Here is a 56,517-nt window from a genome sequence, read left to right as displayed (position 1 = left end):
GGTCTAGACCTAAGCTTTTCTGACTTTAAAAGGTAAGTGTAAGATGTCGTGTTCCAGTTGCACTCATTACACTGCTGACTTCATTTTCCAAGAAACCTGCTTTAAAAATCCTATTCAATCCAAAAAGTATCCAAGCAGATCCATATCTTGCCTTTTTTCATAGTCTATAGATATGAACATATTCCCAACTTTTCATGGCAGGAAACTACTAATCCTGAATATTCTGAGGTATCTCCTTGTCTGCCACTGTTTCTCCATTGCATCATCTCTTAACCTTGCATGCCAATTAACTTGTTAGCTTAGTTTCCATTGCCATCGTTAACCTCAGTTCCGCTCTTCTCCCTTTCAAACTGGATTTCAAATTCATTCAAATTGGAGTCATCAGTGCCTACAAGTGCCTTTACTCAGATCATTCATTAATCCGGTCTCTTTACATAATACCAACCATAATATAAAAGGTTCTCACTGGTTAGTTCTCGAATGTGCTGCTCTAAGAAACTGCACACAATCATTGCAGCCTCACATACCTACACTGCATCTCCATACCGTCACTATTCTTTTACACCCTTAACTACTGTTACATTCACACATTGTCTATAAACCTTCCTCAACTGTAGCACCCTATGATATCACTTCATCTTTATAAGAGGGCTGCTTTATTTTTGTACAGCAACACTATCACTATTGTCACTGTTTTAATATCCTATGCTGCTATCATTGTCACAATACACCATTACTACACCCTCATATACAATTGTAGCCTAAAATGCTAACACTTCAGCTACCGTATTCTCACTTTTTCTTCATTATTAATGCTCATTATTGCTGTCATTACACCATTACATTTCAGACTCTTAACTTGTTGCTATAGATTAGATTACTTAGTGTGGAAACAGGCCCTTCGGCCCAACAAGTCCACACCGACCCGCTGAAGCGCAACCCACCCATACCCCTACATATACCCCTTACCTAACACTACGGGCAATTTAGCATGGCCAATTCACCTGACCCGCACATCTTTGGACTGTGGGAGGAAACCGGAGCACCCGGAGGAAACCCACGCAGACACGGGGAAAACGTGCAAACTCCACACAGTCAGTCGCCTGAGGCAGGAATCGAACCCAGGTCCCTGGCGCTGTGAGGCAGCAGTGCTAACCACTGTGCCACCGTGCCACCCCTATAACTACATTGTGCTTTCATTTTATGACTTCTTCACTACATTAGCATTACATTATAGCCTATATCATACCATTGTACTGTATCAATATTACGAGTAAAGCATTGTAAAAGAATCTTACCAATGAACTGCAGATAATTGCAATCAGTTTTATTACAGCTGCTAATTTACTCTTTCCAGGAAATATTTGAAGCTAGTGAACGCTAAACACTCACTTGCAGTTTTTATTGGCTAATTGTAAATCAGTAATAATGTACAAGAGTGTAGATCTGAAGAAGTAGATTAGACATTGCATAATGAAAAAGAGTTGTGAGAAAGAGATGCCTAGGAAAAATTCATCATAATGGCATTGAACTTTAAATTGTCAGAGGGTGATTTATTTAAATTTGGAATTAATTTTGTAAATCTGAACAAAGCAAACTACATTGATAAGGGGAGAGAGTTGGGGCTACACTGCACTGAGAAACTAAGTTAAAAATGCATGAGAATAGACAAATGACAAATATTTAAAGAATTTATTAAGTTGTTACAAATAAAATCCCCTTTGAGAATAAAATTCCAACAAAAAAATGATTCAAATATACCTGTTACTAATTTGATTTGGCCAATCTGTGACCAAATTAAAATCACTCAGTTACAGATGTTCCTTTATTCATGCATCACTAATTTCCTATTTAATGCCATTCCTTCCTCCGCCGCCCCCCCAAAAAAAGTGGGCTGTATCACAGTGTTGTCTGTGTTCTATCTAATGTGGGCCTCCAGTGCGGTGAAACCTTGGTGAAGATGATGTTGCATAGCAGAATGTTATTTTGGGGAAGAAAAAGATGCAATGGAGCAGAGGGTCATGTGCTGCATTGATCTGGTTGAAATGTCAGGCCATCAATCGTTTCCACAATTCAATGCTCCACAGGAAATAAGTGTGCTTAGCGTGCTCAATAATAGCTCAGTACCACATGACTCGTAAGGAGCTGCACCCTAAATACCTCTCTCTCACGAATTGCTTCCACTAGCTCTCAACCAGTTTTTGTGTCACTCGAAACATTTCTATATGGTAACTTCAACACTTTCAAAGTAATAGAATCACAGAGGGACAGCCACTCATTACATTGGTACATATATCTGTTGATATTATGCATAATTACCTGACACAATACTGTTCTTGCTTTTGGAACAGAACAGGTAAATCTGTTTATTTTGTAGGTCTATGTTTGCAATTGACTGTAAAGGATAATTTATATAATTTGCTCTTTTCACAGGTAAGGATACTGAACCTGACTTACATTGGCTGTTCACTAAAATTTCTGTTGGCTTGGAACACAACTTTAACATTTCAGAGGAAGTTATAATAGATTCCAGAGCTAAATACATAAAATTCTGGAAGTTGGGAATAAAATTAAAAACAAACAAATGCCAGGGAGTACAAATGCAGTGGAACAATACAATGAGTTCAGCAGTAAACCACCCACCATCTTGGAAAATGGATGTCAAGCTAGTCAAAATATCAGAGTGCAATACTGCTTCTATATTACTTTGAGATATAAAGAAATGTGGATCTTTAACAATGGTAGTAGTTTACCATCTATGGTTGAAAAAGGAAAGCCTGCAGTCACACTGGAGAAATCAATCATTTGTTTGCAGTAGTGAAACATGAACATATCACCTCCACTGCTTGCAAATGACCAATCTATTCAGCTAATATCAACTTGAATATATGGTGTGTGCATGAGTAAATAGTACTGCCAAACAAAAATTTGTCAGAGCTGTTGGTCTTGCACTCAATAAGACAATTCACAAGAATATCAAAATAAGAGGAAAAGTGGAATAACTTTGGCTAGTTTGATAGTTGCGTTAAATCACAAGTTGTGTGTGCTACTGTCAAGTGGGATTTGGACTGTACGAGAATGCTGAACCTGAGAATATTGTGAAATATCAAAGTTTAAAGCTGCTTACAGTTTTTGAATATGTCACTGCAGGAACATCTGGGAAAACTGCTTTTTGTACTAGAGCAGTATGCACCCAATAATCAACAATTCAGTCCACGTGCACTTGGTTATGCGCTTAGAAGTGAATTATAGTGTAATGAAATCAGTTTAGGGCTTAAAAACTATTTTAACAGTGTCATTATTTTAAGGCTTTGTCTTCCATACCAAGATATTAAAGACAAACTGCTACCCAAAATAACATCCACCCTCAATTTACAGCAAGAAAATGGAGAGTATTTGAATATTGAAATCTCGATTGAAGAGAGTGATATAAAATAAATAAGGTAAAAATGCTATAGCTCCAGAGGTCTACAAGACTGCTTTCAGATACATGACTGGCAATGGTTTAACCTGAGGGTCATGTGATGAATGGGGTCGAGAAGGTGGAACTTTCATGGTAACCTCAGCAGGTACAAGAATTGAACACATTCTGTTGGCATCACTCAATGTTGCAAGGCAGCTGTCCAGCCAACAGAAGAAAGTGATTTACACATTAACTAAAGTTCAAAGATCCGCACAAAATAAATGCACACTTATTCATTCTTACTGACTACAGAGATAAAAGTTTTTTTTTGTTTTATTCAGGTCATTTTGTTTTCTTCAAGTTATATACTGGAGTGGAGAACAGAAAATTCAACAGACCACAACAGACATGATTTACCACGTGCAGCTGAAGGAACAGAGAACCAATCCTGTGGGACTGACAAAGAAAACACTATCACATGGTTTAAACAGTCTGTTGAGTTTTGTTTTAAACCCAAGCATCAAGTACCAAATCAGTTGCAATGTAATGCACACAGCCTTCTCGTCAGCTAAAAAGTGCAGTTTCATAAAGAACAATCAAAATAAGCATTACAGAGTAACCCTATGGAAGTACAAAATAATTCAATATCAAATCAGACATTAAATTATTTGGATTATTTTAACAGGAAATAGGCAGATAATCCACTCTTTCACGTTTGGCCCATTAAATTCTAGAAATTGGACTAAAGTATTGAGGAAAACTGGTCACAGCTTCTCCCATCTTGGAGGGTTAAGGAGGGGAGAAAAGAAAAGAGGGGAATTGCTGCTAGGGCATCACAACTTAGTAAAGATGAGAATGCTGAATGATCTAAGTGTGCAAGGGACGATTGATTATTCATCTTCTTTTAATAAAGCACCATTACTTTGGAAGATTAAAAAAAGCAGAAAAAGGTAAATTGCATACAATGTATAACTGAACAATTTACTTCTGGGGTGGGGGTGGGGATGGGGGTGGGGGTGACAGTAGCCATGCCATTCATTCCAGCACTAACATTGGATAAATACTGCAGGAAGTGATTATCTTCATAGCTCCTTGGTAAGTAGATTTCCATTCCACTTGTATAGGTTGTTTTTTTAAACAGATACAACTGATCATATTGAGCTTTTACTTGTAGTTCAACAGAAAGTTAGATTGTCAGGTCAAAAGTAGTAAGACAGTATATTTTACGTGCAGAATGCAAAGTCAAAAGCCTTGTTATGAGAGACTTCCACAGATGCTTCCTAAAAAGGTTCCAGCTCCTGCATGGTTATCATAAAAATGGGGCTTCTACTGGGTGGTGGTAAAATCTCTTGTTCTAAGAGTTTTACAGCAGAGTCTGGAATAAAGAGAATCCTGCTGCTTTCAGGAGATGACAAATATATTTGACAAAACGCTCAAGGTCACAAAAAATGTGACAATTGCAGCAATTACTCAAAAAACAGACACGATATAAAGAATTATATCAAGAAATATCAATCTGTCATACACCCATCTGTTATCCAGTCTATAATAAAATTGATCTTCAGCGCACCAAAAGACTATGCTTGGGACCATCAACTCTCTCCAGCTTCTCAAAATGTTTTCGGGCATTACGAATATTGATGAGTGTAGCTGCTGAAGCTGTAAAAAGAGTTTAGAAGAATACAGTTGTTAATTAAGTGCAGATTACAGCACACATTAAACCACAAATGGAATCATGAAAATCTAATATTTTAATTACATGTATTTCTATTTATTTTCAAATCTTAGAATAAGCAGATAAAACGCAAGAAAACTAAGATATTTGCATAAATACAATCTGTTACAGATTTTTGCATTAAGCTGAAGATCAAATCTCAGTAATGAGTTAGATTCCATTAGCCATACAATGTGGTTTCAAACAAATCTGGTTTAGTGTCACTTACAGCAAGTAAAGGAAGATCCAGATGGATTTAAACACTTGTGTAAAATAAGTGAGACAAATTGGCAACAACTTTGGCTACTTACGTATAGAAGGATCGGACATGATTACCATCACATATGTGTTAGATGTGAAGACATCAATGAATGCTGCAAAATTGGAGTTCCTAACTTCCATACTTTGGAAAGAGGCAGCCAATTTACTATAAAAAGATCAGTGTGGAAAATACATTTATTAAAATGGCCAATATTAAAGGCAAATAATACAATACTCTGGAAACATCTCCCCCTTTCCATGTGAGCAGACTGTTTAACAAATTGGGTCCAACTGAAGAATTAGCTGTGGATAGCAAATCTCAAAATCTGCAAACTAATCAAAACAAATCAAAGATATTATGGCGTATTCTTGTCAAGTCAAAACAGAGGTTACAAGTTCCTTTGTTTTGGCTGCAGTTTTCCAACAGTTCTCAAAACAGAACAAAAATGCCCGCATTCAATCTTCATTTGCTTGAAACAAATCAAGAGGAGATAGCTGGCACAGAAAATAGAAATACTTATGCACCGATGTGGCTAGGCATGTTTTGGTGAGATTTAAACAAAGGCACTTTGGTGACGATTATCCTGTAACTAATCTATTAATCACCCTACTTAGGGCTTTGTACAGAGAAGAAAGGTGCGGTTAACACATAGCATTCATCTCTCACTTTTAGAAGCATTAACATTAAACAGACAAAATAAGAGGTGCTTACCTGCAGCTTAGCTTAAATTGCTTAATAATATTGCTGATCTTTTCAAATCTGTGTGCATCCCTCTGTTCTTTGCACTGATAGTGCGAGATCACCTAAAAGTAAAAACTAAAATACATCAGTATCTCACTCACCCAAAAGAAGCTAGATCAAAATATTTTATTGAAAGACAGCTCTGTCAAATACACCCATACCCAGTTAAAATCAATGTACTGAAAAGAAAGCAGCAATAGCAGAACCAAAAAAAATTGGCACCTTCAGAATTAATTGACTTTTTCATGGTTTTGTCACGTAGAACATTTGCAAATGTCATCCAAGTTAAAAGCATGTGACCCGAGGGGTGCAGCAAGAATTGGTGCTGGGTGCAGTGTTTGTCACTTGTATAAACAATTTGGGGGAGAATATAGGAGGCATGGTTAGTAAATTTGCGGATGCTACCAAAGTTAGTGGTACAGTGGACAGTGACAGTTGTTGCTTAAGAGTACAACAGGATCTTGATCAACTGAGCCAGTGGATCGAGGAATGGCAGTTGCAGTTTAATAGAAATAAATGAGAAGTATTGGCAAAGACAAACCAGGGCAGGGGTCACACAGTCAATAGTAGGTCACACAGTCAATAGTAGGTCACACAGTCAATAGTAGGTCACACAGTCAATAGTAGGTCACACAGTCAATAGTAGGTCACACAGTCAATAGTAGGAATCTGGACAGGTTGTCGAACAGAGATCTAGGGGTGCAGGGACACAGTTCCTTGAAAGTGACATCACAGACAGACAGGGTGGTTAAGGCAGCATTTGGTGCTCTTGGCTTCATCGGTCAGAGCACTGAGTACAGGAGTTGGGACATCATGTTATGGCTGTACAAGGCATCTGGACGTCCTAATGTAGGAAGGCTGCTATAAAACTGGAAATGGTGCTAAAAAGGATTACAATGATGTGACAGAGAGTGGACATTTGCGTTATAAGAGGAGGCTGGCACTTTTTTCCCCCTGAAGGGTAGGAGGCTAAAGGGTGACCTTATAGAGGTTTATAAAATCATGAGGGGCATGGATAAAGTGAATAGCCAAGGAATTTTCCTCAGGAGTAGGGGAGTTCAAAACTAGAAGGCACAGATTTAAAGTGAGAGGGGAAAGATTTAAAAGGGAGGGTGGTACATATATGGAACAAGCTGCCAGAGGGGGTGATAATGGCAAATACAATTACAAATTAAAAAGACATTTGGGCAGGTACATGGATAGGAAAGGTTTGCCAAATACAGGTACATGTGACTAGTTCAGTTTAGTAAACCTGGTCGGCATGGACGAGTTGGACGGAAGGGTCTTTCCATGTTTATGACAATGACTCTGCGCTAAACTGGATCTGCAGCCAGCAATAGAACCAATAATAGTGCAAGTTCTGGTTGACCTTGTAGTCACCAAATTTGCTGCAGATCCTTTGGTCTATGACAGCATAAGGATGACTGACCACCACACACTACTTTGGAGAATTAAGTGCCATTGTCACAATGAGGATACCCTACATGTTGTGTGCTTCTACCATCGTGCAAAATGGAATAGATTTTAAATAGACCTAGAAACCAAAACTGGCCATCCATGATTGCCATCACAGTACAGCCGTATTTCACGTACAATCTGTAACCTCATGGCCCATAAGATACAGGAGCAGAATTAGATCATTTGGCCCATCAAGAGTACTCCACCATTTCAATGACTTGGTCACCACTGCCTTCTGTGGCAGTGAATTCCACTGAATCACCACCCTCTCACTAAGCTCAGCTCCATTCTAAAGGGTCACCTCTTCACCGAGGCTGTGCTGTTGGATCCAAATCAAAATGTGATCGCCACGCTCACTTTTATCTTGTTGTCCTCATATTCTGTAAATTTCAACGAGATGCCTCTTGTCCTTCTAAAGTACAGACCCAGAGTCCTCAACAGCTCCTACTATGACATGCCCTGCATCCCTGGGATCATTCTTGTAAACCTTCCTCTAAACCTCCTCAATGCTGGCACCTTCCTTAGGTATAAGGCCCAAAATGGCTCTCAGTATCCCAAAAGGGAGCTGACCAGAGCTTTACACATGCCTCAGCAGTACATTGTGACTCTTATATTCTAGTCCGCTCAAAATTGACACCAACATTGTACTTGCCTTCCTAAATGTCAACTGAACCTGTATGTTAACCTTAACAGAATCTTGAATTAGAACACCCAAGTTCCTTTATGGTTCAGATTTCCAAAGCTTTTTCTGTTTAGTAAATAGTCTATGCCTCTATTCTTCTTATCAAAGTGCATAAACTCTCACTTTCTTATCATATTTTGCCTGCCATATCTTTGTCCATTTTCCGAGAATTTCCAAGTTGTTCTGCAACCTCCCTGCTTCCTCAATACAATCTGTCCCTCCACTTTGCGCTATCAGCAAAGTTTCCAACAATGCCCTCACAGTTCCTTCATCCAGATCTTTAATTTATAGCGTGAATAATCCCAACAGTCACCTGTGTGGAACTCCACTAGTCACCAGCTGCCATCCTGAAAGAGACCCCTTTATCCCCAGCCTCTGCCTTCTGCCAATCAATCCTCTACCCATGCGAGTACCTTGCCCCAAACACCATAGGCATGTCTTGTTTAGCAACCTTTTGTACTGCACCTTTTCAAAGGCCTTCTGGAAATCCAAATAGATTATGTTCACTGGCTCTCTTGTCTAATTTGCTCATTACCTCTAAAGAATTCAAACAGATTTGTAACACACGAGAAGTCCTTAATGAAACCATGGAGATGCAGTCCTATTTTACCATGCACCAATTTAACTTGAACTACCTTTAATCTTGTTGAGCATGTCAATCTGCTTGTGGCTCAGTTCAGAGATTACAACTTTTTTGGTTTTGCCTTCTGATTTAGTCCCCAGTATTCATATTCCGTCAGCAGAACCCCTTTCCTCTTTCTACCTCTAATTGTTGGTACTTAGACCATGACAACCGGATCTTCCCCTTGCACTCCAAGTTCCTCTGCAGCCCAGATGAGATATCCTGAACCCAGTCTTCAGCACACTCAATTCTGCCCACAGAGAACAACGTCTATTCCCCTGACTATACTATTCCTGAATACATTTCTCTTTTGTCCCCTTCCTCTTGAATGTACTATGGTCAGTTTGCTCAGCCTCTCTATTGTTGCCATTCTCGTCCACACAAAGTGCAAGAATCTCAAACCTATAAGGTTTGCTCAGTGAATGTTGACCTGGTATATCCACCAGTACTGTCAAGCCAGAGAGTCATCCATGGTTCAATGACGAGTACAGGAGGGCATACATCTAAGCACTAAGAATATTAATAATGAGGTGTCAAAATGGTGAAGTTGCAAAACATGTGTGCGCCAAGTATAGACAAAACTGAGATCTCACAACCTCTACACTCAAGGGACCAGTTTCCACCATCTTTAGCAGGATACCATCAAATACATCTTCCTTTCCTCTCCCATCAACACCCCACAGGCAACACCCTGGTTCACTCCATCACTCCTCCACAGCGTCTTCTCATGCAACCACACAATGTGTAACATTTGCCTTTTACCTCCTCACTGTCCAAGACACCAAGCACACGTTCCAGATCAAGCAGTAATCAAACTTGTACTTCTTTCCATCTAATTCACTATCTGCTGTTCACACTGCAGTTTCCTCTACACTGGAGACCAAATGCAGATAGGGTGGAATAATTCTCTAACTGCAAAATGATCTCAACCTTCCAACTGCTTGCTATCTTGATCTCTTGTTAACATTTTTGACCCAGGCCTGCTGCAGCATGCCAGCAAATCCCAACACAAGCCTTATTTTCCAGGAGGTACCTATAGCCTTTGATACATTTTGCCATCTTTTATGTTGTTTGCACAAATGCGCTTTCTGGAGAGCTGAACTATTTTCTGCTTTTAACAGACTCTTAGCCTAAGCTCTTCTCTACTACCATTAACATTCCCTTTGCCTTTTGCTCATGGACACTAATCAACTGTTTCATTTGGTCCTTCAAGCCTCTATTGCTGCAGCATGAAACCAACCACTTGTCCGACCCCTTCAGTTCCAATGAGGGATATAGTGGACTCAAAAGAATTGTTAGTTTTCCTTTAATTTGGCTTTGTTCCATGCGCAGGACTCTCTGAAAATCATGGATGCAAGTGGTTCCTGCTCTCCCCAATGACGTGAAAAGTGCTACTACATAAAAATCCTTCTTTGTAATGGATTCTCAAGACATTTTTACTGAGTGATAAAGTGACTTCATGAGGGAGCGCTCAACTTAAAGTTACTGCAGCCAAGTCTGAACTTGCTTAACTAACAATAGGAGTGAACATAAATTCAATAAATAAACTGAATACAGCTGTTTAGTGGTTGTGACTGACCTAATCATTATCTTATTACTGCTGTTTGACTCCATAATCCACTAACAATCATTCTCCATAATCTAATTATCATATAAACTATCAGAATGCAAGCAACACTCGAGGAACTACACATTATAGTTCATCATAACACAAGAAAAAAATCTGCAGCACTTACTAAGAATGTGGCCCTTTCAAATAGTAGCACCTCATCCGCTTCAATAATTTGAGCAAAATTCCTCAAGTTGGTTTCCAGTTGTTGTACATTCGGGATCAGCTGGTACACAATGCTTGACCAAGCCTGAGAAGTGAATCTCATGAACATTAGAAAACACAAAGCTACTCACATCTGATGCAAAATAATTCCATCATTTGGAACAGATATTAATTTGAGCAACAGATTTTGATTGCATTTATAGAATAGTAAAAATCAGTCCTCCTTCTGGAAAAGATATTAAGTCTTCCAAAACATGCAAACTAATATTTTGATACAGCTGTAGATTTATGATAACCTTTAATCTCAATTGTGAGTTACTGATTTCTCCCCCACTTTCTCCTTTCCAAAAAATTTTTGACCATTGGTTGCATAATTGGCCAAAGAAGAACATCTATTCAACCAAGTCCAAAATATCTTTATATGACATTACACCTTCCAGTAGAAGTCTTTTGTGATCGTGATCGGGTCCAAGAAATTTGATAATTGTTTCTTTTCTGAAAAATGCTAACCCCCACTGTTACTACCATCCAGTTCACAATCAGACACTCACCCTCTAAAAACCTATGTATTTTATAATAAATTGAAGGTTTCGTCTGATGTGAAATCCAGCACGTCATTTTAAAAATCACACTGTCTGAAGTACAGGTCATTCAGTGCTTTATGAATTAAAACCTACTCTGAAAATCATTGCCTTTACGTGACACTTTAAACGGGGCAATTTCCGCGTGAAAAACTTGGACAACTTCAAAGCACATGTACATTCAGTACATTCCATAGTTGTCCAGCTACAAGTTACAAAAATTGCATTAGTTTTGCTATAACATGATTGTTCTGTTTTCATGAGATCTCGCATTATAAAAGCATTGCACAATATCCACACCATTTAAACTAATGGGGTCAGAATAGTGTTATAGCTGATACAGGTAAGGAAAGTTTGCGTTCTATAAATGACAGTCTAAATTCTTCAATCACATTAAATCCAATTTTCGTTGAAGAAAGAGGTTCTAGCAAAACAGACTGCCGTCTATCAGTTAAGGTGGTGATGAAAAAACTTTCAAACTGAAACGTTAAGTGTACTCACTTATGAGACAAGTAAATGATTTCAGCAAACAAGTTTTATAGCCCTGTCTATAGATTTAAATTGGAAAAATTATTACACCCCTTTTATTTTGACTCCTCTCATTATCACATCAAACCTATTGCACAGAAACTGGACTCCTCAAGCCCTATCCTACCCCTGTTCACTTAATCCCATCCTTCCATTCTACCTCATACATTATTTTAACCTCTACCTATGTCTATGCTCTTTGCCCCACCTATTCATTGGCACAACATTTGATATTTGAATAGAGGCTTTTCCTGAATTTCTTATTGAAATTATAGACCATCTTATATTTATGATCAATTTTCAAACCTTCTCAAAGTGGAATAAATTCCAAATCTATCCAATCAATGTTAAGTGCCTCTCTACGCAGTAACTGCATAGCATTCTCTTCTCATTTGTGCATATTGAAACTTAAAATAATATAAATCAGCTTTCATCTCTATCTCTTGGATTTGGACAAATGAGGTAACAGTATAACAGAAAAGGGATTCCTTCAAAACAAAAGCCTAGGAAAAGAAAAGTAGAATTTATGACCCACGTCACGTGGATAGTTTGGTATATTAACAACCTTACTTTATACAAGGTCTCATCCCAGATGGAGGTTCTAAAGCAGGTACATTCTAGAGGACGGGACAAACGCCTCAAGTCATCTTCACGTTCCTTAAAAATCTATAACAAAGAAATTAAATTTGGATATTGAATTTAGTTGTTCAATCCTAGCATGAAAAAAGGCTATTATCCCCATTATATCTGCATTAGATAATCAACTGAAACTGTATATTTTAGTCATTTGTGTCCCAAGTGTAAAATGTACATTGAGCAATTCCGATTCTAGGATGTGTTACAAAACCACAGGAATTTCCAACCTTGAATATTTCTGCAAACCTACCAAACCCAATAAAAATGAAGATATTAAACCTGATGGATATTCAGTGCAAGAACCAAACACTTCCCCATTTCCAATATCACATCAAAGTCTGTACAAGATCAATTCAGAGAGGTTCTTGTATTTTTTTCAAAAAACGAGCTTAAAATAAAACTGTAACATTAATGCTTCCCTGCATTTGCCATTTCAAATACCATTTATCTTTTGAACTAACTCGTATCGTACTTAAATTGAACCATATTTAAACTTGTGCTGTAGATCTACACTCACTAAGAATTAAAGTTGCTGCACACAATGTTTATAATGTCAGAAAAAAAATTAAACTGTGAGGGTAAATTGAATCCCAAGTCCAAAAGTTTTTGCATTACACGTTTCTATGAATCTTTATCTTTGTAGAAGATACAAAATTTTATCTTTGTTTATTCGTTAATTTGCAGATGAACTTCTAGCCTCTGCTTACCAAGTCTCGCTGATCTTCCTGCACAAGATCCATTTTGTGAACAAGGCAGAAGATTTTGGCATCAGGAGAGTTTTGTAGAATTGCCTCCAAGCATGATTGGTAATAGTGCATATCTTTCTCTAATTCACGACTTTCCACATCAAAAACATAAATAAGAACTTCCACATTGCGGAATATGTTGTCTCGTTGACTAGTAAAGTAGTTTTCCATGAAGGTGTCCTGACTGAGAGCCAAAAGAGCAAAACAAGTTCCTTAACATTCAATTAGTCTAAATAAAAACACGTCCCCCAGCCCAAGGATAAATTCACAATTTTTAAAAATTCATTTCTCCCACCTACAGTTAAAAGCTTTCCTGAAATGGATTCCTTGAAGGTGGTAAGATGGTTAGTTTCTCACTTGTTAGAGATGATAATTGCCCACCAATTAAATGGCACAAACATTACTTGGCACTTGTCAACCAAGCTTGGATACAGTTCAAGTCCTGCTGCATGGACTGCTTCATTATCAGAGTTGAGAATGGTTCTGAATATTCCACAATGGTCAGCAAACTTTCCCACTTACAATGGAGGGAATCATTAATGAAGCAGTTAAGCATGGAAAATGGTTTGGGACACCACTCTAAGGAACTCCTACTATGTCCTTGGCCCAAGACATTTGGCATTAAACAATCGCAACCATCTTTCTTTATGCAGGTTTCACGGCTGAATGGCCTCCTCTTGTTCCTATTTGTGTGCGTTCCTGGCATGGCTCTAATTAGTTCAGAGTTTTAGAAAGCCAATTAATTATAAACCACTACAGCATAACCAAAATAACAAATTAATATTTTGGTGCTAATTTTTAATCTTACCCCCATTCTTTGAGCAACATATTGGCAGGCAATTGGACAATTAACTATAAAGAAAACATTCCCATATAAATTAATAACCTCAATCCTTTTGATTAAGGAACAGTCTCTATCTCACCTTCAAGAGCCCATTCCACCATAGAAGGAATATATTTCTACAACATAGAATACTACAATGTGCACACTGTCACTTATTTGTAGACAGATCAGTGATATTTTATCAAATTTTATTGTGCAGTTACTCAACATTCTATGTTGAATTCCTCTTATGTATTACACTCCCATATTTTATTTTAATCAGAAGTATCCAATTAAATTCCAAATCTTTCTGGCCAAAAATGCAGTAAAACATACATGGATAGGAGCAAGAAGAGAGATGGAACCAATTTATTCTATCTTGAAACACTTACCCACCACAGTCCCATAGATTCAGGACGAGGTTTCCCAGGAATCGGACATGTGAATGTTCCACATCGACTACATAAAAACAGAAAATATATTTCAGATACCAAAACCTGATAATGTTACATTATCTACAAACTGCTCTAAAGCTTAAAATTAGTTATTGCAAAAGCCAGTCGATATTGGAAAGTCCCAAGTGTGTCAGCTGTAGCTGCTTTTGCGAACAACTATCCAACATGGATCAGGGTGAATAACAGTCTAAAAAATGCCTACATAAAACTTAATTTTCTTTAACTGAATTATTTTGAACAATCATGTAATTGAAAATGCATTACAAAATCAAGTGCAGTTTACTTCTTAAGACATTGTCTTAAACCAAATTTTCGTCATTCACAGAACTTACTTGTAGCTGCAAGACGTCGTGTGTCTCTGGCTATGTAGTTTGCAAAAATAATGGATCTCATGCTAGTCTTACCAGACCCACTCTTTCCCATCAGTAGCACCTAGTAAAAGAACAACATAGTGGAACAAATTAATGGGTATGTAATATGGTATTCAACAGCACAAGCATGAGAATACAGCTTACCATCATTCAATTTCATAGGAAAGATTTGTTGCTTAATTTGCATCACAGGAAGAAAAGGTGGACATTCAGGCAAAGTTGAATTGTTTCAGGGTACATACGTATGATTACAGAAAATTTCCCATTTAAAGTCAATGTCATCCAAGTATCTGTCCCCAGCTACATGCTAGGCCACGGTCAACACCATCCAGAGACATGGTATCAGCTTTCATCAGTTCTACCAACACTGCAACACCATCTTTTAGCTCTGCAAACATTCCCCAGAATACCCTTCACAACTCTCTCTAAACATTGCCTGAGACAGATCCAGACTGTATCCAACCTTGGTATCCAATCCATATCCTCATCAGAAAGGCTATTTACTTGCATCATGATAACTTTGTCAACCTTAGCACAAACTGCTATCCACACATTTCTGACCTCACTATCATATTGTTCTAATAATCACCTGGCTTACAATATTTTGCAAATGCGATGTTCCAATGTTTTGCCACGGTGACGTTACCCAACAATTACCTGCTTAACCATCTCTCTAGTCCTCACTGACCTACCAAATTCATGATGACACAGATAGCTGGAAAGGTAAGTAATAAGGATGACTGAATCTGTAGAAGAATATAGACAGGCTCAGAAACTGTGAGTTTATGCATTTTGGCAAGAAAAAAAGGAGATAAATATTATTAAGTAAAATTTTCCAAGTATTATTAGATGTAGAAAAAAAGGGATTGGAGAGTCCTTGTGAATAAATCACAAAAAAAAGCACATAGTTCACCCAATATTGTGGAAGGCAAATGGAACACTGGCTTTTATTTCAAAGAGAATGGACTATAAAAATTGGGAGGTCTTGCTTAAACTATGCAATGCACTAATCTGACTACACCTGGAATACTGAGCAGTTTTGGGCTCCTTACCCAGTCAAAGATAAACTGACATTGATAGCAGTGCAAAGATGGCTAATTAGGCTGATTCCAGTGTGGACCTTTCCTGATCATCCTTTCCTGATGGAGGGCTTATGCCCGAAACGTCGAATTTCCTGTTCCTTGGATGCTGCCTGACCTGCTGCGCTTTAAACAGCAACACATTTTCAGCTCTGATCTCCAGCATCTGCAGACCTCACTTTTTCCTCCAAGTGCGGAGCAACTGTTTTCATGAGGAGAGGTTCAGTAGGTTGGGCCTGCACTCATTGGAATTTAGAGGAATGAGAAGTGGCGATATTGAAACACAAGATTGTTAGGGAGCTTGACAGGGCAGACATGGTAAGGTTAGTTCTATTTGTGGAAGCGTCTAGGAGAAGAGGACATAATCTCAGAATAAAGGGTCACCCATTTAAGTCAGGGATGAGGAGGAATTCCTTATCTCAGAGGGTAGTGAAAATCTATGGAAATCTTTACTACAGGATGTTGGTGAGGCTAGGCCGTTAAGTAAATTCAAAGCTAATAATAACAGGTTTTAAATCAGTAAGAGAATAGCAATTACTGAGAAAAAGAACAAATGTAGAATTAAGGATTGTCAGATCAGTCCAAGATCTCATTAAATGTCAGAGCAAATTTAAAGGACTGAACGGCCTTCTAGGCCTTAGTCTCATACCAGAATCTGGAATAATTATTATGTTTAAATCTCAACAATCTTGCTCCTCTAAATTTTTAACATCATTCAATTCTTGCTCAAAGAATGGGGGTAAGATTAAAAATTAGCACCAAAATATTAATTTGGGTCATTTTGGTTATGCTATGGTGGTTTATAACTAACTAGCTTTCTAAAATTCTAAACTAATTGGAGCAATGCCAGGAAACACACAAATCGGAACAGGAGGCAGCCATTCAGCCCTGAAACCTGTATAAATTCTTGTAATAGCCACCTCCTTCACAGGGAAACACACCACTCCAGTCACTCTGGTCTCCTTTGCATCCCCATCACTTTATCATGGGGATAATGAGGTGAAGTGAGATTAACTGTTCAACATCAACATTGCATTTGTCTGTGATAGCTCGGCATACTTGTCAACTGGAAACAGAGAAACTCTCCATGACTGGAGTCATAGATAGCACAAAGGAAAGTAGTATTGACAGACATTTCTTCAGGAGTTCCTCAGGTTATGTTCAAGTCTCAACTATCTTCAAACAATTCGGTGATCTTCAATCCACTTAAACATCCCACTTTTGGCCATATCAAGACTGCAGTATTCCATTTAATTTGCAACTGTTCAGATACTAAAACAATCTGCCTCTGCCCCAAACAAAACAGGGACAAGATTCAGTATTGGGTTGATAAATGGCAAATAATAATGCCATAGAGGTTCCAGGCAATAAACAAGAGGAATCAAGAATCTAATCTCACTTTATCAGCAAACACCAGTAACACTGAACATTATACCATCAATATTCAGGTTTTACTGCTGACCAGAAACTGAACTGGACCAGCCATATAAAGTAGCTACAAGAGCAAGTCAGACATTATAAGCTCTGGTCAAAGTCTGGCCACATGAGAAACGGGATCTGGAATGCAACAGAATTCTCTCCAATTGCCTTGATTATTGCAGGTCATCAAAGATCTCAACATTGTCCAGGAACAAGACATTGCTTAATTTGCACCCATCCATCATTGGCCCACTGCAGCATGTCATTAAGGCACCTCAGAAATGCCTCTTTCCAATTCTACAACCTATACTTTCCAGAAGAAATATGTGAGCACCACCATCGCCAAGTTCCCCATGAAATGCACCATCCTGACTTGAAAATATCACTGCTCCTTCACTACCACTTGATCAAAATTGCAGAAGTGCTTCTCTCATAATTCCGCGCATGTATCTACTCCATGTGGATTACAACAGTTCAGAACAAATTATCAACATCTTTTGTAAGGGCAATTAAGATGGGGAAGAACCTCTGGCATTGCCAATGAAGCCCATTCCCAAAACAAAACAGATAAAAACAAAGCAGTCATGCAACTATTACTGGTGAAGAACAGGAATTAGTCAAGGGAACTTGTCTCATTGCTTCTTAATAGCTTTTCTTCTCTAAACCTCTTCTTCCACCTTTACAACCTGTCTGAAAACCTCAGCACAATCACATCTTTTAGCAAGTGCCCTCATATTGCCTTACATGGTTCAGTGCCAATTTTTATATCAACACAAACATGGAAAATAGAAGCAGGAATACACCTTTCAGCCCTTCGAGCCCGTTCCATCATTTTCATCATAATGAATCATCACACTCATTATGCCCTCATAGCCTTTGATTCTTTAGCCACTATTGCTACATCCAACCTCTTTTTGAAATCATACAATGGTTTGAATGTGACTTCTTTCTGGGGTAGCAAATTCCAAAGGCTCACCATTTTCTGCGCGAAGAAATTCCTCATCTCAGTCCTAATGGGTCTAGCCCATGCCTTAAGACTGTGACCCTTGGTTCTGAACTTGCCATCAGGAACATTCTTTCTGCATGTATCCTATCTAGCTCTGTTAGAATTTAGTAGGTTTCTAGGAGATTCCCTTTCATTCTTCTGAACTCCAGCAAATCTAACTGTAACTAATTCAACTTCTCCTGTCGATCCTTTCATCCCAGGAACCAATCTGGAACCTTCACTGCACTCTTTTTACAGCAGGAGCAACCCTCCTCAGATAAGGAGACCAAAATTGCACACAATATTCCTGGTGTAGTCTCACCAAGGCGCTGTATCACTGCAGTAAAACATTCCTGCTCCTGTACTTGAATCCCCTTGCTATGAAAACGACATACCATTAGCCCTCTTGATTGTCTACTAAACCTGCAAAGTCTATCTTCACTTGTTCGTGCACAAGGGTACTTATGTTTCATTGCATGCTTTCTCCTCAATTTATAGCCAGATAATTCACCTTCCTGTTTGTGCTCCCAAAGGTTGACAACTTCACATTTATCCACTTTGTGCTACATCTGCTATTTGCATTTACCCACTCAGCTTGTCCAAATCACTCTGAAGCATCTCCATATCTTCCTTACAGTTCACCCTCCCAATCAGTTGTGTTACTCTGCAAATTTGGAGATATTATATTTTGTTCCCTCATCTAAATCATTAATACACATAGTCAATAGTTGGGGTCCTAGAATCAATCCCTGTAGTACTCCATCAGTTTCTGGCTGCCATTCTAACAAAGACCTTTTTAATCCTACTGTTTCCTGTCTAATAACTAGTTTTCTACCCATCTCAATACACTAACTCCAATGCTATGTGCTTTAATTTTACATGTTAATATGTCACATGGAACTTCAAAAGTCTTCTGAAAATTTAAATAAATCATATACATGTCCCCCACCCTCTCAACTCTACGAGTCACATCCTCAAAGAATTCCAGAACATTTGTCAAGCATGATTTCCCTTTTATATATCCATGCTGACTCTGTCTGATACTGTCAATGTTTTCCAAGTGTTCAGCTATTAAATTTTTTTATAGTAGGCTCTAGCATTTTCCCCACTACCGACATTAGACTGACTGGTCTATAATTTTCAGTTTAATCTCTGCCGCCCTCTTTCTACAGACTGGTTACATTAGCTATCGTCCGATTGATAGCAACTGTTCCCGAGTCTATAGAATCGTGAATGATGATCAATGCACCCACTTTTTCTATGGTCACACCCTTAAGTACTCGAGGATGCAATTTATCAGGCTCTCAGGTTTAACTGTCTTCAATTCCAATTTCCCCAACACAGATTTCCTCAGTACCTCCTTGTCACTAAACCTCCTGTTCCCCTAAAATGTTTGGATGTTGTGCGTCCCCTCCTCTGGGAGCACAGAACCAAAATATGTATTTGTTAATCAGCCATTTCTTTGCTCCCCATTATTAAATTCCCCTACTTCTGAGTGTAAGGGACCTAGATTTTTCTTTGCAAACCTATAGAAAGTACTTTGGTCAATATTTATGATCCCCGCAAATTTGCTCTCACACTCTATTCTCCCTTTCCAAACCAATCCTTTTATCCTCCCATAATTTCTCTTATAAGCCAAGGTTTAGCCACCTTTTCTGTTTAACTTTTGCTCCAGACAGGAATGAACAATTGTTGCAGTTCAGCCATGCATTCTTAGAATGCTTGCCATTGCTATCCTTTTAAAAAGGTTTCGCAACTTGCACCATATGCCATCATAATTTTCTCTTTCAAGCTTCCTGGATGCTTTATTACAGATGCTATCAAAATACAAACTGCTTTGGTTGTTAATACCTGTCATGCATCACAGTGCTTTCCCAATGAACGTCAGCAAACTATCAAAAGACGATATAATGCAGAGCCACAAGCAGCTGCCTGAGAGAAGTTGGAGACCTGAGCAGTACAGGCATCATAATTTCTAATGACTAGGAGATTAAATGGAGCAACATACATTTACTAAAAGGATAGTCAGGCTTTCGTTATTAGGAACAGAGGGGGCATTCCATTAACAACTGAATACAAAGATGCATTTTGAGAGCAGCCGCAAAATATCTGTGTGTCCTTCACATTTTTAGAAGATAACATTCATGCTGGTCAGTTGAATAAATATTAAAGCATCCATCCTACTACAACTGCAGGCTGACTGGCCTTTTAATCATTTCAGATGCAAGAGGCAAGGGAAGAACACAAAGGTAAATTAATCTTGTTTTTGGGTCAGTTCCAATCAAATCACCTATAGCACAATTCTTCCCCTACTTACAGTCAGATGTTCAGCATGGAAGCAGACCCTTCAGTCCAACCTGTCCATGCCAACCATATATCCCAACCCAATCCAGTCCCACCTGCCAGCACCCAGCTCATATCCTTCCAAACACTTCCTATTCAAATACCCATCCAAATGCCTCTTAAATGTTATGATTATACCAGCCTCCACCACATCCTCTGGCAGCTCATTCCATACACGTACCACCCTCTGTGTGAATAAGTTACCCCTTCAGGTCTCCCTTTTATCTTTCCCCTCTCACCCTAAACCTATGCCCTCTACTTCAGGACTCCCCAACCCCAGGGAAAAGACTTTGACTATTTATCCTATCCATGTCCTTCAATTTTGTAAACCTCTATAAGGTCATCCCATAGCCTCTGATGCTCAAGGGAAAATAGCCCCAGCCTGTTCTGTCTCTCCCTGTAGCTCAGATCCTCCAACTCTAGCAACATCCTTGTAAATCTTTTCTGAACCCATTCAAGTTTCACAACATCTTTCCGATAGGAAGGAGACCAGAATTGCATGCAATATTCCAACAGTGGCCTAACCAATGTCCTGTACAGCCACAACATGACCTCCCAACTCCTGTATCAATACTTTGACCAATAAAGGAAAGCATACCAAACGTCTTCTTCACTATCCCAGCTACCCGCAACTCCACTTTCAAGGAGCTATGAACCTGCACTCCAAAGTCTCTTAGTTCAGCAACACTCCCTACGACCTTACCATTAAGTGTATAAGTCCTGCTAAGATTTGCTTTCCCAAAATGCAGCATCTCGCATTTACCTGAATTAAACTCCATCTGCCACTTCTCAGCCCATTGGCCCATCTGGTCCAGATCTTGTTGTAATCTGAGGTAACCCTCTTCGCTGTCCACTACACCTCCAATTTTGGTGTCAAGTGCAAACTTACTAACTGTACCTCTTATGCTCGCATCCAAATCATTTATGTAAATGACAAAAAGTAGAGGGCCCAGCACCGATCCTTGTGGCACTCCACTGGTCACGGGCCTTTAGTCTGAAAAACAACCCTCCACCATCACCTGGTCTTCTTCCTCTTTCTGCTTTGCATGTCTACAAAACTGCTTTTCCCATTTTATACTAACACCTCATTGCTTAATTAAATGTTTGAAGCCTAGATGTGTTGATTTTCCAATTTTGTTTGGACAATAGATTTTAGAGATGCAATGAAGACGAAGTTGGAGCATGAGAGAAATAAAATAGTGGATGTTCACAATGACAGATTTAAATGATGAAAGATGGGAGAATGCATAAATAGAACATAAACACTGGCATAGATTAGTTAAGCTGATGTGGCAAACCAAAGTATTTTCTCCTGAAAGTTACAGATTATTTCATGCAACCTTTTATAAGAAAGATGACCACACCTTATGCTACCTTGAATGGGAAGTATTGGAACTGATAGTGAATGCAGGCCATTCTTAGATATATGCAGTTCAGTTAATTAACATGCTGTTATACCATATTCTAAAACTAGCTAAATATTGCTGCAAACTGTATTCAACCTTAGTGAGTCTGCACCTGGAGTATTGTTTACAATTTTGGTCCGTTTACTTGAGGGTGGGGGGTGGAAATGTGTGCACCTTGGAGGTTCACTGGATTTATTCCAGAGATGAGGAGCTTGTTTATGCAAAGAGATTGAGCAGTTTAAGCCTATACTCTCTGGAGTTCAGATGAATAACAGGAGATCTAATTTAGATATACAAGATGCTAAAGACAGACAAGGTAGACCTAGAGAGGATGTTTCTCCTTGTGGGTGATCTAGAATGCGATCACAGTTTTAGGATAACAGATGTAATACAGAGGAGAAATTACGCCACTTTTGGAATATCACGTGCAACGCGTCTCCTTATTGCAAGGATGTTGTGAAACTTAAAAGGGCTCAGAAAAGAGGATGTTACCAGGATTAGAGGAATTGAGCTATAGGGAGGGGCTGTTTTCCCTGGAGTGTCGAACTCTGAGGGGTGACCTTATCAAGATTTATAAAATCATGAGGGACATGGATAGGATAAATAAAGTCTTTTCCTTGAGGTGAGGATGTCAAGAACTAGAGGGCATAGGTTTAGGGTGAGAGGGGAAAGATATAAAAGAGACCCAAGGGGCAACTTTTTCACAGAGGGTGGTGCATGTACAGAATGAGCTACCAGAGGAAGTAGTGGAGGCTGGTACAATTACAACATTTAAAAGACATTTTTATGGGTTTATGAATAGAAAGATTTTAGAGGGATATGGGCCAAGTGTTGACAAATGGGTTTAGATTAGGATATCTGGTTAGCATGGGCAAGTTGGACCGAAGGGTCTGTTTCTGTGCAGTACATCTTTATGACCTCTCTCAAAGGGTTGTGAAACTGTGGAATTCGCTACCTCAGACTGCTGTAGATGCTGAGACATTGAGTAAATTGAGGTAAACAGACTTTTAATTGTTAATGCGTTCAAGAGTTATGAGGGCAGGTAGGAAAGTGGAGTTGAAGCCAAGATATTAACAATGATAATCCAAAATATAGAGCAGACTAAAGGGACTGAACTGCCTACACCAGTTCCTCCTTCTGTTTTTACAGCAAAAGAAGCAACCTTCAATGGTAAAGATACAGTATTGGAGTGCACAACCATGGAGTGACAAGGGTCACACACAATTGAAATTGGGTTAAAGATCTAAAATAAGTGATATCCATGAAGCTGAGCAGTGATGGGGTGGTAAAAATTAAAACCAGACTGCAGCTGAAGCCAAGGACAGTTTGCAGATTCTGTGTGGTAGCAGCAAAGGAAAGGACATGGAGGAAGTACAACTGAACCTGATGACAGTTTCAGTGAGAAATTGTGTTGCCCTGATGGAAAAAGCAGATTTGGGAGGAGGAAGTTTAAAATGCTGCAGAAACTCCACAGATCTAACAGCATAAGGGGAGAAAGCATTAACATTGAGTCCAACATGGACAGGGATCACCCTTGCTTCGCATAGTGCTTCAATTGTAAAGCAGACATTTTCCCACAATCATCCCAATCAAAATCCCCAAATTCATCCTACTGTCCTGGTAACCCTTTTCCTTACTTAGGCAAAATATAGAAATTGCTGGAGAAACTCAGCAGGTCTAGCAGCATCTGCAGATACCAAGCAGAGTTAATGTTTTGGGTATAGAGGAACTTACGGTGGCTAGGAAAAAGTGTGCTGAAGACAGAGAGTTTAGGGGTGTGTGTGTGTGTGTGTGTTAAAAGAGTAAACAAAGATGTGCGGGTCAGGTGAATTGGCCATGCTAAATTGCCCGTAGTGTTAGGTAAGGGGTATATGTAGGGGTATGGGTGGGTTGCGCTTCGGCGGGTCGGTGTGAACTTGTTGGGCCGAAGGGCCTGTTTCCACACTGTAAGTAATCTAATCTAATAAGTGGACACCGAGCCCGGGACAGAAAGACGGCTCGGCAAGAGGATGGACGATGGTCAGCCAAGGAGAAATCTTCGAGTAAAAAGTGTGGTCTGCAGTTGCTGGAGAGCAGAGCTGAAAATGTGTTGCTGGTTAAAGCACAGCAGGTCAGGCAGCATCCAAGGAAAGATTCCTACTGAAGGGCTTGTGCCCGAAACGTCGAATTTCCTGTTCCTTGGATGCTGCCTGACCTGCTGTGCTTTAACCAGCAACACATTTTCAGCCAAGGAGAAAGACGAGCTGCTAGTGAGGACCATCAGAAGATGAAAATAGGTTGACTGTCACAACAGGGCGGCGGGAGTGGATAATGGATCATGAAAGGGGTCAGGACCCTAGCATCAGGACTCGATATTGTGAGCCCTAAAGGCTGACTTTTCTTGACCTCCTTCCATATTACAAAGCACGACTTTATATTTTTACCTTTTTCTTCATGGCTGTGCTCGGCATCCCCCTCCTACAGAATATTCTGATTTAGTCCCGGCTTTTTGCCTTCACGACCACCTCCTCAATCGCTGCTGTCAGGCTTCGGAATCACCACAGGCCACAGTCACGAGCTTCAATTACGTCATTTCCATAACAACCACTGCACGGCAGATCCTCCCTGTTTGCGACAGTCGCAAAGTGGTGTTTTACACACCGACTTGAAACGCGTTTGCGCGAATTTTCGTTGTGGGGAGGGAGCGATTGGGACAAGGGTCAGAGGAGATCTAGATTCGGGGAGAGGATACAGTGTTAGGGCCGAGGAGCTGGAGGTAAAAGAGACAGAGTGGGAAAAGTCATCCACCTCCTGGGCTCCCTTGCTATTCCTTTCTCGCTCCGGGAATTCCTCCTCCCCACCGCTTAACCCTGTTCAAAGCTGCGCGCGCTTCCCTGCGCACGGCCATGCGTCAAACGCAAAGTGTGCGTGATGGCGTAATGGGACGTGGCTTGTGCCCCAATAAACACGCATGCGTCGTTGCCCTCTGTTGTCAGTGTCTCACCAATGGGAGGTGCTGTCTGGTTCACAGACTAGTAAAAAATGAGGTCTGCAGATGCTGGAGATCACAGCTGCAAATGTGTTGCTGGTCAAAGCACAGCAGGTGTTGGAATTGGTCCTCCTGGGAGCAGATGCGGCGGAGACGAAGGAATTGGGAATATGGGATGGCGTTTTTACAGGGGGCAGGGTGGGAGGAGGTGTAGTCCAGGTAGCTGTGGGAGTCAGTGGGACACCGCACAGCCCAGATGGCCTCCTTCTTCAAGGACCGCAGATTCCCCCCAGACGTGATCGACGATGCCCTCCACCGCATCTCCTCCACTTCCTGCTCCTCCGCCCTTGAGCCACGCTCCTCCAACCGCCACCAAGACAGAACCCCACTGGTTCTCACCTACCACCCCACCAACCTGCGCATACAACATATTATCCGCCGCCATTTCCGCCACCTCCAAACGGACCCCACCACCAAGGATATATTTCCCTCCCCTCCCCTATCAGCGTTCCGCAAGGACCACTCCCTTGTCAGATCCACACCCCCCACCAACCCAACCTCCACCCCCGGCACCTTCCCCTGCAACCGCAGGAAATGTAAAACTTGCGCCCACACCTCCACACTCACTTCCCTCCAAGGCCCCAAGGGATCCTTCCATATCCGCCACAAGTTCACCTGTACCTCCACACACATCATCTATTGCATCCGCTGCACCCGATGTGGCCTCCTCTATATTGGTGAGACAGGCCGCTTACTTGCGGAACGCTTCAGAGAACACCTCCGGGCCGCCCGAACCAACCAACCCAATCACCCCGTGGCTCAACACTTTAACTCCCCCTCCCACTCCACCGAGGACATGCAGGTCCTTGGACTCCTCCACCGGCAGAACACAACTACACGACGGCTGGAGGAGGAGCGCCTCATCTTCCGCCTGGGAACCCTCCAACCACAAGGTATGAATTCAGATTTCTCCAGCTTCCTCATTTCCCCTCCCCCCACCTTGTCTCAGTCGGTTCCCTCAACTCAGCACCGCCCTCCCAACCTGCAATCCTCTTCCTGACCTCTCCGCCCCCACCCCACTCCGGCCTATCACCCTCACCTTGACCTCCTTCCACCTATCCCACTTCCATCGCCCCTCCCCCTAGTCCCTCCTCCCTACCTTTTATCTCAGCCTGCTTGGCTCTCTCTCTCTTATTCCTGATGAAGGGCTTATGCTCGAAACGTCGAATTCTCTATTCCTGAGATGCTGCCTAACCTGCTGTGCTTTGACCAGCAACACATTTGCAGCTGGTTCACAGACTAGTCTAGCTCCTCGGATGCTGCCTGAACTGCTGTACTCTTCTAGTACCACTCATCCAGACTCTGGTTTCCAGCATCTGCAGCTATTGTTTTTACCTAACAGTTCTGAAAGACTGGCCCAGAGGGTTACAAGGGAATAGATTCTTAGTTAATTGGATTTTGTATTTCTGAAACAGAATTTCCTGCTCCTTGGATGCTGCCTGACCTGCTGTGCTTTAACCAGCAACACATTCTCAGCTGTGATCTCCAGCATCTGCAGACCTCATTTTTTACCTTTTGTATTTCTATGCAGATTTGTTGATAATTTTCTACAAATTACTGCAATTATTCGTCAGCCAATTCCTCCAGCCCCAATACCTCAGCTTTTATCTCCCATTCTTGACTAACATGGTTATTCCTCATGGTTCTGGCACGGCAGATATTTGAAACCCATATTGCTTGTAACATCATTTCTCGCCTTCAAAGCGTCCTTAAAACGTTTGCATAGGTCTTTGATCATGTTGCCCCGGTTCTTCCAAGATCTGGGCTGGTGCTGGACTGGGGTGAACAAAGTTAAAAATCAGCAATGGAATGTTTACAAAGTTAAAAATCACAACACCTAGTTATCCTTCAATTGGTTTATTTGAAAGTTCAAGCTTTCGGAGCCCTGCTCCTTCGTCAGGTAACTACTGGGACAGAATCATAGGAAACAAAACATTGGGAGAGAGAGGACTGCAGATCCTGGAGATCAGAGGCAAGAGTGTGTTGCTGAAAAAGCACATCAGGTCAGGCAGCATCCGAGGAGCAGGAGAATCGACGTTTCGGGCAAAAGCCCTTCATCAGAATTTATATTGCCCATTGTTGTCAGTGTCTCACCAACGTGAGGTGATGTTTCGTTCAGACTGTCGATTTTTCCAGCGGTGTCTTTTCCAGCGCCACACTTTATCAACTCTGATTTCTCCAGCATCTGCAGTCCCCATTGTGTCCTTGGTTAAGCAGTCTGGCAGTTTATGTTAATTCCCTGTCCTATGGTACTATAATTCTGCCCAAGTAGTGACTTGACAAAGGAGCAGCGGTCGGAAAGCTTGCACTTTCAAATAAACATGTGGGACTATAAAGTCGTGTTGTGTGATTTTATATGTATTATATATGTATCAGGGTGAAGCCCTTTAGTGCTGTGAGGAAGGCATATGGTGTACTGGGCTTTATTGGTAGAGGAATTGAGTTCCGGAGTCCTGAGGTCATGTTGCAGTTGTATAAGACTCTGGTGCGGCCTCATCTGGAGTATTGTGTGCAGTTTTGGTTGCCATACTATAGGAAGGATGTGGAGGCATTGGAACGAGTGCAGAGGAGGTTTACCAGGATGTTGCCTGGAATGGTAGGAAAATCTTATGAGGAAAGGCTGAGACACTTGGGGCTGTTCTCATTGGAGAAAAGAAGGTTTAGGGGAGATTTGATAGAGGTGTATAAGATGATTAGGGGTTTAGATAGGGTCGACACTGAGAACCTTTTACTGCTAATGGAGTCAGGTGTTACTAGGGGACACAGCTTTAAATTAAGGGGTGGTAGGTATAGGACAGATGTTAGGGGTAGATTCTTTTCACAGCGGGTTGTGAGTTCATGGAATGCCCTGCCAGCAGCAGTGGCGAACTCTCCTTCTTTATGGTCATTTAAGCAGGCATTGGATAGGCATTTGGAAGTTATTGGGCTAGTGTAGGTTAGGTAGGATTCGGTCGGCGCAACATCGAGGGCCGAAGGGCCTGTACTGCGCTGTATCTTTCTATGTTCTATGTAACATTGTATACTAATGAAACTGTGGTCATTATTTACTCATCCTGTCTAATTATGGGAAACAACGGATTTCAAATACAGAAATGTGGTGATGTATAAGATGATGCTGCCACATTGACAGGTCTCCACCAATCCTTGACAAGGCAGAAAAGGCGCACCCTCTTGGCTTTTACACTTACCATTGATTGACAACTGTGTGGTAGGGAGGGTAGGGCTGGGGCTGGGGCTGGAGGACAGCTCACGCATGTGCGGTGAAGGGGAGGGAATGGGCTGAATTGGGCGGTCAGCTAAGACCTAGTTACCTCAATTGTTGTTAGTCTTGACGTCCTGGATGGAAGTGGCTGCTTGTTTTTGTTTTTGAAAAGTTGTTTCTCTCCGGTTCCTCTATCTAGGAGGCCCTGGTCGCTGGTGGGAAGAGCAGCGGTAAGGCCTGGTGTTAGCCTCCGAATCCATCCACGGGATGCCGCCGCTCTGGTGTTCTGTTCCCCGGGTTAGAGAAACTTGCGTAGGGCCTTGGAGGACCCGGGGCGGGGTGTGCAGGAGTTTCGCCTCTGCTTCTTGTAAATACCCCTGTGGAACTCAACCTGGTGTTTGCAGGGAGAGACTTCTAATCCATTTCGAGATCAGCTTTTCAGTGATTTCCAATTTTTAACAATAGTGGAATTTTAAAGTTGGCTTTGGAGAGCTGTCAAAATTAAAATAAAAGCTTAAAACCGTCGAAATATCATTTATGCGTTTACTAACGCAGGGTCTTCATCCAGTTTTTCAGATGGGGACAATCAGACAAATTTAAGTTGCACGAAAAAAGAAAGAACGCCAGCAATAATATTGATTTTTGGTTGCTGCTATGTTTACATTTTAGGACTGTTCAGAATTAGTGCTCGTAATTTTAGGAAACATTTACTTTTAGGTTTTGTGTGGGAAATTCCGGGCTACTTAAATCTGTTCGTGGTTTGTGCAAAAATGGTAAATGTCATTATAGTTCAATCAAATATTTGCCAACAATGTGGGGGGGGGGGGGGGGGGGAGTTGTTTTTTAAACCGGTTTTAATCTGAATGTGTAACTGCAGGTAATCGAATGTAACCTCGGATGAACCGTTCTCTGCGTATGAGCGCCTTCTTCACTGTTTAGTACTGCCAACCTGGCTGACTTACAAATTTCATGGTTCTTCTCTAATGATCAACTCCAAATAAACACTGGAAAGATTGAATCTTGCCCTCTGACTCAGCTGTCTGCAATACTTTGTGTAGAACTTGAATATTTACATTGAATGTTATAATGGCATCTGCCTCCATTCAATGATTATCGTGGATCATGCAAATAATTGAGAAGTTTGATGTAGACTTTTGTCGAATTAGCTGATTGCAGTTGAGGGAATCACATCAAATAAAACACAGAATCAAGAGCAGAGACCCCTTCAATAGTCTGATTACTTGTTGTTCTTTAAATTAATAAACTGGTATCTGTCTAATGATTACCTCTTTTGCATACACTCTCCATGCACAGATCTTGTTTTACTAATGGTTCTCCAGAGTAAACTCGTTGAGATAATGAAAAACAGGTCTTTCCAGTGTTAATTTTGGAGGTTTCATGATCAGTTACCTTAAATATGCAGTTGATGTCATGTTGCAATTTTCTGACAATTCACTAAGAAGCAGCAGTTTTGATATGATAGATCAGTAATTAGGCAAGGCAAGTATACAAGTGTGACAGTTATTTTTATTCACTTGAGACATAGGCTTTTCTAGCTGGCTAATATTTATTGTCTATCTCTAGTCGTCCTTGAAGAGGTGGTGCTGGGCTGCCTTCTTGAAGTACTGTCCATGTGCTGCAGTAAGATCTACAATGCCTTTAGGGAGGAAATTCCAGGATTTTGATCCAATGACAGTGAAGCAGCGGTGAATTTTTTTCCAAGTCAGGATGGTGACTGGCTTGGAGGGGAACTTGATGCATATATCTGCTGCCCTTGTCCCTCTAGATGGACATGGTCGTGGGTTTGGAAGGTTCTGTCTAAGAATCTTTGAATTTCTGCAATGCATCTTGTTTATAGTACATACTGCTATTACTGAGCGTCGGTGGTAGACGGAATGGATGCTTGTGGATATGGTGTCTCTCAAACAGGCTGCTTTGTGCTGGACATTGTCAACCTTCCTAGTGTAATTGGAAATGTACCCATCTAGGCAAGTGGAGAATATTTCATCACACTCTTGCCTTGTAGATGGTGGAGAGTCAGGAGGTGAGTTACTTGCTACAGTATTCATAGCCTCTGACATGCACTTGGAGCTACCGTATTTACATGATGATGGCATTTGAGTTTCTGATCAATGATAACCCCCAGAATGTTGAAAGTGAGGGATTCCGTGATGGTAACAGCATTGACAATCAAGGGACATGGTTAGATTGTCTCTTTAGACTTTGGAGTTAGTTATTGGCTAGCATTTGTATGGTGCAAATATTACTTGTCATTTGTCAGCCCAAGCCTGGACATTGTCCACAGCTTGTTTCATATGAACATAGACTGCTTCAGTATCTGAGGAGCTGCGAATGGTGCTGATAATTTTGCAATCATTGGCAAACTTTCCCACTTCTGACCTTGTGAATCATGAAACCTTTTCCTAGGTGTGGTCTAACTAGTGTCTTGTATAGTTGTAACAACTTTGATATTGCAGCAGACCTCATTTTTTACTGTTGAAATCAAGGCCAACATTAGATTTCCTTTCCCTAATATCTGCTGAACTTCGAATATGAATCTCCAATAATATGGCTAGAATGCTGTGAGGGCCCATAGACTTTGCAGTATCCTGTGCCTCTAACTGTTTCTTAATATCATCATGTAGAGTGAATCAAATTGGCTGAAGACTGGTATGACTGGTATCTTTAATGCTGGGGATGACTGGAAGAGGACAAGATGGATCATCCATTCTGCGTTTCTGGCTGAGGATTGTTACAAATGTTTCTACCTTTTTTGCACTGATATACTTAGCTCTTCCATCATTGAAGATGTGAATATTTTTGGTGTTGCCTCCTCCATTGAGTTGTTCAATTGTCCACCAGCAATTATGACTGGATGAGGCAGAATGGCAAAGCTTAGATGTAATCTGTTGGTTTTGAGACTGCTTAGCTCTATCTACCAGTTGCTGTTTGGCATTCAAGTAGTCCTGGTTTGCACCTTTACCAGGTTGATATCACTTCTTAATATACCTTCTTAATATACCAAGGAGCTCTTGGCATGCCCTCCTGCACTCTCCATTGAACAAGGTTTGATTCCAAATTAAGTGGGAGATATGCTGGACTATGAAGATTGTGTTGGAGTATGATTCTGCTGTTCTTGACCCACAGCACCTCATGGATGCTCAGTCCTGAGTAAACTAGATCCGTTCAAAGTCTGCCTCATTTAGCACAGTGGTACCACAATATGATGAAGTGAAGGCGTATCAAAGTAAAGGCGGGACTTCTTCACTACAGAGTTGTGCAGTGGTCACCCTTACTGATAGGTCCTGGACCGATGTATTTGCCACTGGTAGACTGGATGCAGTTCAATATGTTTTTCCCTCTTGTTGGTTCTGCAACCACCTGCCAGAGACCCAGCTATATCCTTTAGGATCCACTTGCTGTGGCTCTGGAATCACATGTAGTCACAAGTGAGGATGATGGATTTCTTTCCCTGAAGGACATTAGTGAAACAGATGGATTTGTCCCACAATCAACGATGGTTTTATAGCCATCAGTAATTTCTTAACTCCAGTTTTGTTTTGTTGTTGAGTTCAAATTCTACCATCTGTCTTGGTGGAATTCGAACCTGGGTCCCTAGAACATTAACTGAGTTTCTGGATTAATAGTGTAGCAAGAATACCACTCGGCCATCACTTTGCCTTGAGAATGCTTAATCAATCATGAAACATCCTGAAGAATGGACAAACGGGGCTGGTGGTTTTCAGTTTCTTTGTCTTTTTTCTTCCCTAAGGCTGATATAATGGAACTCCTGGTTTATTCCAAAGAAGATGGAAGCACATTTCCCCGGATTTTCTTGCTCACCATCTCTCACCACCAATTCTTGTTGATATTCTTTGTTTTGGGGGCTGTCCATCTATGCTGTACCAATCATCTGTCTAAAACTTCTTGGCATTTGATAATGGACAGCTAGCTACTCATGATGCCAAATGATCATTGTCCCCTTACCTACCTCTATGTGAAAGTCAGTTTTCATTGCTTATTTTCTTATTTTCAGAACACTGCACTCATGGACAGCGGAGCCTGATAAATCTTTTGTTTATGCTTGTGAAAGGCTACTTACTACTATAACACAATTAAATGAGGTTTCATACTACACAGGAAATACCAAATATGGAATACTAAAATATGCAGGTTTACAGGGAACCCCAGTTTACAACAGTGACCGATATCAGACAGTACACTTCAGAGCTGCCATTACCTGTGCAAAAAGTATGTATCAGAATTAAATCAAAGTCAGAGTGGTTAACCCGTAATTCATACATCTTCGGTTTATCTTCAAGTGTACATTCTGCAATTGCAAAGTTAATTTTTCCCAACATTGCACTGCTGATAGTGTAGGGTTCTGGTTTGCAGTCAGTTATTTTCTGATTTTTAGGTTGCTCAAATCATACCCAGATCCCTGATTCTAGATACAGGACTTGTATTTAGGGAATGTGAAATAAGAAGGCAGTAAACAGGTGTTTCAGGGCAAAAGAATCTCTGTGTTGATTTACAATATAGAAGGTAATTATAACACATTTATAGGTAAATGCAACAAAAAGGAAAATTGACATGAGCAACTATATAGAGAACAGTAATGCTATGAAATACACTATTAGCTAGATTAAATATTATTTGAATCTAAAGACAACAGTTTTAATTACAAAAACTTTTAATCAGGCTTGAGATTCCAATGCACTGTCACTACTCCCCTTCCACTGTCACTACTCGCCTCCCTGCTAGCTAGGTCAGAACTTTGGGGTTTTGCCATGAGGAAAACATAGTTTTGGATTATAGAATCCTGACGACAGTGTGGAAACAGGCCGTTTGGCCCAACAAGTCCACATCAACCCTTCCAAGAAGTCCACACCAATCCATTCCCCAACCCTATTACTTGACATTTATTCCTGACTAATACATCTAACCTACACAATCCCTGAACACTATAGGCAATTTAGCATGGCCAATTAAACTAACCTGCACATCTTTGGACTGTGGGAGGAAACTGGAGCACCCAGAGGAAACCCACACAGACACAGGAAGAATGTGCAAACTCCACACTGATGGTCCGGGTCCCTGGTGCTGTGAAGCAGCAGTGCTAACCACTGAGCCACTGTGCTGCCCCGGTTGCTGAGGTTCTTGCTGTTGGTTTTCTTGGTTCGGAACAGGCCCATGTCTGGAAGCTCTTGTTCGGACAGCAGTTGGTTGGCTTCCCCATCTTTAATGTCCTTTGTTCCAATGATGCTCTTGGGAATCTGATTTATAGCTCTAATGTACAGGAGGTTGAGAGTAGTGAGGTCATAAATAAGGTTTCACAGTTGCATGAGTGAACTGCCAGGCAGGAAGGTGACTTGAAGTGTATCTACTTCAATGCCAGGATCATCCGAAATAAGGTAGGTGAACTTGCAGCATGGGTTGATATCTGGCACTTTGATGATGTAGCTATTTCAGAGACATGGATAGAGCAGGGACAGGAACGGTTGTTGCAGGTTCTGGGGTTTAGATATTTTAGTAAGCACAGGGAAGGTGGTAAAAGTGGGGGAGGGGTAGCATTGTCAAGGAACATATTACAGTGGCAGAAAAGACGTTTGATGAGGACTCATCGACTAAGGTGGTATAGGCTGAGATTAGAAACAGGAAAGGAGCGGTCACCCTGTTGGGAGTTTTCTGTAGGCTCTGAAAACTTCCAGAGAAATTGAGGAAAGGATTGCAAAGATGAATCTGGATAGGAGCAAAAGTAACAGGGTAGTTGTTATGGGAGGCTTTAACTTTCCAAATATTACTTGCAAACGCTATAGCTCAAGTATTTTAGATGAGTCAGTTTTTGTCCAATGTGTGCAGGTGGGTTTCCAGACACAGTATGTAGATAGGCCACGTTGGATTTGGTACTGGATAATGAACCAGGAGGTAGGTGAACACTTTGGTGATAGTGACCACAATTCGATTACATTTACTTCTGCAATGGAAGGGGAAAGGTATATACCACGGGGCAAGAATTATAGCTGCGGGAAAGGCAATTATGATGTGATTAGGTAAGATTTAGGATTCATAGAATGGAGAATCAAACTGCAGGGGATGGGCACAATTGAAATGTGGAGCTTGTTCTAGGAACAGCAACTGCACGTCCTTGATAAGTATATACCTGTCAGGTAGGGAGGAAGTAATCGAGTGAGGGAACCATGGTATACAAAAGAAATTGAATCTCGTCAACAGGAAGTAGGAAGCTAACGTAAAGATGAGATGTGAAGCCTCAGTTAGGACGCTTGAGAGTTACAAGTTAGCCAGGAAGGACTAAAGAGAGAGATAAAAAGAGCCAGGAGGGAATGTGATAAGTCTTTGGCAGGTAGTATCAAGGAAAACCCTAAAACTGTCTGTAGATTTTTTTTTATTAGATTACTTACAGTGTGGAAACAGGCCCTTCGGCCCAACAAGTCCATACCGACCCGCCGAAGCGCAACCCACCCATACCCTTACATTTACCCTTTACCTAACACTACGGGCAATTTAGCATGGCCAATTCACCTGACCAGCACATCTTTGGACTGTGGGAGGAAACCGGAGCACCCGGAGGAAACCCACGCAGACACGGGGAGAACGTGCAAACTCCACACAGTCGCCTGAGTCGGGAAATGAACCCGGGTCTCAGGCGCTGTGAGGCAGCAGTGCTAACCACTGTGCCACCGTTCCGCCCGTATGTCAGGAATAAAAGAATGACTAGGGCCAGTCAAGTACAGTAATGGGAAGTTGTGCGTGGAGTTGGAGGAGATAGGAGAGGCACTAAATGAACGTTTTCTGTCTTTTTTCTGTGTGAATACTGACAATGTTGTCAAGGAGAATACTGAGGTAGAGGTTATTAGACTAGAAAGAATGGAGGTTCATAAGGAGGAAGTGTTAGCAATTTTGGAAAGTGTGAAAATAGATAAGTGGGATTTATCCTATGATTCTCTGGGAAGCTAGGGAAGAGATTGCAGAATCCTTGGCTTTAATTTTTATGTTGTCATTGTCTACAGGAATAGTGCCAGAAGATTGGAGGATAGCAAGTATTCTCCCTTGTTCAAGAAGGGGAGTAGAGACAACCCTCGTAATTATAGACTAGTGAGCCTTACTTCAGTTGTGGGTAAAGTGTTGGAAAGGATTCTAAGAGAGGGGATTTATAAGCATTTTGATTAGGGATAGTCAACATGGTTTTTTTGAAGGGTAGGTTGGGCCTCACGAAGGGTAGTTCTTTGAGATGGTGACCTAACAGGTGAATGGGGTAGATCAGTTCATGTAGTGTATAAGGATTTCAGTAAAGCATTTGATCAGGTTTCCCCACAGTAGACTAATACAGAAAATATGGAGGCATGAGATTGAGGGAGATTTAGCAGTTTGGATCAGAAATTAGCTAGCTGAAAGAAGACTAGATGGTGGTTGATTGGAAATGTTCGTCCTGGAGTTTAACTACTAGTGGTGTGCTGCAAGGATCTGTTTGGGGCCACTGCTGTTTGTCATTTTTATAAATGATCTGATGAGGGCATTGAAGGATGGGTGAGTAAATTTGTAGATGACACTAAGGTCAGTGGAGTTGTGGACCGTGCCGAAGGATGTTGCAGGTTACAGAGGGATGTAGATTAGCTGCAGATCGGGGCTGAGAGATGGGAAATGGAGTTTAATGTGGAAAAGTATGAGGTGATTCACTTTGGAAGGAGCAACAGGAATACAGAATACTGAGCTAATAGTAAGATTCTTGGTAGTGTGGATGAGCAGAGAGACCTCTGTGTCCATGTACATAGATCCCTGAAAGTTCCTAATCAAGTTGATAAGGTTGTTAAGAAGGTGTACGATCTGTTAGCTTTTATTGGTAGAGGGATTGAGTTTTGGAGCCAAGAGGTCATGTTGCAGGTATAGAAAAATCTGGTGTGGCTGCACTTGAAATATTGCGTACAATTCTGGTTGCCGCATTATAGGAAGGATGTGGAAACATTGGAAAGTGGTGGCACAGTGGTTAGCACTGCTGCTTCACAGTGCCAGGGACAAGGGTTCAATTCTAGCCTTGGGTGACTGTGTGGGGTTTGCATATTGTCTGCATGGGTTTTCTCCAGGTGCTCTGGTTTCATCCCACCATCCAAAGATGTGCAGGTTAGGTGAATTGGCTGTGATAAATTGCCCATAGTGTTCAGGAATGTGTAGGTTAGGTACATTAGTTTGGGATAAATGTAGGGGAATGAGTCTGAGTGGGTTACTCTTCAGAGGGTTGGTGTGGGCTTGTAGGGCCGAACCCCACACTGTAGGGTTCTATGATTCTAGGATGCAGAGGAAATTTACCAGGATGTTGCCTGGTATAGAGGGAAGCTCTTATGAGGAAAGGCTGAGGGACTTGAGGGTGTTTTCGTTAGAGAGATAGTGGTCAGGTGGTGACTTCATAGCGACATACATGATGATCGGAGCATTAGTTAGGGTAGACAGTGAGAGCCTTTTTCCTCAGATAGTGATGGCTAGCATGAGGGAACATAGCTTTAAATTGTGGGGTGATAGATATAGTACAGATATCAGAGGTAGGTTCTATACTCAGAGAGTAGTAAGGGCATGGAATGCCCTGCCTGCAACAGTATAGACTCGGCAAATGTAAGGGCATTTAAATGGCCATTGGAAAAACATATGGATGATATTGGAATAGTGTGGGTTAGACAGGCTTTAGATTGGTTTCACAGGTTGGGCTAAAGGGCCTGTACTGTGCTGTTATGTTCTATTTGCATGATATAATGTCTTTTAATCAGTCTAATTAGGCATGGCACTTCGGGAATATTAAACGAAACCTGAGAACCACAGAAGGTGATCTCCCAGCAGATGACAGAAAAAAACCTAATGGCAGGTTCAAATGAGAAATTCGGGTCGAATGTCACCGTTCCTCGGACATTTTCTAATGAACCTATTCTAAGGTACCTCTGGAGCTGGTGGAACTTGAACTCCTGCCTCCTTACCAATAGGTAGGGACACGACTATGCCACAAGAGCTCTAGTCTTCAGGGGAATATTCTCGGCCCAACCATCTTCAGGTGCTTCATCAAAGACCTTCGTTCCATCATTAGGTCAGAAGTGGGATGTTCACTAATGATTGCATAATGTTCAGCATCATTCATGATTCCTCAGATACTGAAGAAGTCTGTGTTCATCGTAGCAGACCTGAACAGAATTCATGTTGGGTTGGCCAGTGACAAGTAATGTAAGTATCAGGCAATAATCATCTCCACAAGATAAGGCTTAACAATTGCCCTTTGACATTCAATGGCATCAACATCAATGAATTCTTTTCTGACTAGAAACTGAACTTGACTAGCCATATCCAGTAAATACTGTGTTCACATGTAGTTTGGAGACATGAAATCCTGTAACAAGTAACTCCGCTCCTGACTTCCTGAAGTTTGTCCACCATGCACAAAGCACAAGTCAGGAGTGTGATGAAATGCTCTGATACTCTACACTACAACCTGGATGACTGCAGCTGAAACAATACTCAAGAGGCTTGATGCAATCCAGGTTGAAGCAGGCCACTTGATTGGCACCACATGCACAGATGTTCACTTCCACAGTAGCAGTAGTCTGTACTACCTAGAAGATGCACTGCAGAAATTTACCAAGATTGCATAAATAGCACCATCAAAACCCAGAACTGCTATCATCTAGAATGTCAAGGGCAACAGATTCATGGGAACAAAGCCTTTAAGCTACTCACCATCTGTTGCCATTCCCTCAGTGTTGCTGGGTCAAAATCCTGAAACTTTTCCCGTAGTGGCATTGTGAACGTATGTGCATCAAATGGATTGCAATGATTCAAGAAGTCAGCTCACCACCACCTTCTCATGCTCATCCCCTGCGTGAATTTTTTTCAAAAATCCACATGTCCTTGAAAACATCAGGGCTGGTAAATTAAGATATAAGGAATACGAGCAGGAGTAAGCCATTCAGCTCATCAAGCCTATGCTGCTATTCAGTGAGATCACAGATGATCTTTCCACTTCAATACCATTTTCCTGTGCTTTTCCTGCATCACTTGGTCTTAATTGTAGAAACCTATCAATATTGATTTTGAACATACCCAATAAGTCAGCCCTGGATCAGTTGGCTCAGCAGACACACTGCTTTGCTTTGTTGAGTGGGGTCTGCTAGAACTATATGTAATGTTACTTAGACTGCAACTGATGTAGTAGATGCAGTTATTGTCATTGCATTACAGGAAAGATGTGACAGCAGTGAAACATGTGTCAAGGAAATGGACAAGGGAAGGATGCTTCCAACAATAGAACTATCGTTGAAGAAAGATTAGACAGGCTTGCTATACTTCCTTTGAAATGAAGGTGGTTGAGCAACGTTTTGATGGGCATAAAGTTTAAGGTACCTGGATATGGAGGATCTAGTACCAATTATAAGATGGGTCAATAACTATATGGTTGGTATAGGTTTAACGTAATTGGCTAGAGAATTAGGAAAGAATCTTTGAAAACAATTTTGCCCAAAGTGCGAGAGGAAGTACGTGAAGATCAGGAACCTTCCTCAAGTGGAGCCAACTGTACTTGCAGAGCAAAGACTGGGACCTTCCCTCCTCTTCCAGGAGCACAGACAGTCAGCACTGCAGTGCACACTTATAACCAGAGCTATTTGATAGCCAGGCTGAAGGTCACCAAAAATCAAAGTGACATAGGAAACTGTAAGTGCATTGATTGGTGTGAAGCTACTGTTAATACGAGAAAAACATATCCCTAATAATAATATTTTTAAAAACTATGTGCATTTCAATAAGGAATGCTATCAAAAGGGAAGTAAGTTAAATCAAGTCAAAGGTTAATGATTGGCTTCAGATAAAAAACAAATGACCCAGGATAGTGGGTTGCCTCAAGAATCCGTTCTTGGGTCACGACTGTTCACAATACAAATAAATGATTTTAGTTGTGTGGACCAAATGTAATATTTCCAATTTTGCAAATAATAGAAAACTAAGTATTATGACAAAGATGTAAAGTAGCTTCAGGTAATTTTGGAGAGGGTTAATGACTGGGCAGTAATGTGACAGATGCAATGTCATGTCAAAATGTAAGGATATCCACATTCGTAGGAGGAACAGGCATGCAGGGTATTTCTTAAATGGCTAGAGTTTTTAAAAATGTAGACATATAAAGGGACCGAAGTATCTTTGTCCCCGACACTGAAGGCTAATATGCAAGTGCAGCAATTGGAAGGTTAATGAAATTTTAATCTTTATCATAAAGGGTTTTGAGTACAGGAGTAGTGAAGTCTTGCTTCAGTTGTAAAGTAACTTGGTTAGACTGCACCCAAAGCACGGTATGCTATTTTGGTCTCCTTGGCTCAGGATGATGTGGAGGTGCTGGAATTAGACTGGGGTGGAAAAATTAAAAATTACACAACACCAGGTTTGTAACTTTTAACTTTTATCTCCGGATGGAGATTATTGCTATGAGGTAGTGCAGTGAACCTTCAACAGATTTGTTCCTCTGATGGTAGAACTGTCTTAAGAAGAGAGATTGTGCAAATTGGACTTGCACTCTCCACAGTTTAATAAGAGATAATCTAATTGAAAGTTGCAAAGAACTTAAAGGGATAGACAGGATAGATGCAAGTAAGAGGTTTCCCCTGTTTGAGGAGTCTAGAACCAAGAGGCACAATTTGAAATAACAATGACATTTCGGACTGAGATGAGAATTTCTTTTCATTGTTATGGATCTTTGTGGAATTCTCCACCCCAAAGGACTCTGGATGTTCAATCTTTGAGTATGTTCAGAGATTGATAGTTTTCTGATCACCAATTCAGTGGTAAGAAGCATTGCGATGATTATATGGGGAAAAAGGTGTTAAAGTGTTCAATCAGTTTTGCCCTTTTAAATGGTGTAGAAGGTTCGGTGGACTAAATGCCTAATCCTGTTCCTGTGTTCTCACCCAGAGTGGGTTGAGGGGTGGTGGGGTGGGGCGGGGGTGGTAATGGTAGATTGGAACATATTTTCTGACAGAGTGATACAGTCAACAACACAACATTTAAAAATAAAGTGCTGTGCGTTAGAGTTATGGATTAAAAAAAGACTGGAAATGAAGGTCTGATTGGGTGGCACAGATGTAATTTTGTAAATCTGTGTTTCTGACTGGAGGTGACAATCTTATTTGCTAATTCTCTATGCAAAATTCACTTGTTATTGCTACCAGTCAAAATCATAGAATCCTAGAGATGTACAGCATGGAAACAGACTCTTCAGCCCAACCCATCCATGCCAACCAGGAATCCCAACCCAAATCAGTCCCACCTGCCAGCATACAGCCCATATTCTTCCAAACCCTTCCTATTCATATACCCATCCAAATGCCTTTAAAATGTTGCAATTGTACCAGCCTCCACCACTATCTCTGGCAGCTCATTCCATACACGTACCACCTCTGTGTGAAAAAGTTGCCCTGTAGATCTCTTTTATATCTTCTCCTGCTCAACCTAAACCTATGCTCTCTAGTTTTGGACTTCCTGACCCTGACCCTATAAGGTCACAAATGAATAATATTTAAATATTAACAAAGCTCCCAATAATTAGTTAATTATAATGGAGATTTCAGTAGGGCTATTTGACAGATATGTCCACATACTTCAGATAAGATGCAAGGAACTTCAGAATGCGTGTCAAAAAAACTGAAAAAGCTGCAGATGCTGGAAATCTGAAACAAAAACAGAAATTGCTGGAAAATCTGAGCAGGTTATCTGAGCATCCGTGGAGAGATAATCAAGGTTAACGTTTTGGGTCCAGTGATCCTTCTTCGAATTGTTCTGGAGTTTGTTTCAGAATGTGTGTACCTGTACACGATTACCATCAATAATTTGGGAGACATGAATTTCATGCTCTGAAAATCCTGTTTTGCGTTCTCAGATGTCTTGGTACCGCTTTCTGCATATTGACAGCAGTGTGAAGCGTCTGTTGAAAGCTGACTTTCAAGGACGGGAACTATGGAAATGTTGGATGAGTAACCATCTACCTGCAGTAACTGCAAGACGTTGGAAACATGGTGCTCCAGACTCCTTGAACTGTTCGTGGTTGATGCATGATCAACACTTGGGTAAGGCAAGATATTCCAAATTGAAATTTGGACATGAAAATTAGTGTGTTGCCGTTTGAATTTACTCTACTTTCAACTTTCCACATGTACAACTTCTTTTGAGTTCATATTATATCACCTGCATGTCATTCATTCTCCAGTTGCGATGCAAGATGAATCTAGTTTGTTGGCTTTTCAAGTGGTTTGCGTATTTTTTTTTAAGAATGACAGAATTGGCTTAGCTAAAATTTAGTGCTTAGATGTGGTTGGATATTGCAGCTATTGCAAGTTTGGTGACATTTGGAGCTGTAGTAACAGAAATATTTAAAAATTAAAAGCTGTTTTTAATTGAACATTTTATTAACATATTTTCAAAAAGTTCCTCTGCAATAAAATAAGTGCCCAGTTTTCAAGACGATCTGGACATCTTTAATCTGGCCAGAATGTTGTCAGAAGCTCTATTGTGTTGCCATATTTAACTTTAACCATTGTCTACACGTTTCAATTTATAGTTAGTTTTGATGATTCTCTTTATGTGAAGGTTATGGATAATCTATACTGGGCATCTGAAGTAATGTTTGAGGCAGATTTTAAAGTCTATTTGCTGCTTTTCTTTTACTAATCTTAATTACTCATTTCCTTGAATCTAAGGCACCATAAATAAACATATTTTCCATTTATTTATTTGTGCGTCTTCTACATTTCTAAATTGCTATTTCTTTTTTTTTAAAAATTGTGATTCTGAGAAACTTTATGCATGAAGTCCCTTTTTACTGCATATAATCAAATAAACAGCTTCAAAACTCTGCAGGATTCCATTTTTCCTTCTATGAATGCACAGACAAGAAAAAAGCTTTGATTTGTGAAGGGAGGTATTTAACTTAAAATCCAACTAGTTTATGTGTGATGGCAAAATTTTATTACTTCACTCACATTTCAGTTGTAAGGGTTACTGGCAAAAAGCAATGGTCCTCTGTAAATGGGTTTTTAAAATTTCCTTTTCTCCTTTTGTAAATGTTATATCCAGATTAATAATCCTGTATTTGATATCTGAAGCTACCTAAATATATGCCTTTTCAAGTCCGTTAAGATTAAAGAACTAAAATCTTATAACTTTATAGAATTGAAGTATTCTGACATGGTGATGCGATTAAATTATGTTTGGCTGCGAGATCATTGTCGCTCTGCATCGTGTTACAACCCAAAGACTAATCAGCGGAGCTTGGACACAGCTCAGGTGGATTTGGCAATTAAGCCAGCAAAAATACGTTCTGACAATGATACAATCTACATAACCTGTAAGTTATTTCTCTATTTGTGTATATAGTGTGTGGTCTTTTTCCCTTTACAGTTAGTACTTGAACTGAGAAAAAACTTTAAGGCTGTCTGGGAATGAATTTTAATCGTAATTTGTTTTTGATACTAGCTTGCAACACAGGTTCTTTGAGCATATCTAACATGATTGTTTTTCCTTCGCTATAACTATTTCAATTTCCTCTTTGTTTAATAGGGCCAGATAATCACATGACCAAATACGACTTGTCATGGTTGGCAAAATATTGTTTTGAAGGCCAGAAACAGACAGTCCAACGACGTATTCTCTGGAATGCTTCTGTTTATAAAGAAGCCCAAATGCCTTATGTCACTTACAATTCTGTAATGGAGTCGGATGAAGAACTCAAAAAATTTTTGGAAGCCTTCCTACTTTATGGTATTGCTTTTATTGATGAAGTTCCTGTAAGTGTTGAGGCAACAGAAGCTGTAGCTTTACGTGTTGGTTTGATCAGGTGAGATTTTCTTATGGATGATTATGGATTTTTTGGGAAATGGTATTAAAGTTTAAATTCTGAACTGTTCAAATTTTTTTTATTAACTGTGTTGAAAAGCAATAGTATACTGAATACTGAGGAAAATAAGTTGTCTACTATCTTTACACATATTGTATTAACTGTTAAGATCTCAGTGGGGACCAGTAACCTTTTAAAAAGAACTTCAAACTTGTGGTATCGACAGTATTACACCACAAGATTTCACATTTTAATCAAAAAATAATTACTTGACAGGAGTTAAGGAAGTACCACTACTGTAACACTCTATTTTATGAACATTTCTCCTTCATGACCCAAAATCTCAATGGAACACTCCCTTTTCTAGTTGTATTTCCAGCTGAGATTTATACTAACTTGCAGGATTTTGAGGGTTCCTTCATTTTTCCTGTGACCAAACCAAGGAATGCTGCACTTCTCAGGGATTTGGTTTGTATCTCCTCCATGTTCCTCCTTTTCTCTGACGTATGAGATTTCTTGGTACCTTTTCACTAACACTGGGCGAGGTGATCTTGCAACTTTGCTTCAATACTTCACAATTGTGAACGTACATTTGACCAAGTACTAAATGACTGAAGCAGTCATCCCACCACCCACAAACGAAACTGCATTAGAACATTATTTCAATGAGCCACTACACACTGCAGAACAGAGGAACTATGCAGAGCAGACTGGGTTGGCAAAATATTCTTTTGAAGGCCAGAAACAGAAAGTCCAACGACGTATTCTCTGGAATGCTTCTGTTTATAGAGAAGCCCAAATGCCTTATGACTGGGACAATACATCCACATTCCTGATGAAGGCCTTTTGCCTGAAACGTCGATTTTGCTGCTCCTTGGATGTTGCCTGAACTGCTGTGCTCTTCCAGCACCACTAATCCAGAATCTGGTTTTCAGCATCTGCAGTCATTGTTTTTACCACATCCATCCTAGGACAAGCCAAACAGAGACGCGCACAAGAATTCCTAGAAGCATGGCATTTCAACTGGAACTTTATCAACAAACACATTGACTTGAATCCCATATACCGCCCCTTAAGAAAAACAAAAGGAAATGACACCAGCAACCCAAGGAAACCTAAACAAACGAATAGAAAGCAGCCATGCCACTAGTGCTTCATCCAAACGCTCACTGATGATGTTACCTAGTATGGTGACAAAACATCTGAAAACGAACCTTCCAGCTCAGCGAGCAAACCTACATCCAGAACTTCCACCTGAGCTACAAATGTTCTCCAAACATGTGAACATACAAGCCTGAGCATGAGCCTTACTGAATTCTTACTTCCTGACTTCAACTCAGAAATACCAGTGTATGCTAATCACCCTTTGCTCCTGATCTATTCTGTCTAGCTACCTTCTTCAGAGAGCTTTAAATCCAGACTTCAACCTTTCTTCCAGGATGCCTACAGATACGGTGTACCCTGAAGAGATATTCGGAGTTGTCACTACAATCCTAAGAATGGATACCTCTTCCACAACATCCCAGCGACTCAATAATTCTTGCCCTTTCATTAGTATCTCCAGATGTAACTGATTAACAATGCTGACCAAGCTTTCTTGCAATTATTCAACATTCAAAAATAAGAAATCACAAAATCGCTAAACGCTAAAAGAGGCCATTTCCCCCATCAGGTGAGAGTTGGTATCCTTGTAACTTTTTTTTCATAATCATGGTTATTGTTTCTATTTAAATACTCATCTAATACCTTCTTGAATGCCTCAATTGTATTTGCTTCCACCATATTGCCAAGCAGTGCATTCCTGACCATGACTACTCACTGATTTTTCTTTTCCTTATCTCATATTTGCTTCTTTTGTGAAACATTTTAAATCTGTGCCCTCTGGTTCTCAATTGTCTTGGATGCAGGAGCAGTTTTTCCTTAAATACTCTGTCTAGACCCCTTGGAACTTTGAAAATTTACATCAGATCTGCCATTGCTTTCTCCTCTTCAAGGAAAACAGCCCCACCTTCTCCAATCTTGTAAGTGAAGCTTTTCCTGTATAGTACCATTCTCGTGAGCCTCCTCCACATTGTCCTACGCATCCTTCCTGAAGTGTACAGTTCTGGGAAGCTCACGCTACTTTAACTGCAATTTAACTAGTATTCTAAGTTCAGCATAATCTCCCTACTCTTGCAATTGGTGCCGCTATTTAAGAAGCTTAGAATACTGCATGTCTTATGAACCAGTATCTCTGCCTGTCCTGCCACTTCAATAACCTGTGCACATGTCCACCCAGGTCTCTCTACTCCTGCATCCCCTTTTGAAATTGTAGTTTATTTTATGCTGTTCCTGAATGTTCTTTGTACCAAAATGTATCACCCTCACTTTGCATTAAACTTCAGTTGCCACCCATCTACATACTTCACCAATTTTACTACACGTTTTGAAGTTCTATGCTCACCTCATATACCTTCAGAACTTTGTAGCCTGTATCATCTGCAGACTTTGGAATTGATCTAGGTGTGCTTGGCCAGTTATTTATATATAATAATATACAATACATACATTGAAAATGCAGTGGTTCCAACATTGCTCCATGGGGTACATATCTTCCTCCTGCCTGAAAAACAACAGTGAACAATTGCATTGAAACTGTATATCTCCACTAATAAAACTCAAAATCCTATTTACATTCAAAGCCTTTTCAGCTTGACCTGTCACCTTCAAAGATTTGTATATGTACACTGCCTAAGCTTTTGTTTGTGCATCATAATAAAATGATGGGCTGCATTTTTCCAATGCTCCTTTTTTGTACATTTAATATGAAATTCTACATTTCTGACTGGATATTTTGATCAGAGCTCTTGCAGAAGTGTGAGGCTGTACGTTAAACCTGACGGTTCCTTCATTACACATTAGTCAGTGAAAGGCTCTTGGCAGTCGGTGCTATTTTCTGTGATTATGTCTATCAACACAAGCAGCCACTTTGAAATCTCCTGTGAGAGGCTAAGTACGTAAGGTAAGTGTGAGGTTAGGGTACTAGATGGGCAGAGGTAAGGTGTTAGTGGTTGATTGGACTGTTTAGGATGGATAAGAAATATGGGTCCAGGGGTTATGGGAAGGGTATCTGGAGTTAGGGTATGGGTATTAGGTCAGGTGGAAAGTAAGGATATCATGGCCCCGAATCTGAATGAGGCGTAATGAGGAGGCAATTACTCAGTTGGTGAGTTAATTCAGTAGGTAAGTTAGTTCAGTAGTTATTCAGGTGTTAGACAACATTTTTAATTGTCTTTTTCCTGAGTCTATCTTGTTAATTGTTTAATTAATTGTTTTAATTAACAGTGTTGTCTTTATTTTATAATTAATGATCTAAAGTATGTAACTAGAATTCTCTATTTACTTTCTCTGTAGCCACATTACACTGTTAATGTTTTGTTTGGGAAGACTGTGCCTCTCAATTTACAAGAGTAGGATTAATGACAGTTTGGAATGTAGACCAAAACATGCAGTCAGAACGTAGAAATCTGAGAAGAGTAACTGAAAGGTTACCATCTACAACTTAATTGCTAGAAAGCTAAATATTGTCTTGATGTTTTAACTCTGGAATGGTTAGAGATGAATAGTCTTTTAAAATCTCAACCTTTTAAAACTCAAACTAGATTGATCTTATTGGATTATGCACAATGTATTTTCTGCATTGCTATGCAGTAGTGTTTCCACAGAGAACATTGTTATTCAGCTGATATATCTGGACCTTTTAGAGAATCCCATATTAAAGTGAAATGTGAATATACCAAATTGTTTTAAACTTCATGCTAATTTAATGCCTGTGAAGATACAAGTAAGTACAGTATAAATACTTTGTGCAATTATTTACATTTCCACATAATACAAGCTGTGGACAATTTTAATATGATAATGCATTTAGATTACGTGCATTAGAAGTTCTAACTTTAATCATGAACATCCCTCCCAAAAAATGTGCAGTGACTTGATTTGATTTATTGTCATATGTATTTTCTTCCAAAAATACAGTAAAAAATGCTGCATAGTGTTGCCATTCTGGTGACATCTTAAAACACAGAAAAATAACCCAAAACATTAGAACATAAAAGCCAAAAGAATAAAGAAATAAAGTGTTCAACGTTCCAGCACATCTTTTTAAGTGCTCCACCATGGGCCTGGTGACCATGCACCAGTCCCCTTCACTGTGCCGCCAGTACTAGAATGAAAGTGGCTATTCTTTGGCACCATCTCACCTCTATCAAGACCCTCATCACTGAGTCCTCAATGGACATCACCAATGCAGATGCCACTGACACTAGGTACCCATACCAGCCCAAATGCGACTCTATCACCATGATAAATCTGCTTTGGGCCCAACACCCAATGCCACAGGGTCCTGTATGGGTCCAAACGTACCTCGACTGTTGCCTCCATGTGTCTGTGCCAGACGCAGACACCATCAGGAACCCAAACCCGCTTCCACAGCAGTAGCCATGAGTCGGCACTAGGATTGTCTCATCGATGCACCCAAACCCACTCTGCCACCACGACAAATCTGCACTGGGCCTACTTGTCACTGCTGATGCTATTGCCATGAACTGTCTAGCTCTTCAACAAGAGATAAGTAAAATTTTAAAAAAATGAGGGAGGAATGAAAAGAATAAAAAACAAAAAGAAGAATGGACAAGTCGGAGCTCAGAAGCCTGACTCCACTGTCATCTTACTGGAACCAGTCTGTTGCATAGTTAGAAGTGTGGCGCTGGAAAAACACAGCTGGTCAGGCAGCATCATGCTCCTCGGATGCTGCCATACCGGCTGTGCTTTTCCAGCACCACACTTTTGACTCTGATCTCCAGTCCTCACTTTCTCCCAGTCTGTTGCATACTCAAGTAGCTAAACAAAAGGTTCAGAAACAATGTGTATGTGGTGATGCTGTACTCTTGTATATTCTGGTTGGGTTATTCCCTGCATTCAGGAACATAGTTATTTCACTGGTTTCTGTAAGTTACATGGCAAGGTTGGGAGTGGTTGAGTACTGTGAGCCAGTTTGCTTAAATTGTTGATGGTTATCAGCTCTTTGTGTCAGCAGTTCTTCCTGCATTAAGTTATGGTATGTCTGAATATTAAAACTGATGCTAAAATCAACCTGTGACAATTCATTTCGAAATTAACGTTGGACTTCAAGATCATAACTCCAGAATTATCTGAATTAAATTAAGGTATTGATTTAAAACAGCAACTTAATCTTGGTGATTGTTAAACATTTGGGCAGTTCAGCAGTTACCCTTGAATTCTGCTACCAGCTGCTCTGTTTTTCTACAGGGAAAGATAGACAGTCAAATTTTCTAGCTGGAAATTTGGTTTGTAAAGAAGTTGCTTGGTTATACTGTTAGAATTCTTACTTTCAAAAGGCAAGCGACTTGTAATAACTTCAGATATGTTTTAAAACCCTAAAGTATTTTGACATGGTTATTAATTGTCTTCCTTTTCTTTTTATTTCTGAAGGGAGTCTATTTTTGGCCGAATGTGGGATTTTACTTCAGATTTCTCCCGTGGTGACACTGCTTACACAAAAGTGGCTCTTGATCGCCATATTGATACTACTTATTTTCAAGAACCTTGTGGGTACGTGTATTTCTTATCAGTGTAGACTTACAAGGCATTTTTGTTTCTGTTTCTCATTTAATTTCTTGTTGTGTTTCTGTTCACCCCAATGTTAAGGTTTACCAGTTTACCTACACCTCTACCTTTCCTTTTAAAAAGAGCAGAACAAAAATCTGAAGTACATCTTCTGAAATATTCTGTCACATACAACTTTTTTTTAAGATGGCTTTGAGTCATTGTTGATATGAAATTTAAAGCACTAATTCTGAAATGTACATTCAATAAATTTATTGAATAATGGTCTTTGCATGAAGTGCTGAAAATCAGTTGGTGCCTGTGAATTTGAAGCCCACTATGGAAATACCAGATTCAATTTGGAAATTAGAATATTGTGGGATGGGAAATCTATGTTTGCATGATGAGCAAGAAACCAAACTTTTGTTGTTTGGTCATTTTTTGTTATTGGGACCCAATGGGATTCTAAACTAACTTGTAGTTCATGTCTTCCATACAGCTGACTTCTGCCTATTTGTGTATCTTTTTCAATAGAGTTCAATTGTTCCATTGTTTGAGGCACGACGGAACTGGTGGAAGAACTCTGTTGCTGGATGGGTTTCATGCTGCCGAACATGTACGACAAGAAAATCCACATAACTTTGAAGTACTAACTAAAGTACCAATAAAACATGAATACATCGAGAATGTAGGAGGATGCTACAATCACATGATTGGAATTGGACCAATTCTGAATGTTTATCCATGGAATAATGAGTTATACCTAATGAGGTGAGAAGAGCCAACATTATATCTTGCATCACTATCCAGAGTCCCTTCAATAGATGGCAGTAACTATCCAAGACAGGAAAGTGTTTAATTTTCCTGAGCATCTTTTACCCCTCTAAATAAAATTTGTACTGATGCTGCATTGAATAAATACAAAAGGTCTTCAATGATTACTGCAAAGGATGCTAAGAAATGGTTGAGACAGAGTTTTTAGAATATCTTTAAGATGAATTGCCTTCTTTTATTCTATGAAATAAAAAGGGTCAGTAGCATCATGGACCTAAATTGGCTAAGGACAAGAAGCAGTAATGTGTAATGGATATTTCTTGTTGGGGATGACAGGAATTGTTTAATCTTAGTTGGGTTGGGTGGAAGATTTATAGTGGAATTTCCAGTGTTGGGATCCTTGCTTTTTCTGATGGATGTTAATGATCTGACCTTAGTACGCTGGGTGCAGTTTAAAAATTTGCAGATGAAACAAAACTTGAAAGCACTAAACTGTAAGGAAGGTAATGTAGAATTTCAAAACAACATCGGCAGGTTGGTGAAATGAATGGAGAGGTGGAAGGTAAAGTTCAATGCAGACAAGTGTACGGTCATAGTAGACTAGACATGGAGAATGGTAGAATGATAAAGGGATGCACAAGCAGTTGGAGCTTGGTGTATATATGCATAAGTTACTAAAGATGACTAGTTGAGAGCTATAGGGAGAGGCTGAATAGGCTGGGTCTGTTTTCCCTGGAGCGTCAGATGCTGAGGGGTGACCTTATAGATGTTTATAAAATCATGAGGGGCATGGATAGGATAAGTAACAAAGTCTTTTCCCTGGGTTGGGGGAGTCCAGATCTAGAGGGTATAGGTTTAGGGTGAGAGCGGAAAGATATAGGAAGAGACCTAAGAGGTTACTTTTTCACTCAGAGGGTGATGTGTGTATGGAATGCGCTGCCAGAGGGAAGTGGTGGAGGCTAGTATAATTGCAAAATTTAACAGGCATCTGGATGGGTATATGAATAGGAAGGGTTTGGAGGGATATTGGCCAAGTGCTGGCAGGTGTGACTATATTAGTTTGAGATATCTGGTCTGCATGGACAAGTTGAACCGAAGGGTCTACTTCCATGCTGTAAATCTCTATGACCCTATGATTCTTCATGTCCCTCTCCTCAGTGAACACTGATGCAAAGTAATCATTCAGAATCTTACCCGTTCTCTCAGGTTCCATACACAGCCTTCCTTCATTACACTTTATGGACCAATCCTTTCTCTATTTACCCACTTGCTTCTTATAAAATGCTTTGGAATTCTGCTCACTAAAGGTATTTCAACATCCTTTTTAACCCACTTGATTCCTCATTTAAAACTGGTCTCACTGTTCCAATATTCCTCCAGGGCCCATTCTGTTCTTAGCTGCCTGGACCTTATGTACGCTTCCCTTTTCCTCTTAGCTAGTCATACAATTTCTCCTGTCATCTACGGTTCACAAATCTTGCCCTTCCTATCCTTTGCTTTCAACAGGACATGCCTATCCTGCACTATCTTTAACCTATCTTCGAAAGCCTCCCACATATCAAATGTGGACTTCACTAGAATGAGTTAAGAACTAGCTCAAATTCAGTGCAGTGAGTCAAAGAAGCACAAGTGCTGTGAGCAAAACGCCTTTATCTCTCAATGACTGGTTGGTTAATTTTTGATTTATTGTAACATGTGCCTAAGTATAGTGAAAAGTTTTGTTTGCGAGCAGTGCAGGCAGATCGTGGTAAGCAAGGACATACAGATCATAGGGTGAAACAAACTTGGACAAGGTTGAGCATACGTGTTACATTGCACAGGTTATTCTTCACGAGCAGAAAGTTGTTTAGCTTGCTCCCATATAACTTTAGCTTTTACTGCAGACTGTAAATTATTAACTTCCAGTAAGGTACCCTTGAACAGCTCCAGATCTCTTGCATTTAATCATGGATCTCCTTTTATTGCGACACTTCGATTACTTTTGTTCCCTGTTAGATTCCTTAACTACTGGGAATAGTCTGTTTCTACCGCCTGTGTCTCACCTCTATTTGTAATGTGAAATGCTATCAAATCATATTTCTCTTCTCGCAAGAGCTCCTTTGTTTCAAGTCTCCCACTAGCAACATCTTTCTGACAACTGCTTTGTCCACAGGTATAACAATTATGACCGAACTGTTATAAGCACAGTACCTCATGATGTCGTTCATCAATGGTATGTTGCACACCGAGCCCTTACGACAGAACTTAGAAAACCAGAGAATGAAATCTGGGTGAAACTCAAACCTGGAAAGGTAAGGAAGTGAATCATCATGCAGTTTGGGTGCTAAAGATCAATCCCTGCTCTGCTTTTAACCATTATCTATGGGGGATAAAAGCCTTTTTAACACTGCTGACTGTTTATAGAGATTTTATAAACAACATGCACTGGAGCATCTGAGCAGGTGGTACTTAACCCAGACCTCTTGGTTCAGAGACAGGGACACAACCACATGCCACAAGTGTCCTTAAATGTTGCAGTTTCACATCTAGGATGTAAATGGCTTACAGGTGCGTATGTCAATTAAACTAGTGTGTTCACTTGCTTGCATCGGTAGAATTGCTTCCTTTTATAAGACAAATTTATACTAATTTATTAATTTTAAGAAACAGTGCTTTCCAAGACAACCGGGTGAGTTAATTTCAATGCAAGATCTATTTACATCTGGAATTACAGTAATGGCCCAACTTGCCTATTTTTTTGTTGAGCAAGGGCCTGGACCTTGGATCCGTAACAAACAATCAAAAATTGCTGAAGAAACTCTCAGCATCTGTAGGGAGAAGACAGGATTAATATTTCTTCAGGACAGATCAACAAACCTGAGACCAAACTGTTGGCATGGAGGGAATCCTGAGGGACACGTTGTACATGTATTTGGAAAGGCAAGGACTGATTCAGGATAGTCAACATGGCTTTGTGCATGGGAAATCATGTCTCACAAACTTGATTGAGTTTTTGGGTGAAGTAACAAAGAAGATTGATGAGGGCAGAGCAGTAGATGTGATCTATATGTACTTCAGTAAGGCGTTCAACAAGGTTCCCCATGGGAGACTGGTTAGCAAGGTTGGATCTCATGGAATACAGGGAGAACTAGCCATTTAGGTACAGAACTGGCTCAAAGAAGGCAGAGTGTGGTGGTGAAGGGATGTTTTTCAGACTGGAGGCCTGTGACCAGTGGAGTGCCACAAGGATCTGTGCTGGGCCCTCTACTTTTTGTCATTTGCATAAATGATTTGGATGCGAGCATAAGTAAGTTTGCAGATGACACCAAAATTGGAGGTGTCGTGGACAGCGAAGAGGGTTACCTCAGATTACAACAGGATCTGAACCAGATGGACCAATGGGCTGAGAAGTGGCAGATGGAGTTTAAATAAATCTGAGGTGCTGCATTTTGGGAAAGCAAATCTTAGCAGGACATATACACTTAATGGTAAGGTCCTAGGGAGTGTTGGTGAACAAAGAGACCTTGGAGTGCAGGTTCATAGCTCCTTGAAAGTGGAGTCGCAGGTAGATAGGATAATGAAGAAGGCGTTTGGTATGCTTTCCTTTATTGGTCAGAGTATTGAGTACAGGACATTAGTTAGTCCACTGTTGGAATATTGCATGCAATTCTGGTCTCCTTCCTATCGGAAAGATGTTATGAAACTTGAAAGGGTTCAGAAAAGATTTACAAAGGATGTTGCCAGGGTTAGAGGATCTGAGCTACTGGGAGAGGCTGAACAGGCTGGGGCTGTTTTCCCTGGAATGCCGGAGACTGAGGGGTGACCTTTATAGAGATTTCTAAAATTATGAGGGGCATGGATAGGATAAATAGGCAAATTTTTTTCCCTGGGGTCGGGGAGTCCAGAACTAGAGGGCATATGTTTAGGGTGAGAGGGGAAAGATATAAAAGAGACCTAAGGGGCAACATTTTCACACAGAGGGTGGTACATGTATGGAATGAGCTGCCAGGGGATGTGGTGGAAGCTGGTACAATTGCAACATTTAAGAGGCATTTGGATTGGTATATGAATAGGAAGGGTTTGGAGGGATATGGGCCAGGTGCTGGCAGGTGGGACTAGATTGGGTTGGGATATCTGGTCGGTATGGATGGATTGGACCAAAGGGTCTGTTTCCATGCTGTACATCTCTATGACTCTATGACACTCTAGAGTAAATTGACTTGTTGACTATCCCTAATCAGTCCTTGCCTTTCCAAATACATGATTCAATCCACCAACTTGCCCACCACTGACGTTAGGCTCACCGGACTATAGTTCCTTGGCTTGGCCTTACCATCCTTCTTAAATAGATTACTTACAGTGTGGAAACAGGCCCTTCGGCCCAACAAGTCCACACCGACCCGCCGAAGCGCAACCCACCCATACCCCTACATATACCCCTTACCTAACACTACGGGCAATTTAGCATGGCCAATTCACCTGACCCGCACATCTTTGGACTGTGGGAGGAAACCGGAGCACCCGGAGGAAACCCACGCAGACACGGGGAGAATGTGCAAACTCCACACAGTCAGTCGCCTGAGGCAGGAATCGAACCCAGGTCCCTGGCGCTGTGAGGCAGCAGTGCTAACCACTGTGCCACCGTGCCACCCCATAAATAGTGGCACCACGTATCCAACCTCCGGCCTTCCCACACCCCATCTGTGACTATCGATGTTACAAATATCTCAGAGACCCAGCAATCATTTCCCTAGCTTCCCACAGAGTTCTAGGATACACATGATCAGATTCTGAGGATTTATCCACATTTATGCGCTTCAAGACATCCAGCACTTCCTCCTCTGTAATATGGACATTTTTTTCAAGATGTCACCATCTATTTCCCTACAGTCTATATCTTCAATGTCCTTTTCCACAGTAAACATTAATGCAAAATACTCGTTTAGTATCTCCCCATCTCCTGCAGCTCCACACAAAGGCCGCCTTGCTGATTTTTGAGAGGCCATGTTCTCTCCCTAGTTACCCTTCTGTCCTTAACATCTTTGTATAATCTCTTTGGATTCTCCTTAATTCTTAATTACCAAATGTATCTCATGTCATTGTACAACAAGCAAAACTAATGTCATTTACAAAATACCTTGCAAGAACTGTGACAAACAGGCAGAAACTAACCACCAGGATACATGAACACCAGCTAGCCACAAAAAGACATGACCCAGTCTCAGTAGTATCCTTACATACAGATGAGGAAGGACACCACTTCGACTGGGAAAACACATCCATCCTAGGACAAGCCAAAAGTGAGACATGCATGAGATTTTCTAGAAGAATGGCATTCCAACCACATCTCGACCAACAAATACATTGACTTGGATCCCATTTATCACCCCCTGAGAAAAAGAACAGGAAATGATGTCATCATAGGAAATGGCATCACTACTAGAAATAACATCACAAACTCAAAGAAACTAGCCATACCACTAGTGCTTCATTCCAGAGGCTCACTGATGAAATGTTTGAAAACTAGCCTTCCAGCTCAGCAAGCAAACCTATGTCTAGAACCCCAACCTGAGCTACAAATCTTCTCAAAATCTGCTGTGCTGTTTTGCATTTCAACAGCCACTTATTATTTTAGTCCCTGCCTACTGGATGTGAGGTCTGATATCCCCATCTCTGATGATGGGCTTTTAGATTCTCCTACTCCTCAGATGCTGCCTAACCTTTTCCAGCACCACACTCTCGACTCTGATATCCAGCATCTGCAGTCCTTGCTTTCTCCTATTCCTAATAGCAGATGAGTCTCAGGTGTTACTTTGTCCATTTTCACTGTAACTTGCATGAGGCAAAGAGGGACAAAATGCAGTCAACTTTTATATGTTGGGTACCAATGAGCTATATATCAAAGTCATTTTGGGGTTTTGAATGCTTCTCTGCATCTACCTTTAAAATACATTTTTGTGATGTGACAAACAGTGTTTTGTAGTAGGTGTTCTCACTGGGAAGTCAAAATTGGTCCATGTTTACTGAAATTGTAACATTTTAACTGAATGATTGTATCTACTATAGGTTTTATTTATTGATAATTGGAGAGTCCTTCATGGCCGTGATGCGTTTACTGGATACCGTCGGATATGTGGCTGTTACCTGATGAGAGATGATGTGCTGAACACTGCAAGATTCCTTGGGATCAAAATTTGAAAAACAAACCTGCTGAACTTTGCTGTATACTTCAGAGTTCTAGCACTTATCTAAATTTTAGATCCACTTTTTGAACTTGCTGGTGAAGCATCTTAAAGATCAAGATGAACTAAATGTTTATTGAGTCAGACGGTTTCACAAATTCTATTTTGTTTGCCCTGCTGAACCATGAAGTTAGTTTTAAAGCTTTTATTATTGTTATATTTCAACTATTGCCCTTTTTGACCAATCGTTCTCCTCATGGATTTATGAAATTTATTCCAATCATGTAAAGTAAAATTTACTGTATACAGTTGCCAAAAAAATTGTGATATGGAATCATTCGGGAAGGACAAGTGTGGTGAGCTTGAACAACAAGACCAGCAATATGTTGCCTACATTAAATATTGTTTAGTTTAACAACATTTTGGATATAGGTTTGCTCGCTAAGCTAAAAGGTTCACTTCCAGACGTTTCGTTTCCTTACTAGGTAACATCTTCAGTGGACCTCATGCACAGCAATACTGAAAATTCCTGCTTTCTATTTATATATGTTTGGGTTTCTTTGGGTTGGTGATGTTATTTCCTGTGGTGAAGTCACTTCCTGTTCCTTTTCTCAGGGGGTGGTAGATGGGGTCTAACTCTAACACCTCGAGTTAGATCCCATCTACCACCTCCTGAGAAAAGGAACAGGAAGTGACTTCACAGGAAATAACATCACCAACCCAAAGAAACCCAAACCTATACATAGAAAGCAGGAATTTTCAGCATTGCTTTGCATGAGGTCCACTGAAGATGTTACCTAGTAAGGTATGAAATATCTGGAAATGAACCTTTGAACTCAGTGAGCAAA

At 40.5% G+C, this 56,517-nt stretch overlaps 2 protein-coding genes across 2 annotated transcripts; one reads left to right on the top strand and one right to left on the bottom strand.

Annotated features, from left to right (window-relative positions):
- Positions 1-3,720: 3,720 nt before the first annotated feature.
- rraga (Ras-related GTP binding A) lies at positions 3,721-24,902 on the bottom strand. The gene is made up of 9 exons (XM_060832696.1): positions 24,452-24,902; positions 14,758-14,857; positions 14,363-14,429; positions 13,109-13,331; positions 12,336-12,431; positions 10,619-10,741; positions 6,091-6,182; positions 5,429-5,544; positions 3,721-5,062 (listed from the first exon to the last, which is right to left on the bottom strand). Exons 1-9 carry the CDS (start codon positions 24,476-24,478, stop codon positions 4,965-4,967), a joined length of 942 nt encoding a protein of 313 aa, XP_060688679.1. The 5' UTR covers positions 24,479-24,902; the 3' UTR covers positions 3,721-4,964.
- Positions 24,903-28,312: 3,410 nt separating this feature from the next.
- On the top strand, positions 28,313-56,136 carry tmlhe (trimethyllysine hydroxylase, epsilon). The gene is made up of 8 exons (XM_060832695.1): positions 28,313-28,488; positions 41,175-41,361; positions 42,462-42,638; positions 42,851-43,127; positions 48,621-48,740; positions 49,269-49,505; positions 51,661-51,799; positions 55,554-56,136. Exons 2-8 carry the CDS (start codon positions 41,175-41,177, stop codon positions 55,683-55,685), a joined length of 1,269 nt encoding a protein of 422 aa, XP_060688678.1. The 5' UTR covers positions 28,313-28,488; the 3' UTR covers positions 55,686-56,136.
- Positions 56,137-56,517: the final 381 nt, after the last annotated feature.

This window comes from Hemiscyllium ocellatum, chromosome 11 (assembly GCF_020745735.1).
Source record: "Hemiscyllium ocellatum isolate sHemOce1 chromosome 11, sHemOce1.pat.X.cur, whole genome shotgun sequence".
NCBI classification, from domain to species: Eukaryota; Metazoa; Chordata; class Chondrichthyes; order Orectolobiformes; family Hemiscylliidae; genus Hemiscyllium; species Hemiscyllium ocellatum.
Note: the sequence above shows the minus strand (reverse complement) of the source record. Positions and strands in the feature narration are given on the sequence as shown.

Coding starts and splice junctions, on each gene's coding strand:
- rraga (XM_060832696.1), bottom strand. CDS start 24,478: ATGCCGAGCACAGCCATGAAGAAAAAG. Junction 14,858..24,451: donor GCACAGCCATGAAGAAAAAG/GTAAAAATATAA, acceptor TTCTTTTACTAG/GTGCTACTGATGGGAAAGAG. Junction 6,183..10,618: donor TTGAAAGGGCCACATTCTTA/GTAAGTGCTGCA, acceptor TTTTACTTTTAG/GTGATCTCGCACTATCAGTG.
- tmlhe (XM_060832695.1), top strand. CDS start 41,175: ATGTCTTGGTACCGCTTTCTGCATATTGACAGCAGTGTGAAGCGTCTG. Junction 48,741..49,268: donor TATTTTCAAGAACCTTGTGG/GTACGTGTATTT, acceptor CTTTTTCAATAG/AGTTCAATTGTTCCATTGTT. Junction 49,506..51,660: donor AATGAGTTATACCTAATGAG/GTGAGAAGAGCC, acceptor CTTTGTCCACAG/GTATAACAATTATGACCGAA.